This window comes from Cornus florida, unplaced genomic scaffold (assembly GCF_030987335.1).
Source record: "Cornus florida cultivar Cherokee Brave unplaced genomic scaffold, ASM3098733v1 CherokeeBrave_3.0.0_Hap2_Chr09, whole genome shotgun sequence".
NCBI lineage: Eukaryota > Viridiplantae > Streptophyta > Magnoliopsida > Cornales > Cornaceae > Cornus > Cornus florida.
This window is the reverse complement of record NW_026775579.1, coordinates 85,254,489-85,326,577: the sequence shown is the minus strand read 5'-3', so window position 1 is coordinate 85,326,577 and position 72,089 is coordinate 85,254,489. Positions and strand designations below refer to the sequence as shown.

The 72,089-nt window shown below is 36.1% G+C and overlaps 4 protein-coding genes across 4 annotated transcripts; 1 reads left to right on the top strand and 3 right to left on the bottom strand.

The window, feature by feature from the left end:
* Nucleotides 1-43,970: 43,970 nt before the first annotated feature.
* Nucleotides 43,971-45,548, bottom strand: LOC132273041 (uncharacterized). Its single transcript, XM_059774075.1, has 2 exons — nt 45,032-45,548; nt 43,971-44,776 (listed from the first exon to the last, which is right to left on the bottom strand). Exons 1-2 carry the CDS (start codon nt 45,546-45,548, stop codon nt 43,971-43,973), a joined length of 1,323 nt encoding a protein of 440 aa, XP_059630058.1.
* A 173-nt stretch (nt 45,549-45,721) lies between these two features.
* LOC132273040 (uncharacterized) lies at nt 45,722-47,750 on the bottom strand. The gene is made up of 3 exons (XM_059774074.1): nt 47,152-47,750; nt 46,286-47,049; nt 45,722-46,071 (listed from the first exon to the last, which is right to left on the bottom strand). Exons 1-3 carry the CDS (start codon nt 47,748-47,750, stop codon nt 45,722-45,724), a joined length of 1,713 nt encoding a protein of 570 aa, XP_059630057.1.
* A 3,155-nt stretch (nt 47,751-50,905) lies between these two features.
* LOC132273414 (SKP1-like protein 1A) lies at nt 50,906-51,680 on the top strand. The gene has a single exon (XM_059774368.1). It carries the CDS (start codon nt 50,906-50,908, stop codon nt 51,368-51,370), a length of 465 nt encoding a protein of 154 aa, XP_059630351.1. The 3' UTR covers nt 51,371-51,680.
* Nucleotides 51,681-54,667: 2,987 nt separating this feature from the next.
* Nucleotides 54,668-55,824, bottom strand: LOC132273039 (F-box/LRR-repeat protein At3g48880-like). Its single transcript, XM_059774073.1, has 2 exons — nt 55,496-55,824; nt 54,668-54,785 (listed from the first exon to the last, which is right to left on the bottom strand). Exons 1-2 carry the CDS (start codon nt 55,822-55,824, stop codon nt 54,668-54,670), a joined length of 447 nt encoding a protein of 148 aa, XP_059630056.1.
* Between the last annotated feature and the right edge of the window lie 16,265 nt (nt 55,825-72,089).

The window sequence follows — 72,089 nt, the reverse complement described above, 5'->3', positions numbered from 1 at the left end:
AATATACAAGCATGGAATACAAAATGATGGAAATAAAAGAATTTAGACAGGAAAGAAACATTAAATAATACAACATCCATCCGTCCTTTATTTAATACAGTACTTCATTACAACTTGGAAATCCTACGTCAGGGATCCCTAAATATAACCCTGAGAGTTCAACGTCAAAAGTAAATAAAAACTGAAACTGAAGTATTACATAAAACTTCTACCCTGCACTGGATCGTAAGAGTAGATGAGTTCGGATGATGGTCCCACACTGCTAACCTCAGTCTTGAAACGGATACTGACCGTATCCTGAAATAACAACAATGGTGGGTTAACCCCACGAGCAAGTCCTCTCTACTATGACCCAAATCAGAGAATCAAATAAATTAATCATTATGAATCGGATGAGTACTATATCTGTATACATCCTATGGGAACTATCCGATGTATAACATGACCTCAACCAGAATAGACGGTGATCACTTAGACTCACACTAGGTGGTTAAGTGTCGCCTTTCCCTACCCGGGAAATCAGCTATTATACATGGTGCACGGTACTGACAATACAGACTATAACGAACTACACAGTGATAACACCTCGCAAAGTACTGGTGAATATACTGAGCATATAAATTAGGCAACACATGCCAACAATATTAATAAATATACCGAGAATGTCAATTTAGGCAACACATGCCAATAATATTAATAAATATACCGAGTATGTCAGTTAGGCAACACATGCCAATAATATTAAACCACATACCCCGACAGCCACACATCTGTCTATCGCAACGAATGCATAAGGTATAAATGAGTCTAAACTTATTAGCCAGCTCATATGGTTCTATATGGCAACACATCCATATAATATAAATGCGACATAATTAAACAGTCCATTTATTTCCTGAAATGCACACAGCATAATAATCATGGTTTAAATATCAATTAACAGTATAAACATCCCATAAGATATCATGGATAATTTATCTGACTAAAACCATGGCCTTATTTAATTTAACAGTAATGTTTGATACCATTTAATACGATAATAACACTATTTATATTTAACAATGTCGTTAAATAAGCCACATTAGTATCCGTACTGAGAACGAGCCAATAAATGCTTAGAAAAGATTAATCGGTCATAGGAATAAGTAACGGGTGTTAAAATAATAATTTCGTGGCCCGTTAAACCCGTAATTACCAACACAGTACCTAAAAATCCAAGTTTAAGGTTCTGGAATTTACAAAACAGGCCCTAGGGGTATTCTTGTAATTTCCAGCAGCTGTAGGGACCCCACACGCGCCCTCACGCGCCTCCCAGAGCCTCCCCACGCGCAGCCCAACCTTCCCCACTCTCCCACGCGCCTCCACGCGCGTCTGGCATCAGCCACGCGCTCCCACGCGCGTCTGGAGAGTCCCACGCGCGCGCACGCGCTGCCACGCGCGCGTTGATGGCTTCCTGCTGACGTGGCGTCCTCCGGTTGGTTGGCTGCATCACCTTTCCTACATGCGCGTCACACCGGATCATCTCACCCTATCTTCCCTCCATCCAACGCCCACAGATCCGGGTGTACCGCGGTATCATGGACCGCGATGCACCGGATCAATCAGACTCCATTAAGGGCCAGGATGCGCGCGTACACCCTCCTATGGTGCGCCGCGTCGCACCGGATCACTCCGGTCGTCTCCCCCACTGCCGGCGACCGGAAAACTCGCCGGAAGGTTGCCGGAAATTGCAGAAAATGCTCGGAAAAATCTAGAAAATTCTAGAAAAATCCCCAAAGTCTTATTTAATTATTTTTAGCCATTATTAATTTCATAGGACATTAGGTAAATATATACCATCCTATATAATTAAAATTCCATTAATTTAATAAAATAAAATTAATTATTTATTAACCTCCTAACCTTGGCTCTATGCATAAAAATAAGCTAAACAATTAATTTATTAATTCAAAGGGGAAAAGTAGATAATAACTTGCCTTTTTGGATTTAAAATAAATCCGCCGGTCTGCGCGTAGTCGGGTAAAATTGCCTACACCGGTCCAAGCTTCTTTCTCTTTCTCTTTTCCTTTCACTCTTATAAAATAGCTCTCTAGAATTTATACCTTGCTTCTAACTCCCTTTATTTTCTTCTAAGGCAAGCTAGTTAATTTATATACAAAATATATAATATAAATATTACAAATATCTTATTTTTTCATCAACTAACCATCCTCCCAACCATAAGGCTTCAATTCCACCCATAAACATTGATGCAATCCTATCCTCATCTCTAATTTCATCATGACATTGGTTTAATACTATTATTATTATTATTATAACTATTATTATTATTATTAATAAACTTTTATTATTATTATTATATTATTATTATTATTATTATTATTAAACTAATATAATTATTATTATTGTTATTACAAAATAATATATTATATCATCATAATACTTTATAACACACATATAATATTCTAATTAACTAATATTGCTTAATTAAACATAATCAACAAATAAAATTAATTATAATAATACATGCACAATTAAATGAATAAATTTACTATTTTAACATACACAATTAATTTACATGCACCATTTAATGAACTTAATATAACAATGAAGCATGCACAATAATAGGTACAGGAAGCCACACATAATTGAATTTAAATACACTAAACTCTTTAATTAATTACGGGGTATTACATTCTCCCCCCCTAATAACGGAATTTCGTCACCGAAATTCACTACATACCTGTATTAAAAAGTTCTGGATACTTGGCACGGATAATATCTTCCCGTTCCCAAGTAGACTCTGTAGCATTATGATGATTCCACTGTACACGTACTAATGGAATAGTCTTCGTGCGCAGTATCTGATTCCTACGATCGAGAATACAGTAAGGTTGTTCCAAATAGGTTGCATCGGGTTGCAACTCAATCTCACCCACATCAATGTGTTGGTATCGATCTTCATCCCGTAGAAATTTTCGCAGCATAGATACATGAAAAACATTATGTACTCTATGAAGATTATCTGGTAGAGCTAGACGATAAGCTACTGCCCCAATCCGATCTGTAATCATAAAAGGACCCACAAAACGAGGCGATAACTTACCCTTTGACCCAAACCGCATTACTCCCTTCATAGGAGAAACCTTAAGCAAAACCTGATCACCAACCTTAAACTCCAAAGCACGAGTTCGACGGTCAGCATAACTTTTCTGTCTGCTTTGAGCTGTACGCATCCGATCCCTAATGATAGCGATCTTTTCTGACGTGTCCTTAATAAATTCAGGACCCAGAAAGTTGTTCTCACCAACTCCAAGCCAACAGACAGGAGACCTACACGGTCTACCGTACAAAGCCTCAAATGGTGCCATACCAATAGTTTTCTGATAACTATTGTTATACGCAAACTCTGAAAGCGGCAAATATTCCTCCCAATTGCCCTTAAAATCAAGGACACATGCCCGCAACATGTCTTCTAAAATCTGATTAACTCGCTCAGTCTGTCCATCTGTTTGAGGATGATAAGCAGTGCTAAGATAAAGTTCTGTACCCAAAGCCTGCTGAAAGCTTCTCCAAAATCCTGAGACAAACTTCGGATCTCTATCTGATACGATGGACAATGGTACACCATGAAGTTTCACCATTTCTGCAATATACAACTTAGCATACTGTTCTGACGTAAAGTTTGACCGAACAGGCAGAAAGTGAGCGGACTTGGTCAATCTATCAACAATGACCCAAATAGAGTTGTGATTATGCTGTGAAGTAGGTAATCCCTCTATAAAGTCCATGGAAATACTTTCCCATTTCCATTCTGGTATGGGAAGTGGCTGTAACGATCCTGGCGGTCTCTGATGATCAATCTTAATCATCTGACAGGTGCTACATTTAGAGACAAAGATAGCTATATCTCTTTTCATGCCGGCCCACCAAAACTGGCGTTTCATGTCCTGATACATCTTGTCTCCCCCTGGATGTACAGAGAACTGAGAAGTGTGTGTCTCTCTCATCACAACATTTCTCAAATTATCAGCTGAAGGCACAATTAAACGTCCCTTGTACCTCAATCCTCCATCAGTCCCTATAGAATAAAAAGGAACATCTCCGGAGGCTAACTCCGAAACCCGATCAATACACTGTTGATCTGAGAGTTGCGCTTGGATGACCTGATGAATGATAGAAGGAGTTACTACCACACATGCCATAAAAGCGTCTGCTAACTCATCAACCGTCTTCAAAGCATCCCACTCTGTTGTAAACAAAGCCGAAAGGCTGACATAGGGTCGGCGGCTGAGTGCGTCTGCTACAACATTCGCCTTCCCTGGATGATACTGAATAGAGAAGTGATAGTCTTTCACGAATTCCAACCATCTGCGCTGTCTCATATTCAGTTCCCTCTGTGTGAACAAATACTGTAGACTCTTATGATCGCTAAACAATCGAAAAGTCTCCCCCAAAAGATAATGTCTCCAAATACGCAAGGCAAAAACCACTGCGGCGAGCTCTAGGTCGTGAGTCGGGTAATTAAGCTCATGAGGCTTAAGCTTCCTAGACCCATAAGAAACTGGTCGCTCTTCTTGCATCAACACACAACCCAAACCCTTCAGAGAAGCGTCGGTAAATACTAAATACTCGATTCCACTCTGAGGTGTGGCTAAGACAGGTGCAGAAGTTAACTTACTCTTCAATTCAGCAAAAGCAGTCTGACAAGAATCATCCCATACAAATGGTACATTCTTCTTAGTCAGATGAGTAAGTGGACCCGCAATTTTGGAAAATCCCTGGATGAACCGGCGATAATACCCCGCCAATCCCAGAAAACTGCGAATCTCTGTCGGTGAGGTAGGCTGTCCCCACTCCATAACGGCCGCAACCTTGGCGGGATCTACTGCTAACCCTTCTTCTGACACTACATGTCCCAGAAATTTGACCTCTTTCTGCCAAAATTCACACTTCTCAAACTTCGCAAACAACTGATGTTCTCGAAGTGTCTGCAATACTGTGCGTAAATGTCTGGCATGGTCCTTCTCCGACTTAGAGTAAACCAGAATATCATCAATGAAAACAATGACAAACTGATCTAAGTATTCTCTGAATACTCTATTCATCAAGTCCATAAAGACAGCTGGAGCGTTCGTTAAACCGAAAGGCATAACACGAAACTCATAAGATCCGTACCTCGTGAGAAATGCTGTCTTTGGAACATCTTGTTCTCTGACTTGTAGCTGATGATAACCAGACCTTAAATCGATCTTTGAGAAGTAAGTAGCTCCCTTCAACTGATCAAACAGGTCATCAATTCTGGGCAACGGGTACTTGTTGCGAACAGTGACCTTGTTCAGTTCTCTGTAATCAATACAAAGACGAAGAGATCCATCCTTCTTCTTGACAAACAGTACTGGTGCTCCCCATGGTGAAGTACTCCTGCGAATAAATCCCTGGCTGAGCAACTGTTGAATTTGATCTTTCAACTCTCGCATCTCCACTGGTGCCATTCTGTACGGCACCTTAGCAATAGGCGTAGTGCCTGGAGCTAAATCAATAACAAAGTCTATCTCTCGACTCGGTGGCAAGCCTGGAATTTCCTGGAATACATCCTGGAATTCCTGTACTACCGGGATGCTGTCAAGAGATACCGCAGTCGCTTCCTGTGAGTCCTCCTCAAGAACGAATAAATAAGTGCTAGGCCCTCTATCAGGTTGTGGTACAACGAGAAGATACATCTCCTGTCCTGGTATAGAAAATACAATAGACTTTTCGTAACAGTTAACCTGAGCATGGTACTGAGATAACCAGTCCATCCCAAGTATAACATCATACGAATGCATATCTAACACTAACAAATTTGCAAGAAATCGAAGCCGGCCCATATCGATAAGGATATCACCGCTATACTCTCGTAAAATTGCGCCAACTCCCAATGGTGTATAAATATTAAGAGGTTGGTCACATAACTGAGTCGTCATACCAGATAAGATAACAAAAGATCTAGACACAAAAGAATGTGATGCACCAGTGTCAAATAGTATACGAGCAGTTCTACCATGTATAGAAAACATACCCTCAATAGCCTGAGGAGCCTGCGCATTATGCGGCATGAAGTTATAAACTCTGCCATGATGCAACTGCTGTGGAGGTTGTCCCGGAGGAAATGGTGGTGCTGGAAGTGCCGGAAGATTCTGAACTTGCCCACGTGGCATCGGTGGGGCCGGTAGAGGTAACGGCTGATTAGGTCTCGGCTGCCCATACTGTCCCTGCTTAGCTTTGGGACACATCTTGGCCGGATGCCCAATCTCTCTACAGTGATAACAACGTCCCATAAAAGGACCTGCCTGCCTTCTCTGTTGATTTCCCGACCACTGTTCCTGTCCGGTCTGAGGTATCCCACCTTGTCTACCCTGATTAGGGACTCCATCCCTCTGCACATCTAGGTTCCCTTTGTTTTTCTTCCAAGGTTGATGTCCTTGAAATCTGCCCCGATCATTGGACTTGGCACCACTGTTGCTTCCTTTCTCCACTGTCTGGTAGTCTCGGTTAGTCCGCTTATCTCCCTTGGACTTCCGGTAATCACTCCTCATCTGGCAGTGCTGTAAGGCGGCATTAACCACCTGGATATAAGTAGTATATGCCGGACTACCTAAGATCACCACTTTAATCGGCCATATCAACCCCTTCACAAAGCGGTCTCGCTTCTTTTCTTCCGTATTGACCTCCTCTGGTGCAAATAATGACAAATTAATGAACTTCTGTTCATACTCAGCCACAGTCATATCTTCCTGGTGCAGATCCAGAAATTCAGTCTTCATCGCTGATCTTACTGACATAGGAAAATACTTGTCGTCAAAGCGAGTCTGAAATTCAGCATAAGTTAATCTGGTCCTGTCTTCGACAGTAGTAATAGACTCCCACCACTGCAATGCATTGCCTATCAGCATAAACGTAGCTAGCATCTGTTTCTGCACTTCGGTACAGATTACCATCCGAAGATGACGCTCGCTCTCCTGTTTCCACTGATATGCTAACAGGACATCTGTGGACCCTGCAAATGTCGGTGGATTTCCCCGGATGAACGAGTGACGAACTTTGTCCCATGACATTGGCTGTGCCACTGGTTCAGGAACAGGTACTATCGGAGGAGGTTGCTGGTTTCGTAGAGCAGATGCTACTCCTGCTGCTACAGCTCGTGTAATGATATCAGCAACTTGAGGAGAAAATTCCTGATTCTCATTTTGAGTTGGGGAAATACTGCGATGACGGTTCGCATTCCTTGTCCCACGCCGAGACATCCTTCTTTTAAATTCAGAAAAATCTAACGTCAGTACATTATAATGGACCGACTAAAAGAATACAAAGAACCCTAATACTTAGGCTCTAATTATCAGAATACACAACGCGGAAGTATAGTAATCACAGATCCCTAAGACACTCGAACCTGGAATGCTCTGATACCAACTGTAACACCCCCACAGTTTCCACGCATAAGTTGATCAGGCTTATACACGAAAAACGAGGGATATCAAAAACAATTGGCAATATACAAGCATGGAATACAAAATGATGGAAATAAAAGAATTTAGACAGGAAAGAAACATTAAATAATACAACATCCATCCGTCCTTTATTTAATACAGTACTTCATTACAACTTGGAAATCCTACGTCAGGGATCCCTAAATATAACCCTGAGAGTTCAACGTCAAAAGTAAATAAAAACTGAAACTGAAGTATTACATAAAACTTCTACCCTGCACTGGATCGTAAGAGTAGATGAGTTCGGATGATGGTCCCACACTGCTAACCTCAGCCTTGAAACGGATACTGACCGTATCCTGAAATAACAACAATGGTGGGTTAACCCCACGAGCAAGTCCTCTCTACTATGACCCAAATCAGAGAATCAAATAAATTAATCATTATGAATCGGATGAGTACTATATCTGTATACATCCTATGGGAACTATCCGATGTATAACATGACCTCAACCAGAATAGACGGTGATCACTTAGACTCACACTAGGTGGTTAAGTGTCGCCTTTCCCTACCCGGGAAATCAGCTATTATACATGGTGCACGGTACTGACAACACAGACTATAACGAACTACACAGTGATAACACCTCGCAAAGTACTGGTGAATATACTGAGCATATAAATTAGGCAACACATGCCAACAATATTAATAAATATACCGAGAATGTCAATTTAGGCAACACATGCCAATAATATTAATAAATATACCGAGTATGTCAGTTAGGCAACACATGCCAATAATATTAAACCACATACCCCGACAGCCACACATCTGTCTATCGCAACGAATGCATAAGGTATAAATGAGTCTAAACTTATTAGCCAGCTCATATGGTTCTATATGGCAACACATCCATATAATATAAATGCGACATAATTAAACAGTCCATTTATTTCCTGAAATGCACACAGCATAATAATCATGGTTTAAATATCAATTAACAGTATAAACATCCCATAAGATATCATGGATAATTTATCTGACTAAAACCATGGCCTTATTTAATTTAACAGTAATGTTTGATACCATTTAATACGATAATAACACTATTTATATTTAACAATGTCGTTAAATAAGCCACATTAGTATCCGTACTGAGAACGAGCCAATAAATGCTTAGAAAAGATTAATCGGTCATAGGAATAAGTAACGGGTGTTAAAATAATAATTTCGTGGCCCGTTAAACCCGTAATTACCAACACAGTACCTAAAAATCCAAGTTTAAGGTTCTGGAATTTACAAAACAGGCCCTAGGGGTATTCTTGTAATTTCCAGCAGCTGTAGGGACCCCACACGCGCCCTCACGCGCCTCCCAGAGCCTCCCCACGCGCAGCCCAACCTTTCCCACTCTCCCACGCGCCTCCACGCGCGTCTGGCATCAGCCACGCGCTCCCACGCGCGTCTGGAGAGTCCCACGCGCGCGTTGATGGCTTCCTGCTGACGTGGCGTCCTCCGGTTGGTTGGCTGCATCACCTTTCCTACATGCGCGTCACACCGGATCATCTCACCCTATCTTCCCTCCATCCAACGCCCACAGATCCGGGTGTACCGCGGTATCATGGACCGCGATGCACCGGATCAATCAGACTCCATTAAGGGCCAGGATGCGCGCGTACACCCTCCTATGGTGCGCCGCGTCGCACCGGATCACTCCGGTCGTCTCCCCCACTGCCGGCGACCGGAAAACTCGCCGGAAGGTCGCCGGAAATTGCAGAAAATGCTCGGAAAAATCTAAAAAATTCTAGAAAAATCCCCAAAGTCTTATTTAATTATTTTTAGCCATTATTAATTTCATAGGACATTAGGTAAATATATACCATCCTATATAATTAAAATTCCATTAATTTAATAAAATAAAATTAATTATTTATTAACCTCCTAACCTTGGCTCTATGCATAAAAATAAGCTAAACAATTAATTTATTAATTCAAAGGGGAAAAGTAGATAATAACTTGCCTTTTTGGATTTAAAATAAATCCGCCGGTCTGCGCGTAGTCGGGTAAAATTGCCTACACTGGTCCAAGCTTCTTTCTCTTTCTCTTTTCCTTTCACTCTTATAAAATAGCTCTCTAGAATTTATACCTTGCTTCTAACTCCCTTTATTTTCTTCTAAGGCAAGCTAGTTAATTTATATACAAAATATATAATATAAATATTACAAATATCTTATTTTTTCATCAACTAACCATCCTCCCAACCATAAGGCTTCAATTCCACCCATAAACATTGATGCAATCCTATCCTCATCTCTAATTTCATCATGACATTGGTTTAATACTATTATTATTATTATTATAACTATTATTATTATTATTAATAAACTTTTATTATTATAATTATTATTATTATTATTATTAAACTAATATAATTATTATTATTGTTATTACAAAATAATATATTATATCATCATAATACTTTATAACACACATATAATATTCTAATTAACTAATATTGCTTAATTAAACATAATCAACAAATAAAATTAATTATAATAATACATGCACAATTAAATGAATCAATTTACTATTTTAACATACACAATTAATTTACATGCACCATTTAATGAACTTAATATAACAATGAAGCATGCACAATAATAGGTACAGGAAGCCACACATAATTGAATTTAAATACACTAAACTCTTTAATTAATTACGGGGTATTACAACTATGAAAATAAATTTTCTCAAATTTCAATTTCAATGTCCTAATTCCATGCAATCGAACACATTTAAGTCTGAATACAAGTAAGTGGATGACTTACTTATTTATTGCATAAATAACCAATTTAAAACAGTAAATAAAATTATTCAATGTGCAACTACTCTGATTTTTTAGGAAACTAGCTAGCAGCAAATAACATTTAATTTGTGGGCAAAAATCAATAGTCTTAATGTTGAAGCCAACACCATCTTAATGAAGTTCCGATAACTTACCCTTGTGCAACATAAACCAATGCCTCTTTGGAATGATAGCTAGGAAGATTTAATGAAACAGCAATTCCACGGCTACAATTGACAGCAAACTTGATCAATCCAGTTCCATTAAACTTCCCGGGATATAAATCCACAATTCTTGATTTGAAATGGCCCGAGAATTCAGGAAATTCAAGGTGTTGCCAGCAGAGAGGACTGAGAGAAGCACTGTACCACGACTTGCATACTAAGGGAACATCTAATAGAAGGGACTCCATTTCCAATCTCCCAAACACATTCGCCAAGCAATCCATATTTAGCTCTTCCCATTTTCGCCCTTCCATCTATATGAATGGAAAGTAAGATGCAAATTTCAAGACTATAGGAATATAAAATAAATAAATAAATCCAACATTTCCACAAGGCAAAATGCAAATAATTTTCACATTGATTATATTAGAGTCATTCATGCTGCCGAAACAAATACACAATCAGAGACTACAAAAAGCTATACAAACCAGTCTAACTGTTGCAACTGAGTTTCAAACCTCAAAAAATAATAATAATAATAAATAAATATTAGGATGCTCTAATCTTTTTTTTTTTGGAAGGTAAAGGATGCTCTAATCTTGATCAATCTAGCAATTTATGCAATTGCAAGGTATGTAGAATATGAGAAATAAACGGGCAGAAGGAAAAACGTCTCATCTCCCTTATGGTACCAAGAAAAAGTAAATTAAAGTGTTTATTGTTAATTAATTTTTTTATAAATTCCAACAAAAATGATGACATGGTATTTTTAACTTTAAATATTAATGACAACAATTTTATATGGGTAAAAGAAATCATCATAACTATAAGTTGGACTTTGGAGGAACCAATGCTTCCATTTGGATGCCTTTATCTCTTTGGTTCATCTTTATCAAAATAATTAATTAGATTTTTAATCTCCATGATATTTTGTTGGATCATTCCATTCGTAAAATATTAATAGAGGATGCAGGGTGAGTAAGAGCGGGTTAATGTTACTTTTTTTAATTACATTATTGCAAATAATAATAATTATTTGTATTATTGTGCAACCCTTTACAAAAATAATTGATGATGATAATGATATATTTTTTTTTGTCAAGATGATGATAATGATTGTGATTTGATAACATAAGTTTCATAAGTACTATTAGCAGAACCAATTACAGTAGTGCAAGTTTGATTTGGTTGATGTAATGTGACTCCTATATGTCCTGTAATCAACAGGAAAAGGGATGAACAACTTTTTACTAGCTAAATGAAAAGTACTTTTTGCAATGCTGAAATTATGTATATGCTATATATACATATGCCCAATTGCTTATTTATGTACGTAGGCATCTGAATTAATTCTTTGACTGAAAAAAAAAAAAAAAAAATGCTTTTATTGTAGAAAGGGGGGTGTATTAGAGGCAAAACGCTATTAATTTTTGAAGAAGACTAAGAGGTGGAGGCTTTGACTAATTCTACAACCCTTCAAAATGCTCAAAAGATTTCCCGGATTGAACGGTGTAGTTATCCATACGATGGGGACATGTGATACATATATATATTTTTATTTAGTGACTATGCATAAATAGATTTCAGGGCTAATATTATTGCGGAATGCTAAAGGGCAGTCACTCATTTCATTGGTTACTTTAAGTTTTATTAATTACTTTTTCTCTATTATCAAGGAACGTGAAATATATAACTTATTTTAAAACAAAACTACCCTTTAAATCTTTTTTCATTACTTTTCTTGTATCTCCTCCCTCAATCCATATACGTGTAGTATATACATATTTTTTACTGCCTTTATTTCTTTTCTTTTTATTTCAATTATTGCCACTGTTAATTATTTCCTTCTTTTTTTCTTTATTTCCTTTTTTTTTTTTTTTCTAAATGGTTGCCATTAGCCATTTTTCCGTCCTTCTTTTTTTTTTTTTTTTTAAACCCAGAACACTATTATTTAGTTAATTTATAAATTACACTTTTAATTAATTATTGAGAATACGTTTTCATATAAAAATGGGTGATCTCTACCTTTACAAAAAGTGCACAGAAACCACGTTTTGGCTATTGTCATTGCAGTTTTGCACATTCCCATTGTAAAGAAAAACACTGCAGCAAAATTTAAAATTTATCCTTAGAACAATGATTTATATACAAGGAAACAAAACCTAAAATGAAAACTTTAAGGACTTGAATCTTCAGTTAAATATTCTCTAAGTTATCTTAGGTTGAATTTACTATAGATTGACACGTGACATTTAAAATTTATCTATTGCTAGTGTTAAATCACTTTTTAACCAATTTATAAAAAAATTGAAAATTACACCGTTTTGAGATAAAAAAAAAAATTAAAAAGTTTAAAAATTACACCGTTTTGAATTAAGAAAAATTCATCATACTCTGACATTCTCTTCCTCATCTTTTCCAAAAAAAATCCTCTCACGATTGGGGAATATTTAGCACAAAAAATGAATGTTCTTTGTCGTGGAATTAAGATGGACGAAAATGTGATTACATTTTTTTTTTTATTTTTACAAGGTAAGAAGGGTTAGAGGTTAGATTAGTAGGTGCAAAAAGTCGAAACCTGTCACTCCCAGAATCTATCACATGCATTAACCACTGGGCTATCAAGGTATCTACGAAAATGTGACTACAAGACAAGTAACTTTTACTGCAATAGTAATTATTGTAAAATAATATATATATATATATATATATATATATATATATATAAGCATGGATATTGATGGAGCTAGTAAAATACAACCAAAAGTCATTTTTTTTTTTTTTTTTTTTTTGTTTTGAAAAGATGGGTAAGATCAGGTAAAACACCAAACTATGTTCACAGATGTGACATATTTGGACCAAGGAAAATTTGTTGACTAGCATTTGATATTACTATTTTAACCATTAAAAGCCCACTTCTGTATATTTCTCTTAAGCTGCCCTAGCCTTGCCAAAATTCAATACCTGAAAAAACAATTTATGGTTTGGGATTCCATCAACCTCAAAACCTTAATTTGCAGTTCCTAATATCAAAGATAGTATATACATGTTGCAAAGCATATCTTGTATGCGAGCAAGGTGAAGGACTTCGAATTCTTCTTCTACACACTAGACATCCATAATGCAATGTTGGTAAGCACAGACATTCCACAATACACACCACATTTGTGTTGGAAATAATCTTGACAAAATCTGGAAATAAAATGGTATGGTCTCAAATATATATAGAAGATGAGAATTCGTTTTTACGATTTTTTTTATTATTAATTTTATTATTATCAATCCGAACAAAAATAATGACATTGTTTTTGAACTTCAAAAATCCATAACTATTTATATCGGTAAAAGAAATGAGGTTGGACTTTGGAGGAACCCAATGCATCCATTTGGATTCCTCATCATCTTTATCAATTTCAAATTGAATTCAAGCTTTTGATTCAACCAATTAATTTGACTTGTGAGGTTCTCCAAAAGTTCGTTGAGAAAGAGAAGACACTTGAATAAGAAATCAAACGTTTAAGCACAATGAGTGGTGACAGGACCAAAAGATAATTGTTATAATTGTATCACCGATGAATCACCTCTCTCTTTCGGGCGGAAAATTTTGACTTGTTGGTTTGTGTCTACTACAAAATTCTATTATACATGACAATTCAAAAACTATCAGTCCATTCGTAATTAAAATATTGGGTAAAGTATAATAACACTCCTAAAGTTTGCTAAAAGGACATCCAGATAAAACTTATCGTGTTTTGGGACAATGACACTTTGCAAGTCAAACAGAACCTTAAAATATGTGAAAAGTTAACATTACCCTTCACTATTTTATTAATTTTAATTATAAAATAATTAAATGACCAAATTACTCTCGATCAACACCCAATCAATCTTACAATCAGATTCTGGCGCCGTCACCACACCAAACTCCACAACCACCAACACATAATCGCCCCCATAACCACCACCATCCCTCCCCCAAACCACCGCCTTCGCCTTCGAGCTCTCCAACAGAAAGGAAGGATCAAGCTTTTGGTCTATCACCGGTGGAAATATATGCTGAACTTCTAGGTTTACAACAGACCAACATTACAAGAAAACAAGCCTTTAGCAACACAGTTTCTACAACAGAGCTTTCTTCAACAAGCCCGCATAACCTATTGTAGAAAGGTATTCTTCTATAACAGGCCCGCATAGCTCATTGTAGAAAGGCTTTTTACAACAGGCCCGCATGGCCCCTTATAGAATAGGGTTATCTTTTTGTGAAAAAATTAAGTTTCCAGGCAATTGTTTTCATCAAGCAGGCGTGCCAAAAAGGTTATTACTCCTCCCAAAATTTTCTCTCCCTCTTAATCTTTCCTTAGTCACTCTCTCAGACCCACAAACAAGCCCTGACCCTTTCTATCCCAGACACAGTAGCTAACCCTCTTCGCTACCAAACCCTAACCCTCTCTAACCCAAATTATCTTAATCCATTTGTCTCTATTAAGTGCAAACATGGAATTAAGTAGTCGGAAGTAATCAAAGGTACCAAAATAAATATATTAATTAAGTAGTCGGATTGATGGCTTTATTTATCCGATAACTAATTATGCATAGAGGGGTCAAAGTGTAATATTGACTTAGAGGTTATTTATTATTTAATTGGAGTTCAATTAATTTCTTTTAGTGGAGTAGAAATTAATTTATGAATTAATTGAATTGGGTCCATGGACCGGGCCAACTATTAATTCATTTTAGCCAATAAAATAATAGGCCCAATGGATTCTCACTCATAGCCCAACTTGATATTGAAATCATATTAGATTTGAGACATGTAAATTAGAGATTGAGAAGGATTCTTTGTTTCCTTTTTTTTACCTTTATGTTGCCTATAAATATACATGGTCTATGTATATTTTGGGGATGATTTTTAGAAGAAGGAAAAAGGAATTTATTTTCTCTCTCTAGAAAATTAGGGTTTATATTCTCATCTAATGGAGGCTCCCACAAGCCTAGTTTTCCAAGGTCATTCATGGAGGCTTATTAGTGATTCCTAAAGGCAAAACAATTACCAAGAAGATGGAGATCCAAGGAGAAGGCATCTTGCTAAGGGATCTACAATAAGTGAGAACATTCACTTTAGAGGAAAGATTTAAAGGTTTACTCAGACCTTTGATGTAAGTATTCAATCCATTAATTGAATGATACATCATATTTTTATTTTTGTATAAAACTTGTCTCTATGTGATGAATCAAGATCTATGAATCAAAATCCCTCGAAAAGTTTTTAAAACTTGCACGTTTCCTAACAATTACATATATCAAAGAGTAACTGGATATATAACTTGGCTATGGCATTAGTGACTTGTGTTTGCTGATTTTAATAACTATCGATAAACATATATATATATATTCTGTTCCAATCCAACTTGGGTTTTGATTTTTTGTAATCAAATCATTACTTTGATTACAAAACCTAGAAATGCAACTCAACCCAAAGATTACAGGCCTATTGCTTTATGAAATTTAATTTACAAAAAAATTATCTCAAAAATATTGGCTACGAGACTCTCGTTGGTTCTTCCCAAACTAGTTAGATTGGAACAAAATGCTTTTATAAAAGGAATGAAAATTCAGGATGCTATTATTATAGGGCATGAAATGGTTAGTGAATTTACAGCCAAACATCCTACCATGGCTTTGAAGGCTGACATATCCAAAGCATTTGACTCAGTTTCTTGGAGCTTCCTTTTGAAAATTATGGCAGCAGTTGGTTTAAGCAATTCATGGATCAATTGGATATTCATATTTCTGGCATCTACAAGATACTCTATCTTGTTGAATGGATCTCCTACAGGTTTCATTCAACCTACAAAGGAGCTGAGACAAGGCTGTCCCCACTCCCCTCTTCTTTTCACCTTGGTTACTAATCAATTTACTTAGGTCCTGAATTCTGAAGTTGCTAAGGGGAGGATTACTCTTTCACATAATGCTTTGAAAGCTAATTCTACTATTTTGTCATACCTTCTTTGCAGATGATCTCCTTATAACTTGTAAGGCTTCTATTACTAATGCTAGATCTCTTCAAGAAGCTTTTAGGATATTTGGAACTGCTTCAGGATTGCAAATTAATTATCAGAAGAGTGGTTTAATTTTTTCTAAAATAGTTGATAATTGGTTTGGTGTTCAGAATATACAATAGCATTCCAAAATTAGTTGACTAGCTATAGTCTACTTATGATACCCCCGGATTTCCGGATGTGGGTTAGGCAGTCTCATGCCCGATTACCCGAGGATATCAAACCAATTAGGCAATGAACGAACACGAAATACAATTAAGATAAACAGGAATAAGTAAGATACTAAAATAACTAAAACGATAAACCAAAATTTAATTCTCAGAATAAAATTTCATAAATAAGAAATTATTTTGATACATCCAACTTCTCCATTTCTAATACAACTCGGGAATCCATCTGGTGAACCCCTAATAAAAATCTAATACTAAAAAATAAACAACTGAAGAAAAACTCTAATGCTAAACCATGAAGAAAACTCATACGTCATCGGAAGAATGAGTGATCGTCACTGCTCAGCACGAACAAGCTTTAAAACCTGGAACTATCCGTTACCTGAAAAATAATAGTGGGTCAGGCCCACGAACAAGTTCTACTCTAACTACAATCTAAACAGTCTCAACCATATCTACATAGTTCGTAAATATATATATATCCACACTACAAGACTTTCACTGGACTAAAATGAGGGTCTCAACCTGAATAGAAGGCAACATTCAAAAACGCACCCATAGGTGGGCATGAGTACCTAGACCTAACAGGGTATACCTTAACCATCATAACCAGTTACACGTCCCAACGCATATACGCTCCCTAACCAATGATCTTGAGACTCAAGTTTATATCGCGGTACCATAAATATATGCATATATTCCATCCAAATACAATATTGTGTCAGATAACGGTTCGTCATCCAGACACAACATAAAATTAGGATTTAAATGTTTTAATTAAATCCCTATCCTTCCTAAATTCCATCCAAATACCATATTGTGTTGGACAACGCTTCGTCGTCCAGACACGACATATAATTAGGATTTAAATGTTTTAATTAAATCCCTATCCTTCCTAATACAGAAAAATAAACAACCATCTAATATGTCGTTCAACTGTTTTAGTTGATAAGACATAAAACCATGTAGGATTTAACTGTTTTAGTTAATCAATTCCATATGAATGAATGGGTAGGAATTAGCGTTTTAATCTAATCTGTCCCTCCATATGCCACCGTCCCATACTGGTGCATATAATGCATATGATCCGTAAATGATGCAATACTTTTACAGTACATCAAATAAAATCCACATAATCCATATAGTTAATAAAAACAGAATCTAAATAGTTCATCAACTAAAAACCCATAATAATATCCATAAAATTGATGAGACAAAGTTTAATCATTTGTCAATTTAAAATCCAGAATCCATCCATGTAATTGATAGAAAATATGTAATTAATTCTTCAATTAAATCCAGACCAACATCCATGTAAATTATAGAATCTACATAACAGTTCAGTAATTAAAAGTCCAATTAAAACCATGTATTCACATAACAAGGTTTAATATTTCAATAATTAAAATCCTATTCTTAATCCATGTAATTGCAGAAACAAGTTTAATATTTCGGCAATTAACTTTCAGAATATGCATAGGTCAAGTCTGATAAATAAATGACCCTACTGTGCACCTAAATCAAGATTTAACATCATACCGTAATCCATTAAATCGCTAGATCAAAATTAGGTGACTTAATCTGTTCCATCCTTAAACATCCTGCATAGTTACTTAAAGTCCATACTGATTTAGCCTTTAGCCTACAAGCATTATTTGAACCCTACAAAACTTTAATCCCACATGAAAACAATATTTAGAACCTCCAAGAACAGTCCCAACAATGCCAGAATACATAGATTATCCAAACAGTACACAAGAAAATCCCAGAAAACATCAAAATAGGAGAGCCTGCTCTTGAAAATCTCAGAACTTGAGAGCAGGCTCTTGAAAAGCTTCGTGCCAGCTCCATGCACCTTGGAACCAGCTCTTGAGAGGTTGGAGCCGGCTCTAAACCCCACAGAGCCGGCTTTGCAACTTGAGGGAGTCGGCTCCCTCTTTCATGGAGCCGGCTCTCTCCCTCTTGAGAGCCCTGAACTCTTTTCTGATCGTCTGCTCCGTCTCCGACCTTTTCTGTTCCTCAGTAATACTGATCTAAACAGTCTAAAATCTTTCTAATATCATCACAGTCCTTTGTTTACAACCGTAAGAATTAATAACAACGATTAAAACAGTACCGATTTGTTATACCTTAAAATAAACACAGATCACGAACTTTAAACTTGCAAGAATTATTGCAGATAAAATTAAACACTCAACAGATAATCAGTTTAACAAATATTACATATGTAAGATTCAATTAATGATCCATTAAAACCCTAGAGACTATCTAGGTATACACAGAACACAGGCCAACGGGAGAGAGAGAGAAAAGAACTTGCCTCTTAAGGTTTCGATTTGAAACCTTTAACCGTTCTCTGTCTAGATTTTTCGGCGACCTCTTGAGTGTCGTCCACTCCTTTGTTGCCCTAGGTTCAACCCACGAGCAACATTCATTCTTCCTTTCCTTGGTTCAGCTTTGGTTCATGGCCGAAATCCTAACGAAACTCTCTCTGTTTCTCACAATTCCCTCTCTGTTTCTCTATGTCGCTGTACGCGAACATAGTTCTCAAAACCCTTTGTAAACTTATAACAGTATATATATAGACAAATATAAACCCTAAGTCTACATGTAATTAGAGCCGGAAACCCAACCAAAACCCTACTCGGCCAAATACGTGATCCATAAAAACTAAAACCCTAATTTAATATTACAATTAGAAATACTAATGTAACCCAATTAATTCCATTTAAATGAACTAGTAAACCATTTAAAACAATTAAAACAAGTAATTCAATTAAAAGGAATAAAATACAATTAAATAACATTATTAAACAAACCATCCAATTAAATACAATAATTAAAACACATAATTTAATTTAAACAAAACAGTTAAATGCACATTTAATTCAATACAACACAAACCATGAAATCATCTAAAAAAATTAATAAAATTTCAATTATGTCCTTTTTAAATTTAAAGGTATTACACTACTTTCCAAGGGTTTTTTTTCACAAATAAATATTCAACACTAGGGTGTCATAGTCTACAAAGTCAAAAGAAATTAAAAATTTGTCAAAAAAAAAAATTAGTACCAACCTCCAGAAATATAACACTGCCACCCAGACCCGGCATCCCTGTAGACGAATTTGGTATAGGAAGTGAAATTTAGTGAAAGTACTTGCCCATTTTGATTTTTTTTGGGCCATACTTCCTTCTTTAATGTTCAGCCTACATGTGGAGAAAATTAAAATGGAAATCAAAATCCAAAAACATTATAATTTGGGGAAGCAAACAGGAACCATTCAAAACTTTTATTTTTTGAGTTCATGATACAGTGATACACATTCTCCCCCTCCCCCCTATTCATTGCCCTTTTTCTTCCTTTAATTTTAGACTTCTTTTTTGGTTTTATTTGTGATAGTGACACATTATTTCTTTTTTATCTTCGTGCCACCATCTCTCCATCTCCATCTCTCTCGATTTCTCAAGCGATCATCCCTCTCGGCAAACTTCTCTCCTCTCTCGAGTAAGCTCTCTTCCTCTCATCATATCTCCGTATATAATTTTATTTTAATTTTATTATTATTTTTTAAGTTCATGATACACACTCTCCCCCTTCCCCCCTTCTCTTGTATGCATTGCCCTTTTTCTTCCTTTAATTTTAGACTTCTTTTTTGGTTTTATTTGTGATAATGACTCCATATTCCTTTGGTAAATATTTAATTGCTGAAATTGTTTGCTTCCCCCCAATTTTAATGTCTTTGGATTTTCATTTCCATTTTAATTTTCACCACATTTAGGCTGAACATTAAATAAGTATAGCCCAAAAAAAAATAAAAATGGGTAAGTACTTTCACTAAATTTCACTTCCTATTAAAAAAATAAAAAAATTATTATGCAATGTTTTTTAAATCATTTCGTAATGGTTGGTGACGCCATTTCGATCAAACTGTTCACCCGAGCGATTTTTTGGGAGTATCGTAAATTTAACTTCGGAACAAAAATTAAATTGTTGTAGCCCAAAAAGCAATTTTTGGGCTATATATACTTCCTTATTTAATGTTCAGCTTAAATGTGGAGAAAATAAAAATGGAAATCAAAATCCAAAAACATTAAAATTGGGGGGAAGCAAACAATTTCAGCAATTAAATATTTACCAAAGGAATATGGAGTCATTATCACAAATAAAACCAAAAAATAAGTTTAAAATTAAAGGAAGAAAAAGGGCAATGCATACAAGAGAAGGGAGGAAATGGGGAGAATTCATGCATTGAAGCACTTAACAATTGAAGGAATCAAAACTCAATTTCACATTTCACATTTCAAATTTCAACTTTCAAATTTCAAAATTTGAAAATTATCAAACTCAGAGATTAGTCACCAAAAGTGAACCATGTTCATGAGCATATATGAAATTAAGATCAAAACATCTCAAAGAGTTCCAATTTAAGTCACATGCTATTGACATTGACATTGACACTTTTTCAACTCTAGCAACACAAGTTCTTAAATCCAAATTCAACATTCATGCATTGAAAATCCAAACTCCTTAAATCAGCATGCATCAACGTCAAATATTCCAAGGCAACATATATCATCTCAGTCCAGGATTTTTGAAACAACCCAAGGCAATATATATATATATATATATATATATATATATATATATATATTGTTGATGATGGATTATGCGCAACCCGGATCTGATCTAACTTCCTAGACAGAGAGAAGAAAAGGTGATCCTACAAGCACCGGTGTGTTACCGGTGGAGTAGGCTCCGACGAATAAATCAGTGTGCGAACTAATCTCTTAAGAGAAATCAAGAACTTGAGTTAGGGTTTTTTGCATACCTCAAAACGTTGATTCCCCCGCCTTTTTTATAGGGCTTAGGTTAAGATGTCACGTAGAATTACCTTATTGTAATATGTAGACTTAATCCTCATCGTAATCTTTAATCCTTATCACAATCTTTAATCCTTATCGTAATCTGTAATCCTTATCGTAATCTGCAGAGCCTATCTTAATAGTGCGTTAATTTAGTAATCTTCCTTTAATTATGGATATTTAAATTATACATCCATCAATTGCCCCCCGTTTCAGAGGATTGCTTGTCAAACCACCGGAACGTTAATTCCAAAATATCACACAATAATATATAGTTAGAATTGCAGAGCCTTGTCCATTAGCCTGACTTATATTGTCATTTCGTGAATACAGTCGGGGGTCATAGTACACATTGGCAACTCGTATATGTGGCAAGCTCGTATATTTGTCGTATATTGGCAAGCTTGTATATTTGTCATAGTGCCACATTGGCAGCTCGTATATGTGGCAAGCTGCCATACTGGTAGTCTACCGTTATGTGGCAAGCTGCCATGCCATGCTGCCGTGGCAAGCTGTCCTGCTGGCATGCTACTGTTATTTGTCAAGTTGCCCTAGCAGGCATGCTGCTTTTATTTGGCAAGCTACCCTACTGGCATGCTGCCTTTATTTGGCAAGCTATTATCCTAGCATGCTGCCGTTATTTGGCAAGCTGCCTTGCTGGCATGCTGCCTTTATTTGGCAAGCTGCCCTACTGGCATGCTGCCTTTATTTGGTAAGCTGTCCTACTGACATGCTGCCGTTATTTGGCAAGCTGCTCTGCTGGCATGCTGCCTTTATTTGGCAAGCTGCCCTGCTGACATACTGCCTTTATTTGGTAAGCTGTCCTACTAGCATTCTGCCGTTATTTGGCAAGCTGCTCTACTGGCATGCTGCCTTTATTTGGCAAACTGCCCTGCTGGCATGCTCCCATTATTTGGCAAGCTGCCCTAGCAGGCATGCTGCTTTTATTTGGCAAGCTACTCTACTGGCATGCTGCCTTTATTTGGCAAGCTGTTATACTAGCATGTTGCCGTTATTTGGCAAGCTGCCCTGCTGGCATGCTGCCTTTATTTGGCAAGCTGCCCTGCTGGAATGCTGCCTTTATTTGGTAAGCTGTCCTTCTGGCATGCTGCCGTTATTTGACAAGCTGCTCTGTTGGCATGCTGCCTTTATTTGGCAAGCTACCCTGCTGGCATGCTACCGTTATTTTATACTTGATTTTATTGACATCTTTAGTCGGCTCGTCCCTTTAATAAGGAAAGTAGATTAAGACGAGTTTCACGTAACTCGTAATAAGGTAAGTAGATGAATACGAGCTTCACTCAGCTCACCCTTTAACAGGGGAGGTAGATTACTATGAGCTTCACCAAGCTCACCTTTTAACGAGGGAAGTAGATTACTATGAGCTTCACTCATCTCACCCTTTAACAAGGGAAGTAGATTAATACGAGCTTCACCCAGGTCACCCTTTAACAGGGGAAGTAGATTAATACGAGCTTCACCCAGGTCACCCTTTAACAGGGGAAGTAGATTACTATGAGCTTCACTCAGCTCACCCTTTAACAAGGGAAGTAGTTAACCACTCATCTTTTTACGAGGGAAGTAGATTACTATGAGCTTCACTTATCTCACCCTTTAACAATGGAAGTAGATTAATACGAGCTTCACCCAGGTCACCCTTTAACAGGGGAAGTAGATTAATATGAGCTTCACTCAGCTCACCCTTTAACAAGGGAAGTAGTTAACCCCTCATCTTTTTATCGAGGGAAGAAGATGAAGCTGACCCTTTATTCTTTTAAGGGGGAAAGAGGTATGGTCTTGACATGGGAGTCATCTCCTCTGACGGTTGTCTCGGGATGTTGGCAAATCGTTAACACTTGTCGCACTTTTGAACGAAGTCAAGTGCATCTTTCTGCATGGTGGGCCAATAGTATCCTAGTCGGATGACCTTGTCAGTAAGTGACCTACCCCCAGCATGGTTTCCACAAACTCCTAGGTGGATCTCCCTTAAAATGTAGTCAGCTTTCTCGCTAGAAACGCATCGTAAATACGGCATGGAGAAGCTTCTCTTGTTGAGCACCCCTTTGATAAGCGTATACCTAGCTGCCCGCATCTTGACCTTTCGAGCTTCTGCTCGGTCTGTTGGTAGCACCCCATCCTTGATATATCTGATGATAGGATCTACCCATTCCACACTCAATATCGCTTATTGCACTTCAATTTGTCTCTCCTGAGATATAGATGGTTCATCCAAATATTCCAGTGGTATATTCTTATTGATCTCAGGTTCAATGCAGTAGCTAGCCGGGCTAAAGCGTCTGCTTTCCCATCCTCTTCTCGTGGTATTTGATGAATTGAGAATCTTTGGAAGTGATTCTTTAATTCCTTCACCTTTTGTAGGTAACTCTTCATCTTCTCGTCTCGTGCCTCATATTCCGCTTGAACTTGTCCAGCGACCAGCTCGGAGTCGGTGTAATTGCTCAACCCCTAGGGCATTTGCCACTTTTAATCCTGCTATCAAGGCTTCGTACTCTGCTTTGTTGTTGGTTGCGTTGAAACCAAACCGAAGTGCATACTGTATACTTTCTCCCTCTGGGGAGACAAGAACAAACCCGGCTCCGCTAACCTGAACATTAGATGACCCATCCATGAACAAGTCCCAGACTACTTCTGGGCCCATCTGCTCACTTAAACCTGGTTCTGTCGAAAATTGGGGTTGTTTCTACTCTTTTGGAGGGGTAAACTTAGCTAAGAAATCAGCCAACACCTGAGCCTTCATTGCTGTTCTTCGCTTATACTGAATGTCGAACTCTTCTAACTCTACTGACCACTTCATCAGTCGACCAGAGCTTTCTGGCTTGTGTAGGACCTGTCGAAGGGGTTGATCTGTTAGGACCACTATCGTATGCGCTTGAAAGTATGGTCTCAGTTTTCTGGCGGACACAATTAAAGCAAAGGCCAAATGTTCCATCCTTGGATATCTTTCCTCCGCACCCCTAAGTGCTCTGCTCACGAAGTATACTGGCCTTTGGACCCCTTCTTCTTCTCGTATCAGAGCTGAACTGACAGCTGTCGTGGAGACTGCAAGGTATATGTATAGTTCCTCTCCCGGTATGGTTCGAGATAGTAGTGGGGGAGAACTAAGCTATTGCTTTAGTTCTTTGAACGCCTGCTCACACTCTGGGGTCCATTCAAACGCATTCTTTAGCATACGAAAGAAAGGTAGACACCTGTCAGTTGACCGAGAGATTAGCCTACTCAAGGCAGCAATCTTCCCTGTTAGTCATTGTAGATCCTTGGTTGATCTTGTCGATCTCATGTCAATGACTGCTCGGATCTTCTCTGGATTGGCCTCAATTCCTCTTCTGCTTACCATATATCCTAAGAACTATCCTGAGGAAACCCCAAAGGCACACTTGCTGGGGTTGAGTATAATCTTATGCCTCCTAAGTACCTCAAAGGTCTCCTGCAGGTCAGACAAATGGTCTTCAGCTTTTAAGCTTTTCACCAACATGTCATCAACATATATTTCCATGTTTCTACCAATTTGATGCTTAAACATTGCATTCACTAGCCTTTGGTATGTTGCACCAGCGTTCTTGAGCCCAAACGGCATTGCTTTGTAACAGTACAAACCTCTATCAGTGATGAAGGCCTTTTTTTCTCTATCTGAGGTGTACATAGATATCTGGTTGTATCCAGAATATGCATCCATGAAACTTAATAGTTCGTGTCCAGCCGTTCCCTCAATGAGCATATTGATTCTTGGGAGAGGAAAGCTGTCATTCGGGCAAACTTTGTTAAGGTCGATGAAATCCACACATAGCCTCCACTTTCCATTTGTCTTCTTCACTAAGACCACATTTTCCAGCCAGTCGGAGTAGTACACCTCTTGAATAAAGTCGACTTTTAAGAGCTTTTCCACCTCTTCTGATATAGCCTGATTCCTTTCTGGAACAAAAGTCCTCCTCTTTTGTCTGACAGGTTTAAAGTCAGGATTTACATTTAAGCGGTGCTCCATGATAGTGGGGTTTATACCCGGCATGTCTTCATGGACCCATGTAAATACGTCTTGATTCTTCCTGAGGAATTGAGTAAGTTTATCTTTGATACCTGGGGAGAGTAAAGACCCTATACTCACTTTTTTCTCAGGCTCTCCGTCACCAAGGATGACCTCTTCTAACTCCTCTGTAGGTTCCGCTCTATGAAAGTCTGGTATATCTTTCCCTTCCAGCCTTTCAATCGTAAATGCCTCTTACGATTTTGTTTTTCTAAGAGAGGCGACATAACATTCGCGAGCCATTGTTTGGTACCCTCTTAGCTCTCCCATACCATATTCAGTTGGGAAGCGCATCAGGAGATGGTAAGTGGACGTGATTGCTTTCATGGCATTCAATGTTGTCCTTCTCAGGATAATATTATATGATGATGGGCAGTCCACCACTACAAAGTCCACCATTACAGTGACCTGCTTTGGATTGGCTCCTACAGTAACTGAAAGGGTAACTGCCCCCAATGGATGTACTTTATCGCCTGAAAATCCCACCAGTGGTGATTTCATGGGTCGGAGCCTCTCTCGACCAATTTTCAATTTCTCGTATGCCCAGGGGGTCATCATGGGGCTGGTGAATTCCCTTGTTATCTTCTTCAGAAAAGGTTATGACCGGCTCCTCAACTCGAGGTAATTTTATTAGAGGACTTGTCATTCCAACTTCATTCACCTCTGAAAAACTCCGAATACTCCTAGCATGAGCCTTCCGAGCTGAACTCGTCTTACCACCACCAGCAAAGCCACCCGATATAACTTTGATCTCACCCATTGGTTGGTGTTGAGGAGGGCGATCATCTCGGCCCTCCCGGGCTGGGTTGGAGCCTCCTTTTCCATTTCTAGTTGTGAATTTGCGCAAATGACCTTTACGAATAAGGTTCTCAATCTGGTTTTTGAGATCGAAACAATCCTCTGTGTTATGTCCATGGTCCCGGTGAAACCTACAGTATTTATCTCGAGACCTCTTTGTTGGATCAGCTTTTAGCTTTGGTGGCCATTTCAATGATGCGTCAACTTGAATATGCAGAAAGACTTACTCTACAGATGTATTTAGGGGGGTATAGTTATCATACCTGCTTGGGCTCGCTGAGCGGCGAAACGATCTGTCAGCCTGGTTGTTTGAGAATTTCTTGTACTTCGATTCCTTTTCCTCCCTAGTGTTAGGTGCTGGCCTCTTCTTCTCCGACCTCTTATCTTCACCATCTTTGTTTTTTCGTGCATTCATAGCATCCTCAGCGTTCATGTGCTTCCATGCTCTAACCATCAACTCTGTCATGCTTGTAGGGGCTTTTTTGATAAGGAAAATAGGAACTTAGGAGTCTGTAGTCCTCCCATAAAGGCTGTGAGGGCAACCTTGTGGTCCACCTCTTCTACCTGCAGAATATCAGCGTTAAAACGACTTATGTAACCACGGAGAGGTTTTCCCTTCTGTTGTTTCACATTCAATAAGTGTGTTGTTGTCTCCTATGCCTCTGCCCAGCGATGAAGTGTCCAATGAATTGTTTGCTCAACTCATTAAAGATTTCAATGGAGCCTAGCTTTAATTTATTGAACCAAGGACGAGCCCAACCCTTTAGTGTGGTAGGGAAAGCCCTGCACATAATCTCATCCGGTACGATTTGCAAATACATAAGAGCTTTGTAGGTCTCCAAATGATCGAGAGGGTCCCGCGTCCCATCGAAGCTCTAAAGAGTTGGTTGTAGGTCTCCAAATGATCGAGAGGGTCCCGCGTCCCATCGAAGCTCTCAAGAGTTGGCTGTAGGTCTCCAAATGATGGAGAGGGTCCCGCGTCCTATCGAAGCTCTCAAGAGTTGGCATATTAAATTTGCTAGGTAGAGGACAACTCATAACATAACAGCGAGGCTAAATGCTAGGTTGGTCTTCTATACCATATCGTTCACTGTGGCCTGGCCCTTCCCTTTCATTGCTTGCATGATGTCTTTGACCCTAGTTCTCAGATCTTACATCTACAGATTGAAATAAGTGACGTCTTCAGTCTTGTCACCAACACAACCAGAGGTACCTGCACGGAGCCTGGTATTATTCCGTTCAAGAGACTGATGGTGATGGCTTCTCTGTTGACCCCCTATTTGACTAAGCTCAGCGTCGTTGTCAATCCTACGGGAGTCATTATTTGGTACTTCATTATTCTCCACCTCATTAAGGTCGGCTAAGCGTTGTAGAATCATTGAATTTTTCTGGACTAATTGGTTCATTCCCTTATTTAAGGTTTAAACCTATTGTTCCAATGCTGTGACGCGTTCCTGATCGTTTGGGACAGCGGGGGGTTGCCTCGTCGAGTCCCTTTGATCAGAAGTTTGCAAAGCTTCGTATTCGCCAGCAACCAGACCAGATCGCAATCGAACCATACTTTATTTAGAACTAAAATCGTTCCCACAGACGGCGCCAACTGTTGATGATGGATTCTGCGCAACCCGGATCTGATCTAACTTCCTGGACAGAGAGAAGAAAAGGTGATCCTACAAGCACCGGTGTGTTACCGGTGGAGTAGGCTCCGACGAATAAGTCAGTGTGCGAACTAATCTCTTAAGAGAAATCAAGAACTTGAGTTAGGGTTTTTTGCGTACCTCAAAACGTTGATTCTCCCGCCTTTTTTATAGGGTTTAGGTTAAGATGTCACGTAGAATTACCTTATTGTAATCTGTAGATTTAATCCTCATTGTAATCTTTAATCCTTATCACAATCTTTAATCCTTATTGTAATCTGTAAAGCCTATCTCAATCTGTAATCCTTATCGTAATCTGCAGAGCCTATCTCAATAGTGCGTTAATTTAGTAATCTTCCCTTAATTATGGATATTTAAATTATACATCCATTATATATATATATATATATATATATATATATGTATATATATATAATCTGAAATTGAAAGCCCTCCCATATCAATTGAATCAAACCCTCAGTCAAATATGAACTCAAATAAATAAATAAATAAATAAAATAAAATAAAATATTTATGTACATATCGAGATATGATGAGAGGAAGGGAGCTTACCTGAGAGAGGAGAGAAGAACAGAGGGAAGAAGATGAAAATTCGAGAAAGATAGAAACCAATTTCGGCATTAATGTGCAGTCTACATGTGAAAATTAAAATGTAAATCAAAATCCAAAAACATTAAAATATAGGATAAATATAGAAGAATTCACAAAAAATTAAGGTGCTGCCAACATAGTGGAGTAAGGGTAGCATTGTACCATGTCGTGCATGTGCATACCAATGGAACATCAAATAGCAGGTAATCCATTCTCAATCTCCCAAACACATTAACTAAGCAATTCATGTTTCGCTCTTCCCATTTTCGCTCTTCCATCTACATGAATGGAAAATAAAGACAAATGTGAATTTTATGAATATATTAAAATGGGAAAATAAAAAATAAAAATAAAAATAAAAGTCAATTCAATTCAATTGCTTTTTTCTTATTATGTTCTTTCTTTCTTTGACGAAACTGGAACCTGAGCAGAAGGCGACTAAGGGGGGGAAGAAACAAACAGGAACCAGCCAGGCGACCTATTAATTTAACGCAAAACAAGGATAGGATCATGATAACCTGACGAAATAACCACTGATTCACACTCTTAAGCCGAACTCTCAAGTGATGATCACTCTATGGACTTGGAACCGGAAGTTTGTTCACATCGGATCTTGTTGAAGACCGAGGTTCGCTTCAACAGTTCACACTAGCAAAATATATGACAACAAAATTGAAATAACAAAATTATTTTAGGGACGATCAAGCTGTACGTGTATTGTTTAATAGAAAATCACATTGTAATTAGAGGACAAACTAAAATTGCATAAGAATATATACCACTACAGTACAGTTGAATTCAATACAAAAGCTAAACAAATCAGTTTCAAACCTCAAAATGTACAAAGATTAGAGCACAGGAAATCTTTTCATAAAATACACTTGAAGTTTAAAAAAAATTCAAACTTGATTACACCTTACCTCATATGCTCCCTCTGTCCTATATTAGAGGTCCCTTCTAAAGAGTAGAAAATTTTAAGAGGACGTGTAATTATTACATTGAATAACTCGGTGGTGTTACGCATCTTTACTTGTCTTCTTTTTCTTGCAGTCTCACATATTTTGTTCATCTAGACTTCTCTACTTTTGATGTCTTACAAATCGAGTCTTGTATGCCAAACTTGTGTTTTTCTATATATATAAAGGTAATTGATATTATTTATATTAAGATATCAAATACCCAAAAAAAAGAAAAAAAAGGCTTTATTTAGAGTTTTTGCCTAGGCCTCAAATTGTGCTGGGCTGACCTTGCCAAACACCAGATGCGAGGACAGTATTTTATTTCTTTGTGGGTTTACTACATTGAGCACGTCCTGGTTTTGTCTATAGAAGAATCATATGAAATTTAATGAAGAGAGTAATGAGCACATAATAGGTAACAAAATAGATGGAATTGATATGACGCAACAGATTTCGGTATGGATATATGGTGATGATACGAAACATAGACATGTTGACTTTATAAATTACAAAAAAGAAAAGGCTTCAATACTCCTTTGACATGACAATATATGCATATAGTGTGTCTGGTTATATTACATATAAACAAGGGAACCTTGATGGAAGTAATGATTGTTTAAACTTTGGAACAAAAACAGTGATGGATTTTAATATCCTAAAATAATAATTAATCTAGGTATAATTAATGAAGATGACTTGCTCATTTGCTACATATCTATATGATTCTTCTGGAGTACCTCTAGGAAGCGCTAGCACAACAACAGACCTACCACCACGTCTGACAACAGATTTAATCAATTCAGAAATACCAAACTTTTTCAGTCGGTACATATTGATTAATCTTGTTATTAACATTCACCAAACAATCCATGTCCAAATCTTCCCATTTTCGCTCTTCCATCTACACCAATGAAAAACACAAGTCAACATTAATTTTAATTCACTAAATGTTGAATTAAATATAAATACATGCCTTGAATATATATATATATATAACACACATACACATTATTATTAGAGAACAAAAAAAATCTCGAACATGTATTTCAAACTAAAACACTATACAAGAGTGCAGAAGGTTAATTCCCTCCCTAAACTAAAAATTAGTAATGAAAAAAAGTTTGAGCCAAAAAAAGTTGTAAAAAATTAAAAAAAAAAAAAATGATTTTATTTTCTTTCCAAATTTTTCAATGTTCCTATTGACATTATAATTATAGCCGTTTTAAGTACTTTCCAAAATTTTCAATGTTCCTAGTAAAAATGTCCAAGGTTGATAAATGAAAATTTGTTTTCTTGCCAGACTCTTCACATTGCCAACTAGGGCCCAGGAGGAGACAGTGAGAAGTGACAGTGTCTGAGTCCTAATAAAATTTGTTAAAATGGGAGGAAATATGTAAAAAGGTGAAATTTCAAGCTACTTTTTGTTTCATTTTATCCTAAATATAAATGCAAGACTTCATAGTTATTTTGTCACATCTTTTTAGCTAATGTGCAACTTTAAGAGTAACACAGTCAAATATCATGTCAATCCTACCACATACCTCACATTTTACTTACTAAACCAAAAAAAAAAGTCTAAATGATTGAGGAATGTATGTTATGAAACTAATTGAATCACAACTACTAAAATTCTGAACCAAGAAAAGTTCAAAAAAGATTCAGAACCAAGAAAAGTTCAAAAAGGATTAAAGGCAAATCACAACTAACAATAAACTGATGAATTGAAGAACCGAAAGGAACAGTAAAGTTGACAAAAAACCTAGAAACATGTTGGTTTTTAACATAACTTCAGATTGACAAACACTTGAAAAGACTACAAAAACCAAAAAGGATCAGTGTAATCATCATCACCGTGCATGAAGGTAGGAATATGAGAAGCTAGACTCAGTATCTCATCGTCAACCCAAAAACCTTCGCAGCCCCTGACATCAAAAAGCACAAGTTTTTTACACCCCTTCAGAATGATCAAAAGATTTTCCTGCTCGAGTGTTACCCTCCATAGCTCCAAATATTTTATGTCATTGACAATTAAATTCTTGCAATGAAGGTAAGGTTGGGTAATGATTTCTTCCAAATTACTAACGTTTCCAACCTTTAACATCTGTAAATTTTTAAAATTGCTTACGAGCCTTGGAATAATGGACACGTCATTCCATAATAGCAGAGCCAAATATTTCAAGGCAGGACACCTGAAAAAGAGACAAAAAATATAAAATATAAAATCAAATCTAATCTAAAACTTCTAATTGAACTATATGAGTTAAAATGGAGTTCTTTTCTTGTATTACAAAAATGCATACGAAACTGAAACACTACAAGAGAGTAGAAGCCAATAAATATGAACTTATTCATTCATACATATATCACATGCATATTAGATAAAAGAGAGAATCGGAGACTATGAAAAACTATACAAACCAGTTGAACTCTTGTAACCGAGTATCACACCTCAACGGACAAAGATTAGTAGACAGGAGAAATTACTACTCTAATCTTGATCAATATAGCAATTGCATATTATTATATGAAATAGATATATATAGAAGATAAAAAATTAATGGGCAGGAGACCAAACGTCTCCTCTCCCTTGTGGGACCAAGTGTTCAATTCAAAGTAAAAGTTCATTAAATTAAGAAATGGTTTTTTTTAACTTCAAAAATTAATAACAACTACCTTATATGGGTAAAGAAATCATCATAACTATGGCCCTGTTTGGATTAGTTTTTCAAACGCTGTTTTTGGCTTTCTGGGCTTAGAAGCTATTATGAATGGTGTTTGGATAATTTTATAGAAGACCTTTTAGCTTTTAGAAGAGCGTTTTGGAGAAACTGGGGACCCTCAGCTTTGGTAAAACGCTCTTCTAGATACACACGGGAAGTCATTTATGGATTTAATGAATCTTTCAATATGACAAGCGTACCCTTTTCTTTTAGGTATTGAGAAAATAAAATTACAACATCTGCCATTGAGCATATCCTATTATTCCTAAACCCTAAGGACAACTCAAACGAGGAAGATCGTCACTTTCCTTCTAAACCTTAACGACAACTCAAACGACAACTTCTCGCTTTAAGGATCTCTTTCGTTTCAGGCAAGGATACGACATATTTTACTTTGTTGTATATGAATGATTGATTATATTTTGTATATGAATGTTGGATTGAATGTATGGTGTGAAGTTTGGAGTGACCAAAATTTTGAACTAATTAATCGTACAATTTTTCTTAACCAATTTTTTATTTATGCCCTAATCGATCACGTAAATATTGCATTATTAAACCTTCATTTTTGTATTAACAACCATTTTTTCATGATATATGGATGCATATACATATACAACATTATAACATTTGTTATAAATATGTTTTTTATACTGTATTTGATATATTATTATAAGTATGCTTTTTATACTGTGACTGAAATATTGGAAAAAACTGTAATAATAATTAAAGTATCGAGTACTGTATTCTTTTACTTTGTTGTATATGAATGATTAACTCTACTTTGTCTATGAATGTTGGATTGAATATATGGTGTGATGTTTGGAGTTACCAAAATTTTGAACTAATTAATCGTACAGTTTTCTTAACCCATTTTTTATTTATGCCCCTAATCGATATGTTGCATCATTAAATAACCCATTTTTGTATGAACAACGATTTTTACATATACATATACAACATTATAACATTTGTTATAATTATGCTTTTTATACTGTGTTTGACATATTGTTATGAGTGTTTGTAATTGAAATATTGGAGAAAACTTTAATAAGAATAATTGTAATCTTTTACTTTATTGTATATGAATGTTGGATTGAATATATGGTGTTAAGTTTGGGATGACCAAAATTTTGAACTAATTAATCATACTGTTTTTCTTAACCCATTTTTTATTTTTTATTTATGCCTTAATCGATGACATGCATCATTCACATGTGAACATTGTTGTATGGATACATATACATACATATATGTATGAATAGTTAAACAATTATTTTTGTATGAACAACCATTTTCCCATGATATATGGATACATATACAATATTATAACATTTGTTATACTTATGTTTTTTATACTTTGAGATATTGTTATGAGTATACTTTTTATATTGTGCTTGAGATATTGGAGAAAACTTTAATAATAATTATAGTATCTAGCCCAATGCGTAATCACCTCTCATTCTTTATTAATCACCTCTCATTTTTTATTATTTAATTTTTGTTTTGTTTTGATTTTGTTTTGTTTTGTTTTTTTGTTTTCTTTTGTTTTTTTAGTTTTGTCATAGAGAATGATAGTGATACTGAGAAAGACATCTATGAGGGAATTTTAGAACGTGTTAAAAGAGATGATATAGAGCTCAATCAAATCATCGTTACAGCATCATGTGTGGCAGTGCTATGAAACTCATGAGTGTATAAATATTTTGTTAGTTGATGCTATGACATTTTATATTATTTAATTATATTGAATGTGTTGTTATTTTGTTAGTTGATGCTTAATACACTGTAATATTTTTATATACGGCATGAATTATTTGATTATATTGAATAAGTTATTTGTATATATCATGTTGGAGTATTTGATTATATTGGAATGTTAATTACTTTATGTTACCAAACCGTCCAAAAAACACTCAGGGCAAAATAGTTATTTTAGCATTAAAAGAGCTTCAGCAAATGATTTGCCAAACATACATTAAAAACACTTCTGGCCTTAAAAGCTCTTCTAAAATACCGTTCCCAAACAGTGACAGATAAATAGAAGTGATAACTTCTGCTTCTCTTTTTCTTCTGCTTAAAAGCAGAAGCAAAAATTATGCCAAACGAGCACTATAGGTTGGACTTTGGAGGAACCCAATGCGCATCCATTTGGATTCCTTCCATTGTCTCTTTGGTTTATTTTTATCAACTTCAAATTGAATTCAAGCATTTTATAATTTGACTTAGTAATTTTGTTTGAGTAAGTTAAAATTTTATCAAAAAATTAATAAATAAGTTATTTTTGTTAACTTTTAATATTTTTTTTCTTTCTAAATATTTTACGACAATCAAACACTAAAAAAAATATATATATATACATATATATATAATATTTTACATACAAATAAATGGAGTCGTAGTATTGTTTAAACCGACATTTATAAATCGATCTTAATAAATGCAATTGTATAGTATTGTGTCAAATATATATATAGAAGATAAGTACTGTAATAAATGAGCAGCTGAGGAAACATTTCACCTCCCTTTGGAATCCAAGAGTTCAATCAAAGTAAAAGGTACACTAAAGTTTTTATTTTCAATCGAAGATTTCACTATTTTTGTCAATCCCAACAAAAATAATGACATGGTTTTTAAATTTCAAAAAATAATTACAACCATTTATATCACTAAAAGAAATCATCGTAACTACAAGTTGGACTTTGGGGAACCCAAAACATTCATTTGAATTCCTTTATTATGAAATTAAATTCATACGTTTGATTTCATCTTCATTATATATATTTTCATCTTTATTATATATATATATATATATATATATATATATATATAATTTTTTTTTTTTTGAATGGTTTTAAAAATTTTGACATCACTTCCATTTGAATCCAAAAGGTGGTCCTCGAGCTTGGTGGTGATGAGAGAAATGAGACAGACAGATTGAATGGAAGTGATGAATCTAAGCTGTTTGATGGTTTTTATCACAGACGTCACAGTAACTAAATTTAATACACCAAAATGGTGGTGAATATGAGTGGCAGTGGTGGTTTTGCATGTGTGGAAGAGATGAGCGAAACAAGGCCTAGAAAGATGTCTTATTTTCTCTGCTTTTTTCTCTTTCTTGTTCCCTGTCAGTGCTACTCACAATTCATTTCTTACTTGTAAAATTCAATCTTTAATGGTAGAATTTATAAGTGTCTAACACTTACCCTTCAGCACAAAAAGAACAGAGTTCGAAGAACAAGTGAAACAGCACATATGAGTTACGATCTACGAAAACTTAATCAATTCAATTGGATTGTTCAAATTTTAGTTATATGTTATAATGTTGTGTTTTCGTTCTCTAAAAATTTTTAATATTTAATTTTAATTTTTTTTACTATATTTAAAATGGCTATATTAATAAGAAATTAATCAATATAATGGTATATATTATTAAAATAAATTAAATTAAATAATAATTTTTAAAAAAATTAAAATTATTTTTTTTGGGTACCTAAGTTTTAATAACTTAAGTCAATTCAAGTTCGCGTAAAGATATGCCAATGAGTTCATATCTCAAGCTCCTTCCCGATTCCATTTCGGGGTTCCACGCTCCAGAACTTCCATACAAGAAGGTAGGAATATGAGAAGCAAGCTTCAATATCTCATCATCAACCTCAAAAAACTCGGAGCCCCTAAAATCAAAATGTACAAGCTTTTTGCAGCCCCTTAAAATCATCACTAAACTATCTCGTTCAAAAGTAAATTCTTGTCTTAGTTCCAAATGCTTAATGTTTGGCAGCAAGGTCACAATAGCCAATGCTTCCACTTCCCTAATAACAAGCACTTGGAATGGCCAACCCAACAAAGTTTTGCGGTGAAGGCATACCTTGATCTGTAATTGCAAATATTGTAGATATCAAGGCAAACGTTGAGGTCATTTCACAACAAACTAAGCTGCAACTCTAAACAATAGGCAATGATTTTTTTCTCTTGGCCTTTTGCACCCATAAAAGCTTATATGTGTAGGACCAGTTTCCTTTTAGTAACTTTAATTCCACTTTCCATCAAAGTAAGAAATAAATAAGAAAACGTTTCTCCAATGTCATTTTATAATTATTCAATTATACTCAAATACGGAGTAGTAAATAAAAGAGTCATTTTATTAAAAAAAAATTACACAATGACATCACAACTTTTCAAAACTTGTCAATTTCACATAAATAAAAACACAGCCAAAAAATAAAAACCTATTTTTTAGTTGGTACTCGTTGATTAATCTTGATATGAAGATATCTAATTCTTTAGGAAAAATAATTGTGCGCCAACATAGTGGACTGAGTAATTTTGAACCAAGACTTGCACACAAAAGGAACATCCAATAGCAAGGATTCCATTCCCACCTTCTCGAATACATTCACCAATAAATCCACGTCCAAATCTTCCCATTTTCGCTCTCCCATCTACGTCAATGGAAAACACAAGTAAACATACACGAATTGGATTGAAAACTACAAAAGGCCATACAAAACAGTTTTAAATCTGACATTTCAATCAAACCTGAAAATGAACTAAGGAGAAAATGGACCATATAGTTATTATATATATATATACACACGCGCGCGCACATTTCCATATAGATATATATATATATAGATACACACACGCACACATTTTTATATAGATAAATTAAAAGGGGGAAGAAGAAGAAAGGTTAGATAATTTAAAAAGATATATTTGATTAAAAAATTAATGTTTGTAGAGTTTCACTAAAATAGAAACTTAAGTAATTAATATAAACGACTGTAAAGTCGCGCAAAGGCAACTGTAATTAGCAAAGCCCTAAATTTATTACCGTTAATTACTAGCTGGAGTACTATTTTTATTATCAATCCCAACAAAAATAATGACATGGTTTTTTAACTTAACAACTACTTTATATCGGTAAAAGAAGTCATCATAACTAAAGGTTTGACTTCGACGTGAAGGAACCCAATGCATCCATTTGAATTCCTCTACTCCTTTCTTTGGTTCATTTTTATCAATTTCAAATTGAATCCTAATGTTTTATTTCATCTTAATATAATTTTGTTTGCCTTGATAATTTTTAATTAGAAAAATATATATTTAAATATATCAAAATATGTTTCAATTATGTAGGGACTTTTTCAATTAAACAATGTTATAATGCTAAAAGAGAAAATAAATAAATAAATAAAAATCCATTCGGTTTGTACGGACTCTTCTATAAAAGAATGTTGGAGCCCATCACTCGTGAGATTCACTACCTCCATGTGAGAAAGTAAAAACAAGTCGATCAGTTTGTACATCATTTTTTCTTTTCACTTTGGTTTGTTTTTACAATTTAATATTGATTTTTAGCGTTTGATTTTATTACCTATAATTTAGTTTGCACTGACAATTTTAATTTTTTTCTTTTAATAAAACTAATAATATAAATATTTAATAAGAATTATAAATTTCTTGTTTTATGAAGGATAAAATTTTATTTGTTAATGTCGATAGGGGTGAGTGAGAGCACACACTCCCTTAACTTTTTCCATTATATAATGTTTTACAAATAATAATTGTAATTGTTAATTTGTTATATCGCCACAATAGAATTTAATCTCTTTCCTTCTTTAAGGGTAAAAAAAAAAATAAAATAAAATAACAAAAATAAAAAGGGGGGGGGGCTAATGGAATGAAATAACAAATGTATTTGGTAGGACATGTTGGATGAAAAGGAAATAAATAACTTTTGTTAGTTTTCCAAAAACGAAACGAAATGAAATGAAAAGAGAATGATCGAAATGCTAATAATTTTAATGAAACTCTATTAATACTAAAGGGTAAAGACAAACTCTATATAAATAATGATACAATTGTAAATTTATTAAATTAGCTTCTTTTTCTTTAACTGTACCAAACATATCTTGGTGTGCACAAGTGTGACCCGAATATATTAATTAAATAAGTAAAGATGACACGACACTATATATAAAACCTGTTTAATGTTAAATGGGACGTGTAACTTATGATATGACATCAGCGGCGTATCCATGATCTGAAAGTATGGGGGTTAAAAAAAAAAAATTCAGAGAGGGGATCAACTGAAGAAAGAAAAAAAAAAAAATTCAAACAAAGAAAAATGATAACAATAACAATATCGATGAATATTTAAATAATGATAAATCGAGACAGTATATGAAAAATTCCTAATTATAACTAATTTCAGTTAATGACTCAAGTTTGATGTAAAATACCAGTATCAATTCGGTGTCTGAGTCTGGACTGGTGAATTTAAATTGGGTACAATAGACATGTATCAATAAATTAAATGTTCGCTAAGAACAAACTCGGACACCATATTCAAATTCACCTGGCTACCTCAAGATGCCTATTTTTGGTGTCATTAAACAAAACTGGAAGCTTCAAATCAATTAACCGAATCAGAAGACAGAGCGGCATCATCAAGTTTTGAACCAATAAAGAAACGAATCAAAACGCAATAAGATCTAACAGTGAATCTAAACCCATAAGAATCAGAATCAAAATGAAAGAAACTCAAAACAGTTTTTGGGTTCACTAATAAGTAAATGTCATAGAGAACGCTATGGAATTGGGAATGAGACAAATGGGCTACAATATCTTACATTTAGAGGAATTTAGAAATGGGTTCCTAGAGTATATGTCTTTTTTTTCAACTGAAATGAATGGACGCAATTCGTCCATGTGTTGGTCTGTAACGGTTGGCCCAGCCTAATGAGTTTGGCCTTAGTTTTTGGCCTGCACTCTATTTATCATTTATATTTGAAGATGCATGAATTTTCTCTCTCTAAGTTGACAGAATTTCATTACACTTCAAAAAATTTTCTCCCCTCCTTCCTCCTTTCTCCTTTCTATTTATAGATCATTTACATTACTCTAGAGCCTTCTTCACTAATTTTCGCTGCTGGGCCTATCCTCGAGGTTTAGTAGTTATGGGCCTGAATCCTCCTGGAGCCCTTTTTTAATCAGTCCAGTACACCCGGTCTGCTTTGTGGACGTCAAGTATGGGCCCTTGTCAATTGTCAGGCCCATACTTCGTTATGTGAGTTGGATCTGGCCCACGCCGTCTTTAGCGTCCTCAACTGCCCCAATAATCACTCCCTCATTGATTAGGGTGTGATTATTTAAAAGCTCAATGATGACCTGACGGCTTATGATGATTCGACGGCTCAAGACGATTGTGTGGGGCACCGAGCGGTCGGCCTCGGAATGAATGCCCTTTTTGAAATTCAAATCCCTTCAGCTTCCTGACGTCTCGGCAAATGGGACCACTTTCCCTTTAAATACCCTTCTTCCACGACTAAAACTTTTCTTGTCGCATCACTCACATCTTGCTGTCAATCAATTCAATCTACTTTCTCAAGGCGAACATCATCTTTTTCGGTCAAATTTCATCTTCTTCGGCGAGTCTTGCAAAAGATTCTTCATCCTCAGTTTCCTTGCGATATTCTCTGAGGATAGTCTTGTTGCCCTTCCCCCCCTAAAATCTCTGCATTCTTTGTCAAGGCTTATAGTATCTTTCACCATGCCCATCGATCTAGATATTCTTCGCATGAAACTCCACCTTTCCAGTAGTATTCATGTTAAGAAATGCCCTGCAGATGTAAACATCAGAACTGGTAAAAGCCTTCTTCCCGGTGAAACCTTATTTTGCCTCCATCATTTGAATATTATTAGATTCCCTTTGCATCCTTTCTTTTGTTATGTATTCAATAGGTTGAAGATTTCTCTTCTTGAAGTCAACCCCAACTTTTTTAGGGTTCTATCCGTTCTATTGCTTCTGAATCGCGACAGAGGTTTGGATCTTGATTTAATCGATCTTCTCCTTTGCTACAAAGTTATCAAGATTAGGTTGGATGAGGCTTACTATCATTTATATCCGTTCGAGAAGATGTCCATCTGTATGGACAAACTTAAATCTGAAAAAGGGTGGAAAAGAGGCGTTGTTGGGGTTCGGGGAGCTTGGTTTGCTCTAGCAGCCAATGACTACCCTATCCCGAACGCCTTTGGCGAATGCTCAGTCTTTTCTTATAAGAAGTTCAAGACTCATAAGGCTGACTGCCCTTTGAAATTTGCATTCCCCGTTTTTGTTCTTTTCTTTGCAATCCCTGGGTATCAATTTGGATAATGAACTCAGTTACAGCATTTATAGGGATAGGATCACATACTTAAAGGAACACATGCTGAGCAACGTCCCCTCTTGTTCGAAGCTTCTCACTTTCTGAAAATCTTAGTGACATTTCAGTCCTTGGTTCTACAATGAGTCAACTCCAGATCCCTTCCTTCAGTAGGAAGAAGGCTCCTCCTAGAGCTCTGACGACTCTTGCAGCTTCTTCCTCTTCAGCCTCAGCGTCGTCCTCTGCTACCACCTCCAGTACGACTCCAAATGCAATAAACACTAATCCAATCATCAATGTTCCTTCTGTCAATCTGAGCATCGCTCCTCAGACTCGGGGTCCCTCTGCCCCTGTTGCACCTGCTCAAGACAAGGAGCGAGGAAAAATGCCCCAAGCTGACAGTGAGGGCAATCCTGATGATCAACCCCGACGAGGAGGGTTCGGACTTCAGGACCGAATGTGCCCATTCCCCCCCAGATTAGACCGATCGCACCTTCTGGAACTAGCACGGCCACTACTTCTACCTTTGGTGAGGCTCCATGGACTCCTCAATTCGTCCGAACAGATGGATCGGTTGTTAAACCGAGCGACACCATGTTCAAAGATGGCCTAACCGCCATGGCCTACTACAAGAACATGTGGTCCCCCAAAGATGTTGAGGTTGCCAAAGCTCTTTCCCAGAAAGAAGTGTTCAGCCGTTTTCCCTTGGCTGCTATGGAGGTAATTTCCTACCCTGGTCTTAATCACCTCAGAAATATCTTCATTTTACAATTTTTCTGAACATAAGCTCGGCTCAATTAGTATTCATGTATTATTTTGCAGACTCTATTTGGCATGATGGCCATGCAAAAACATGTTGAGGCTGCCAACGTTAAGGCACGAAAGTTTGCCAAAGACGTTGAGGTAGGTCACAAGGAGAATAAGATCATTAGCACCAAGAATGCTGAACTCGTGGTGCAACTGAATAAGGTTGAGATTGAGAAGGATGGTCTGAAGAAGGAGGTAGGCTCCCTTTAGGACGAGAAAAATGCCCTTCAGCTTGAGAAGAGTATCTGGCAGACCGAGCGTGAATCGCTTAGAGCCGAGAGGGACAACCTTCAACGCTTGCTTCACGACAACAAACAGAGCGCATGGCCTTTGAGAAGAGGGTTCTGGATGAGCGCAATGCCTTGCTCGGTGTTAGTGGCAAGATTAACAGTGGGGTGGCAGCTCTGTACGGTCGCTTCTCCAAAATAGGTGCCTTGAGGTACGCCGAAGGATTCAGAGAGGGTTATAACGACCGTCTTCCAGCTGAGGGTCAAACTGGTTCCACTTCGGATGACATTGACAATGAACTCATCATTGATCCTCCAGGAATCTATACTGACCCAGACTCTTCTCCTGCCGAGCGCATCTTTGATGAATGCCAGGAGATTGCATCTTCTGGGGTCATTCCTGCCCCCCCCCCCTTCTCCACCTTTGAACGCTCCTCCTCTGTCTGTCATGGTTCCATTAGCAACCACTACCGAGGACGGAACCTTGCAGATTCCTCTGTCAGTAGTGGTTCCATCCGCACCTATTGCCGAGGGTGGAACCCTGCAAAATGAAACGGTGACCCAGTTGGATTCCCCCCTCACAATGAAGCTGCAGCCACTGATGGGGAAATGAACGATAACAACCCAGAGGAGATCGCTGAAGCTGAGCGAGTTAATGAGGCTGCACAAGTCAATAAAGAGACGAGCACAGCTTGATTGCACTTATATTTTCTTTTTATCATCTTTTTTGTAATTCTCATAGCTCCTTATGAATGAGAATGATGATTTCTATTACTCATGATTTCAAACTTTGAATTGTTTGTCAATAGTTGTTTGTATAAATGAATTACCACTTTATTTTGCATCATTTGCCTATTAATGACTGGCAAGTGTTTAGCGTTCGGCTCGTAGTGCCAGCTACCACTTTTCTTACATAAATGTCTGGCACTCGGCTTGAACGCCACTTGCCACATGGCTTTTTGCTTTTTGGCAAATGTTTGGCGTTCGGCTTGTAGTGCCAGCTGCCACTTTTCTTGCAGAAGTGCCTGGAGCTCGGCTTAAACGCCACTTGCCACTTGGTTTTTTGCCTTTTTGGCAAGTGTTTGGCATTCAGCTCTTAGTGCCAGCTGCCACTTTTCTTGCATAAGTGCCTGGCGCTCGGCTTGAACGCCACTTGCCACTTGGCTTTTTGCTTTTTTGGCAAGTGTTTGGCGTTCGACTCTTAGTGCCAGCTGCCACTTTTCTTGTATAAGTGCCTGGCGCTCGGCTTGAACGCCACTTGCCACATAGCTTTTTACTTTTTGGCAAGTGTTTAGCGTTCGGCTTGTAGTGCCAGCTGCCACTTTTCTTGCATAAGTGCCTAGCGCTCGGCTTAAAAGCCACTTTTCTTTTGAGAGGGCGATGCTTCTACCAATCTTTCGAGGTTTTGTCACATTGCAATTATACATTCTAAAGTAAATATTGCTTAAAACACAAATTTATTTTCATTGATAATACCTTTTCAAAGATATGGCATTCCAAGGCTTGTTTACCAGCCTTCCAGCCATAGTTTCCACCATATATGCCCCCTTTCCTACAACTTCCACAATTCTATATGGTCCTTCCCAATGTGACATCATTTTCTTGACAATCCCAACTTTTCTTTTCAGAACTAAATCGCCGAGTACAAAATCTCTATGCCTCACCCTCCTGTTATGGCTATTCATAAATGTTTGCTGGTATGACGCAAGTCTTACTGCCGCAGCATTCTTCTTTTCCTCAAGCAAATTGAGGTTAAACCTCAGCATATGATCATTCTGCTCCTGATTCCATGCAAAGCTTCGAACAGTGGGAACTTAATGCTCTACCGGTATTACTGCCTCGGTACCATATGCCATAGCGAACGGGCTTTCCCCGGTCGGTCACCTCGGTGTCGTTCTGTATGCCCACAGAACGTTCGGAAGTTCATCCAACCACTTCCCTTTCTCGTCTTCAAGCTTCTTCTTTATGCAAGCGAAGATCGTTCTATTTGTGATCTCAGCCTGACCATTCGTCTGTGGATGGCTGACCGCTGCTAACTTCTGATTAATTCCATATTCTTCTAGTAACTCTCTCACCTTCTTGCTATCTAGGTTTGTCCCATTGTCCATGACGATTGACCTTGGTACACCAAACCGACAAATGATATTACTCCAAATGAAATGCCTTACGTGAGTCTGAGTGACACTAGGGTACGGTTCCTCCTCTACCCATTTGGTGAAGTAATCTGTTGCGAGCAGAATATACTTAATTTGCGACCTGGCGGTTGGTAGCGGGCCAACCACATCCATCCCCCATTGCGCGAAAGGCCATGGTTTGGCCATTACGTGCAAGTCTTCTAGTGGTTGGTGGATCAGGGGTCCGTACCGTTGGCACTTATCACATCTTCTCGAAAATTATTCCGCGTCCCGTGATATGTTTGGCCAGAAGTACCCTTGTGTCATTGCTTTGTGCGCTAGGGATCTCCCGCTGAATGATTACCACATACGCCTTCATGAATGGTTCGCAGTATTTGCTGAGCTTCTGCAGGGGTTACACATTTTAGATAAGGTCCTAAATAAGACCTCCTATACAATTGGTCATGTACCACGGCATACTTTGCAGCGTTAGATCTGACCCTTCTTGCTTCATCCCTTTGTTCAGGCAGAACACCATCTCGGATATATGCCATAATTGGATCTATCCAGCTTGGCTCATACGGTATGACGTTTACCTGCCATGAGTCCGAACTTGTCGACTGCTCCAATATAGATGGTTGGCGAAGCACACCAACTGGGATCACCCTTGCCAATGTCTCACCCGAGCTCGATGCACTGTAGGCCAAACGGTCAACATCTGCATTGTGCTCCCGCGGCACTTGCGTGAACTTGATCTTATTGAAATTTTTGGCCTTGTGTATTACGGCTGAACGGTATTCCTCCATAGTCTCATCTTTGGTACTATACTCCCCAGTCACTTGCCGAATGATCAGCTGTGAGTCACTGAAAGCGACTAAGTTTCTGACTTTTAGTTCCTTGGCTAACCTTAACCCAGCCAATAACGCTTCATACTCTGCTTCATTGTTGGTTGCCCTAAACTCAAGCTTGACTGCTTGGCTGAGCGCAGTGCCATCTGGCGTTTGCAATTTGATCCCGATTCCTACCCCTATTTGATTTGAGGAGCCATCAACGAAGAGCTTCCATGAGGATTCTTCCGAATAGGCCTCGGGCTCTTCCACATCACACTCTAGCAAGAAATCAGCCACTGCTTGCCCTTTGATGGCTGTTTGGGGTTAATACGTGATATCAAAAGAGCTTAACTCTATCGCCCACTTCGTCATTCGTCCGGACAGATCGGGCTTATGCAAGATCACCTTTATGGGAAATATGGTCAGAACGACTATTGGATGGGATTCAAAATAGTGCATGAGCTTCCTTTTTGCATTTACTAAAGACAAGATTACCCGTTCGGCCTTTGAATATCTTCGCTCTGACTCGGCCAATGTTTTGCTTACATAAAAGACTGGGAATTGCTTACCCTCAGCACACCGGATCAGAACACCGCTGGTTGAAACGCTAAACACTCCGAGGTACAAGAAGAGTTTTTCACCTGGATTTGGGGCATTTAAGACTGGTGGGTTCCGCATATATTCTTTCAAATTGTTCAGTGCCTGCCTCTGCTTATTCCCCCAACATTGCTTTCCGTGACTTATGATTATATCAAAGAATGGTTTGTACCGATCAGATAACTTGGAAATAAACCGACTCAATGCCGCTATGCGCCCGGTAAGAGCTTGAACTTCTTTAATAGTGCACAGTTCTGTATTGTTAAGCAGGGCTTCTGCTTGGGTTGGGCTGATCTCAATCCCTCTGTTGTTGACCACATGGCCAAGGAATTGCCCTGACCCCACGCCGAACGAGCACTTTATCGGATTTAACCTCATTCTATACCTTCTTAATACATTAAACACTTCTCGCAAATGTTTCAAGTGATGTCCATTCTGCTTGCTCTTTACCACCATATCGTCAATGTATGCCTCCACTGTTTTGCCCATTTGCTCTTTAAAAATTTTGCTAACCAACCTTTGGTATGTACCCCTAGCATTTTTCAATCCGAACGACATGACCTTGTAACAGTAGATCCCTCGTTCGGTGATAAAAGAAGTCTTTTCTTCATCGTTCGGATCCATAGGAATTTGATTATAGCCTGAATAAGCATCAAGAAAAGTTAATCGCTCAAATCCTGTTGCAGCGTCCACCATTGATCAATCTTTGGAAGTGGAAAGCTATCCTTCGGGCAGGCCTTATTTAGATTGGTGAAATCAATACAAACTCTCCATTTTCCATTCTTCTTCTGTACTATGACCACATTTAACAACCAGCTCGGGTATTGTACTTCTCGAATGAACCCAGCCTCCAACAATTGGTTTACCTCCTCAGCGATGATCTGGTTGCGTTCCGGGGTGAATCTCTTCTGCTTCTGCTTCACAGGCCTAATGTTCGGATCAACATTAAGGGAGTGATAAGAGACAGAAGGGTCGATCCCTGGCATATCTGAATGGCTCCAAGCGAACACGTCTGCATTTTGAGAAAAAGAACTCAATTAATTGGCATTTTTCCTTATATGAAAGTCGCGACCTTACTTTTATGGTTCGGTCTGGCCTCAATTGATCAATTTGAACTTCATCTAGAGGCTCTTCGGTCAGCATCGTGGACTCCTCCTCCCTGCTCACGCCGAGGGGAGGTTCTTATAATTGCTATTGGCCATCAACTGGTTGGATAGGAGCCTTGCCCTTGCTTGCAGCCCTTAGGGTCACTGAATAGCACTCCTTTATCGCAACCTGATCCCCATGGATATCAATCACCTTGCTCCCATCTGGGCTCAGGCACTTCATCACTTGCTGTAGGGTTGAGGGGACTCCTTGTACCCTATGGATCCATCCTCTCCCTATCAACAGATTGTACGAGGGATAGATCTCCACCACGACAAAACTTTCGACCAAGTCCCTTTCAGCTGTGCGAACCACCAATTCCACTGTGCTGACTGGTTCGACTCGTTTGCCATCGAAACCCAACAACAGATTTCCAATAGACTTGAGCTCTTCCGGCTTAATTTCAAGCCGATCAAAAGTGACTCTAGGCATGATATTCGCACTGCTACCCAGATTGATAAGCACTCTGCATACTAAGCACTCTGCCACTGTCAGACTGACAACTAAGGGATCCTCATGCAGAATCTGAACTCGCATCAGGTCCGTCCTATCAAACCGTATCTGTACAGCCGAACTCTGTTGATGCAGTGTGTTGACACTGCCTACTCGCCTCTTCATTTGCGCTTGGCGGAGGCGTGTTCGGAGCAATTCCTCAGATTCTACGGTTTGTTCAGGTCGCCCATGGATTGCGTTGATAATCTGTACAGGCTGAGTGTTATGGGGGTTCAATTTTTGATTTCTTTTGACCTGCTCAGCTAGACGACTTTGCTCTTGTGCCGGTCCTTGAACATACCCTGCAAACTCTCCCCTAGCGATCAGCATCTCCACTTGTCTCCTTAAGTTCCTGCATTCATTAGTCTGATGACCAAAATCACTATGAAAAGCACAATGTTTGGTTTGATCCCGCTATTAAAGCGGTTGTCTAATTGGTAAGGGAGGGCAAAACTTATCTTTGTTCTCTTGGTACAGCCTTGCGAGTGTAACTTTGAGTGGAGTAATCAGGTCATCCTCTTTAGGCCTCTTCTCTGCCTTCCAGGAGGTCTGACGTTGCGTAAGAACTTGCTTCTGCCGTATCTTTGCTTTGGACTTTTCTTCCTTGGAGATGATGGATGTCTTCCTAGCGTTAACTGATTCTTCATTTTCTAGGTGCACGAAACCATCGGCCCTCTCATTCAGCTCGTCCATTGTCTTCGATGTGTTTACCACAAGACTGGTATGGAACGGTGTGCCTCGGGTCATAGCTAACTTGAATGCCTGAACTACTGTGGAAGGATGGCACTCTATCACCATGCTCTTGGTCAAGTTAAACCTAGTAAGGAAAGCTTGGAGACGCTCGTCATTATGTTGTTTCATGGTGAATAAGCTGGAGATATCTTTTGCCGGGCGTTTATTCCCATAGTATTGGCTTATGAATCGATCACACAAGCTACGGAAGCTGTCTACCGAGCCCCTTGAGAGGTTCTTAAACCAATTGAGCGCTGGTCCAGCTAAGCTTGTAGGAAAACACTTGCACATCAAAGGATCGTTCTCTGTGTTCAGTGCCATCTTCAACTAAATGTGATAGACATGATCAATCGGATCGGTCGTTCCATCAAAAAGAATAAAAATAGGCATGGAAAACTTCCTCGGGCTCGGAGCTTTCAAGATCTCATCGGTGAACGGTGAATCAACCGTCCGTGCTGCCGAACGGAAGGCTTCATTCTCTCTTTCAAACCTTGTGACAACTCTGTGGTCTGTAGATCTTCTTTTCGAACTCCTATAATCATAGGTGGCCATTGAAGGCCGATAAGGCGGATCGACCGACCTTTCTTCCGTAAACCACGGTGAATTAACCTTGTGACAATCAAACTCCATATCCTGTTCGCGATTGTGCCTATCCTGATGCGGATTGAGGGCTGTATTGTCATCCTGCCTGATATGCTCACGATGAGGATCGAGATGTATAGATCCTTCTCGATCCTCGGCTTGTCTAGCATTTGGCGGCATATTCTCCATCCTAACCTCCTCGCGGTGGAGATTGACGCGGTTATCTCCTTCTTGCTCACCTTGATGTGCGTCATCAGGTCGCACACCTCTTTCACCTACCGGAGGCGGAGGCGGTCGCGTCGCAACCGAAACCTCTCGACGTTCCATTCCAGCTTTCAACTCTGCATTTTCTTTTCTCAGTGCCTCGATCATGTTCATCAATTCGTCAAGCTTTATCTGCTGATTATTCTCCTCTGGATTCGAATTCTCTTCTCCGATCATCATTTCGGATCGTAGCAAAGTCATCAACCGCAAATTTCATATCAGATCTGAGTTTTGCCGATGCCGACGCTCTAGATCTGGATTCTAGTGCAGCTGAATGTTGAGTATGACTAACCAGATCTGAATTGCTCCGGCAATGAACTTGCCAAATTCGGCAATTTCAGCGGCTCTTGACCGCTCAACTCTCCAAAACAAGCACAAAAGCTGAACTGCCTAAAACAAACGCCAATTTCTCCCGTCTCAATTTCATCGATCTCAACTCTGCCTTCAACGATCAGGCCGCGTCCTCAAGCGCTTACTAGATCAAGTCAATTTGAGTGAATCATCAATCAATCCTCTTCGTTTCCCACAGACGGCGCCATTGAAGATGCATGAATTTTCTCTCTCTAAGTTGACAGAATTTCATTACACTTCAAAATTTTTTCTCCCCTCCTTCCTCCTTTCTCCTTTCTATTTATAGATCATTTACATTACTCTAGAGCCTTCTTCACTAATTTTCGCTGTTGGGCCTATCCTCAAGGTTTAGTAGTTATGGGCCTAAATCCTCCTGGAGCCCTTTTTTAATCAGTCCAGTACACCTGGTCTGCTTTGTGGACGTCAAGTATGGGCCCTTGTCAATTGTCAGGCCCAAGCCGTCTTTAGCGTCCTCAATGTTTTATTATAGATTGGGCAGACTGAGTGGACTGGGTTATCATATGTTTTGTTATAGATTGGGCAAATTGATTGGGCTAGATTATGGCTGATAAAAAATAATGGTACTAATTTATTAATTAATTAATTTATTTTTATTTTATTTTGGAACCTAGGCTATAGTCTAGGTTAGCCCACAATTGATTCGGCCCCTGTATGACATGAACCATTAAAAACTTTTAAAACATTTTTCTTCATTATAAAATGAAAATATAATAAATAAAAAAAATATATATTGAATGAATATTTAAAAAATGACTTCCATATCATCTTTACAAATAACATAATTAACATACTTGAGTTTCATTGTGAAATTATGAATTATCAAAAACACCCATAATAAAAGAAAATATATTAATGAATATAAAAAATGAGTAAGATACTAAGCTGGGTACATGATACATTTAGTTAAAGGAGTCACATCCGATTACACTTTTTGAGTCTCCATGAAAATGTCCGAATTAATTAAATGAGTTGACATAATCAATAACTCAGAGCAGATGAATTTAAAAGGCAAATCACAACTGACAATAAACTTACGAATGGAAGAACCAAAAATCCAAAAGGTTAAATATATTAAACAAAGTAGTCTTGCTGTAGTTCATTCACATCATAGAAACATGTTGATTTTTTAAAAGGCCAACTCTATTTTAATAAACAAAATAAGTATAAAATGTATTGGCAGACACATTGTTGGTTGTTATTGGCCTATACACTATATTTTTACATAAAAAGTATAAAATAATGGTTGGAGTTAAAAAATTAGTAGTCCAATTTTTTTTTGTATAAATCTACTATGACATAGATTTACAAAATATATATATATATATATATATATATATAGAAAATCATTGAAGTTGCTCTCAAATTTTGGCAAATCAGAATTGCCACGTTAGCAATATTTTTCAAGACCCATGTCATTCTTGTTGGACTTTTCAAATTTTAGTTATTGTATGTGCTCCAATAACTTTCGCTCTTAAAAAATACTAGTTATATTTTAATATTTAATATGTTTTTTTTCAGGGCTATATTTAAAATGGCAATATTAAAAAGAAACTAAGCAATATAATATCTGTTATGTAATAAAAGAAATTAAATAATTATTTTTTAAAAAAGTTAAAATTATTTTTTTGGGTGCCTAACGGCTCTTTAATCTCAGTATTGGTGAGGGGAAAAAAAAAAAAAAAAAGACTAAAAAAAATTAAACAAATTGATTTTTGGTATATTTCTCAGCCAAACAGCCCTTAATATCCTTCTAACAGGGTCTGAGCCTTTTTTTAAAAAACAAAAAAACACAAAATTGGAAGCAAGCCCGCAGTCGCCAAACGACCCATTGGGCGATTCAGATTTTTTGGACAAAATTTCGGCAAGCCCATTGAAATATACCCCATTTAAACAAATTTGGCCCAAAATCAGTAAAAAGGCTCCCAATGGAGCTACTGACTACTTAATCTTAGAATCCAAGGTCGTTGATATTATGTTTGAAGGAAGGCGGAACTGGCCACAAACAGAAGTAGTTATCTTCTTTTAATTTCCGCGTTGGTTTCCTTTTGTAGTTTTTTCCTAAATACTAGTAGGTTTCCTTTTCCTTGTGGGATTAGGGTTCCGTTATTATGATTACCTAATTTACCTGAGTGCTATAAATATCAGATTGCTTCTGCAATCCTTCAAATTTCTTTGCTCTTGCTCCGTATATATCACAAAATACTCTCATCTCTCTTAGGTTTAAGGATTTGGTTTTGTTTTTGCTTTGAGAGACAACCATGTCAACTTCAAAGATAGTGTTGAAAAGCTCAGATGGCGAGACCTTCGAGGTGGAAGAGGTCGTGGCGTTGGAGTCTCAGACCATCAAACACATGATTGAAGACGATTGTGCCAGTACCATCATTCCTTTGCCGAATGTAACAAGTAAGATCTTGTCTATGATCATCGAATACTGCAAGAAGCACGTCAAGACCACCAAGTCCGAAGAAAAAACTTGCGAAGATATCTTCAAAACCTTTGATGCCAACTTTGTCAAAGTTGACCAAGCCACCCTCTTTGATCTCATCTTGGCTGCAAACTATTTGGACATCAAGAGTTTGTTAGATCTGACATGTCAAACTGTGGCAGATATTATCAAAGATATGACTCCAGAGGAGATTCGCAAGATTTTTAACATTAAGAATGACTTCACTACTGAAGAAGAAGATGAGGTCCGTAAGGAGAATGCATGGGCGTTCCAGTGACACGTGAAGAATGCTATGCAATTTTTTATTTATGTTATGTTTTGTTTTTTATTTTATTTTATTTTATTTTAGACATTGGTGAAATACATGGTTTTCTTTTTGCTTTGTGCAAACCTTCACCTTCCTTTCCAATAAATATGAACCTTATTTTATTGCCATGTTAAATTTAACAATTTTATTACTTTCTTCTAGAATTTGATAATTAGGTTTCGTATCCATTAGTTTAATTTTTGCAATGTCAAAACCACCCTTTAAATAAATAAAGTTACATATTTATTTGATGGGACAAAAGTGAGTGTCAAAAACTGACCGAAAGCTTGAATTAAAAAAAAAATGGGGTATGTAACTTATTGGAAAGAATAAAATAAATTAAAATTTGAGGTGTGTGTTTTTTTTTTTAACTTTTTAAGGCCCTATTAAGTTGCATTTTTTTTATTTATTAAGGTAATTAAGTTGCATACTTGCAATTCAACATAGGAAGAAATTTTCATTATGTAAACTGCAGAAAGGAAATCCAGAAAACAAAAGCTAAGATACATGTTGAGTTCAAAAACAGAACAAATTAGCCCCCACAGTATTAACTCACCTGAATCATAGAAACACATTAGTTTTCCTCAAACCAACTCTAGCTTAATTAACTTAGAAACACTCTACATTAGCAAACCATATAACCATTAATTAGAGATGTAACCGTAACCGTAGTGGTCTTCAAAACAAAGTTCCTCTAAAGCAAGGAGGATGCATGCCTTCATCAACACAAAGTTCAGGAAAAGATATGCCAATGTCTTCATTGCTCAAGCTCCTTCCCGATACCAAATCGGGATTCCATACTCTTGAACTCCCATTCAAGAAGGTAGGAATATGAGAAGCAAGCTTCAATATCTCATCATCTACCTCAAAAAATTCGCAGCCTCTAATATCAAAATGTACAAGCTTTTTGCAGCCCTCTAAAATCATCAGTAAACTGTTCCATTAGAGAAAAAAATTCTTCTCTTAGTCCTAAATGCTTAATCTTGATATGAAGATAATGCTGAGACAAATCATTTTTTTTTTTAGTCGGCGTTGATTAATTTGGATATATATGAAGATATCTCATTTTTTAGGAAAAACAATTGTACGCCAACATAGTGGGCCGAGAGTAGCTTTGAACAAAGACTTGCACATAAGGGAACATTCAATAGCAAGGATTCCATTCCAAACTTCTCCAAGACATTCACCAATAAATCCGTGTCCAAATCTTCGACTTACGTCAATGAACAAGTAAACGTACGTATATTAATTGGATAGGACGTAAATAGAGATTGAAAACTACAAATGGCCATACAAAGCAGTTTAACTCTGACACTTGGAAATCAATCAAACCTGAAAATGGACCATATAGGGCTCTAATGTTGATATATATCTAGCAATTTAAGGAGTTGTATTGTATGATATATAGAAGGCAATAAATTAATGGGCAGAGAACTCCAAGAGTCAAAAGGAGTTGTATAATTTGTATTTTTTTTCAAAATTTTGTATAATTTGTATTGGTAAGGAGAAATTATCGTAATTAGAGGTTGAATTTTCGAGAAATGCAACGCTCCCTTTTCCATTATTTTTCCCAGAAAAATAAAAAATTGTTGAAAAACGACTTTTTCAACAATTAAACAATGTGAGAGAGTAAAAACTTGCTAGATGATTATAAATTTCCCATGTTTTATGTTGGATTCAATTTTTTTTGTTAATTTTTTTTTTTTTGGTTAATCTCATTCATATAATCATCTCACAATGTTCCTCGGAAAAATGTGGAAGGCTGATAAATGAAAATTTGTTTTCTTGCCTACTCTTGACATTGCCAACTAAGGGATGTTGGAGTCTTAATAAAAATTGTTAAAATGGAAGGAAATATGTAAAAAAAAGGTGAAATTTCAAGCGACTTTTTGTGCATTTTAAATATCCTAAATATAAATGCAAGACTTCATAGTTATTTTGTTATGTCTTTTTAGCCAATGTGCAACTTTATGAGTAACACAGTCAAATATCATGTCAATCCCATCACATACCTCACATTTTCTTAACCAAACCAAAAAAAATTCAAAATCATCGAGGAATATATGTTATGAAACTAATTGAATCACAACTGCTGCAAAGTTCAAAAAAGATTTAGAACCGAGAAAAGTTGAAAAAGGATTAAAGGCAAATCACAACTAACAATACACTGATAAATTGAAGAACCGGGGGAAAAAAATGGGGGTAAAGTTGATAAAAAAACCTAGAAACATTTTGGTTTTTAAAATAACAACTTCAGATTGACAAACACTGGAAAAGACTAAAAAATCCAGAAAGTGTAATCATCATGACCGTGCATGAAGGTAGGAATATGAGAAGCAAGGCTCAGTATCTCATCGTCAACCACAAAACCTTCGCAGCCCCTGACATCCAAACGCACAAGTTTTTTACACACCTTCAGAATGATCAAAAGATTTTCCTGCTCCAGGGCTACCCTCCATAGGTCCAAATATTTTATGTCCTTGAGCACGGAGACTATAGTCCTTGCTTCAGCTTCCCCAATGTAGGTATGTGAAATGCCAAATTCAATTAAATTCTTGCAATGAAGGTAAGCTTGGGTAATGATTTCTTCCAAATTACTAACGTGTCCAACCTTTAATATCTGCAAATTTTTAAAAAAAGTGAGAGTTCAAGAGGAATACAATTACACAAGCCCTTTTTAGTTAATTTGCAGACACTGTCCAATTTGAGAGTTATAACTAACAATAAACTGATGAAATGAAAAACCAGAAAACAAAAGCTGAGATATATGTAGAGTTCAAGAACAGAGCATACTAGTCCCCCTCTATTTCATCTGAATCATCGAAACACGTAACCAACTCTAGATTAATAAACAATGGCAACACTCCATATTAACCAACCAGCCAACCATTTAATCAGAGATGTAACCATAACTCTAACGGTCATCAAAACTATGCTCGGCTAAAGAACAGCCAATGTCATCATCGCTCGAGCTCCCTTCCCGTTCCAACGGCATGCGCACTCTTGAACCCTCATACAAGAAGGTAGGAATATGTGAAGCAAGTTTCAATATCAAATGCACAAGTTTCTTGCAGCGTTTCAAAATCCTCACAAGATTTGGCCACCTAAAGGATGCATGCCTTAAATACAAATACTTAAAGGTTTGGCAGTAAGGTGACTATGACCCATGTTGCATCGGTGTCCATCAAGGCTAAGGAAATTCCTAAATCAACAAAATTCTTGCAATGAAGGCTGGCTTCAGTAATGATTTCTTCCATGTAAGCGATGCTAGCTTCCAAGCCGTAACATCAGTAAATTTTTCCATTTGCTCATTAGACTGGGAAGAATATGCAGCTCACCCCAGTGTAGATCATCGGGGAGCGTCAAAAATTTCAAGGCAGGACACCTGACCACAGAAATCATTGTGAAAGAAATTCTCAAATTTTTCTTCAGAAGTAAAATTTATCATTTCGTTCTTTTTAAAGCCTTGTTAGGATAAAAGGTAAGAAAGTAGGAAATTTTCAATTGGTAAAATGTGGTCATCTAGACCACTCACCACACACAAACCAAGGGACCCCATTCTAAACAGAAACCATTAAGCTAAATAAGATCAGAAAGTAAAGAATTGTTTAAAAAGAATGATTTGGAAAAAGAAAAAGAAAAGGGAAATGGCATGTAAACTTGGATATTTCACCCTACTTTCCCTCGTCTTCTTCCCCATCACTTTCCATGATAACCAAACATCAAATAAGAGGATTTCCTTCACTCGTCGTTCCTTTCCTTTCAATAATATATTCTGCAAACTAAATGACCTAACAGAAACAATTTGGATGAATTGATGAAATTTTAGAGCAGAAAGTAACTAGGAACAACCAAGAGATTTTGGGCTATACAAAATCAAACCACCATGATAAACTTAAGTCTTAATCAATAAATGAAGATGCTTATTTCCGAATTACCAATAAGGTAGAGATCCTATTATCTCCTCTCTTTTCTCTTTCTTGTTTCCTAGCAGTGCTACTCACACTTCATTTTTAACTTCCCAAATTCATCTTCGATGGTAGGCTTTGTAGCATTCAAGTGTCCAAAATTGATATGAAAACTATGATAACTTACCCTTCTGCAGCACAAATGAATGCCTCCTTTTTAGAACAGCTCGGAAGAACTAGTGAAACAGCCTTTCCACCACTACGATTGACGACAAATTTAATCAATCCAGTTGCATCAAACTTCTGCAATCGATATTCATCCACTAATCTTGATTTGAAGGAGTCTGAGATTTCACAAGGAAAATCAAGATGCTGCCAGCATAGAGGATTGAGAGTTGCGTTGTACCATGACTTGCATATAAAGGGAACACCCAATAGCAGGGACTCAATTTCCAATCTCCCAAATACATTCACCAAACAGTCCATATTTAGTTCTTCCAATTTTCGCTCTGCCATCTATATGAAGAGAATGTCAAGGCAGCTGTGAATTTTATGATTATTTATAATAGAATGAGATTAAAAAAAAAAAATTTACCAACTTCTCCCACTAGCGAAATGCAGATACTTTTCACTTTTGATCACATAATTGAAATTACTACATTATATTAGAGCCATTCATTCTGTAAAAAATGGTGGAGAATTTAAACTTTTCATCAAAAATCTTCAAACGAGAATCTACAGAATTTAAACGTTAGTTGTGCTTTGATGTTTCTGAGCTAAGGCTCTGTTTTCAGGGTTTCCCTCCTCCGGTATATTTTGTTTCTGGTTCAATCCAGTCTTTATCTATCATAAAAATTTTATATTTTATTAGACAAGTGGAAAAAATCATGGTAAAAAAATAAAAATAATTCAGAAACGAGAACTAAAAAACCAGTTGAAGTATACAAATCCACGTCGAATTTTTACACATACAAGCATAAGAAATCACATCTTTCAAAATTTATCGTTTGTGTCTTCTCTATCACCGAATTGTGTAACATATCCAGTTTGTAATTTCGTCGATCAGGTGGTGTTCATACACACGCAAAGAGAGAAAACAACAAAAGGGTATATAATACACGCAAAGACAAAGATATACTCATGTAAATATATATATATATATATACCTGAAGCTTTCTAACCTTGGGAATCCTAGGGTTTGTTTCAGTTGCCACGATTCACGAGGTTGTGGGAGGGAAGGTGATCAATTTAGGCTTCTAGCAATTCACTTGGGAGAAGCAGTAACAAACCCTAGACTCCCCTTTCAAAATTGGAGGGTAAAAAAAATAATAAATAAATAAATAAAAGAGAAAAATAAAAAGAAAAGAAAAAAGTAGGGTCCAACTTGGGTTGGGTAAACCGAACCCAACCCAAGCTCAGCCCGATTTTTCACATGTTTGGACAATTATTTTTATAATAAAAGTTGGACTTGGGGTTGAAGTGTTAAAAACCCGAGCCAACCCAAACTCGAATTCTAATATTATTTTCGTATATATTTTTACTTTTAAATACATTATATATAATATTTAAACTATAATTACTTTTTTTTTTTCTTTTCAACTTCTTTTGTTAAATCTTAACCTATTGTATGTTAATATTTAGGAGAATTAATTTTTCAAAAATTTGTTTGCAATTTATTAAAAATTTACAAAACGTCTTTAAACTTTTTCTTTAAGAGTAATTTAATCTAAAATTAATTCAAGATCATATTAAATTTTTGGTGTAAGGATTAACTATATAAGTAACCTGAATTAACCCGAAATTTTTACCCGTAATCTAAGCCCGAATTTAAAAGTAGAAGGATAAGTTAGGTTTGGGTTGAGTAGTTAAGATTGACGATAAGGTTAGGGTTGGGATTTGGTTTAGTATTTTATATGGTGGGTTGAGCTCAAGTTATATCTCAAATGCGTCTAACCTGTCTAACCTGCCCGAATTGCAGCCCTAAAAAAAAGTGAAAGGTAATAAAAAAATAATAAAATAAAATAAATCATCCTATTTTTCATAAATATAAAAAATAATAATAAATAAATTACAAGACTTACCATAAAAGAAAAGGCATTATAACTTCATACATTGTCAAAAATAAAAAATAAAAATTATGTGTCTATAATTTTTCATAAAAAATAAAAAAATAAATAAAAATAGCAAAAATCACTTAATGTTTGGCAGCAACTCCACAATAGCCAATGCTCCCCATTCCGAATAAAAGTGAGGATACCGGAAATGACATGGGCCGGATATGACCCACAAAAAGAGGATCGGGCTGAGAAATTGGATTCAGTCCACACGATGACGTTGCGGAATGGGCCGAATGCATGGGATCTCCCGAGAAGAGCTAAGCCCATAAAGAATAAGGCCTGAGGTCGAGGGACCCAACTTAGGGAATCACTTATAGCACTTGTAAATGCCTATAAATAGGCAGGAAGGAGAGGATGTAAAGGGGGGGATTTATTGAAAATGTAATGAAACTCTGTGAAAGGAGAGAGAGATATTTAGTTGCATCTACAAAAAGCTATTGGAATTGCCAGCCCAAAAAAATTCTTGCAGTGAAGGCTTACCTGGCCAAGAATTTCTTGTATCCACAGCCCTAGCGGAGATTTCCCGAATTTTAACATTTCCACTTAAATATGAGGTCTGGTAAAATCATAATGCATGGCAAGAGTGAAGCAAAGCCATGAAGTGTCATATTCCAGGATGAGTCGCCTGAAAGCTCCAAATATATCAAGGACGGACTCCTGGCAGTAAAATTTCACTCCAAAATAAATTCTAAATAGTTTTTTTCACAAGTAACATTAAAAGAAAACGATGGAACACTTGCTCATTTGCTACATAAACCAACACTTCTTCTGGTAAATAATTGGGAAGCACTAGAGAAACAACAGATTTATCACTGCGACTAACAACAAACTTAATGAATTCAGTGACATCAAGATTTTTTTTTAGTCCGTACTCGTTGATTAATCTTGATATGATGATACCTAATTCTTCAGGAAAAATAAGAGTGCGCCAACATTGTGGACTGAGAGTAGCTTTGAACCAAGATTTGCACACAAAAGGAACATCCAATTGCAAGGATTCCATTTCCACTTTCTCGAATACATTCGCTAATAAATCCGCGTCCAACTCTTCCCATTTTGGCTCTTCCATCTACATCAACGAAAATCACAAGTAAACATTAAATGGATAGGACGTAAATACAGATTGAAAACTACAAAAAGCCATACAAAGCAGTTTAACTCTGACATTTGGGTAAAAATCAAACCTGAAAATGGACCTTATAGTTTTGATCTAATGTTGATCTAGTACCATACATCTAGCAATTTAAGGGGTTGTATTGTATGATATATAGAAGGCGAGAAATTAATGGGCAGAGTTCTCCAAGAGTCAAAAGGAGTTGTATTGTATGGTAACTAGAAATTATTGTAAAAAGAGGTTAAATTTTGGAGAAAAGCAAAGCACCCATGCCATTGCTTTTCCCAAAAATTTAAAAATAAAAAAAATTCTTGAAAAATAACTTTTTCAATTAAACAAAATGTTAAACTTTTCTGTTTAAACTGTTAATAAATAATGATCGAGTATATATACATAAAGAGAGAGTTTTAGCCCACCAGTTGTGGGACTCACTACCCCCATATGAGAAAGTTAAAAAACAAGTGGATCAGTTTTTATTAATTGAGGAGTGTTAGTGGCAGGCCATAAGTCACCGTCCTTACACAGTCGCACTCTTAAATGGTTAAAATTCTTTAAAGTTCATGACATTAAAAGATACTAATAAACTAAAGCTTCTGTTGGAAAATCATGTGGAAGCACTAGAGAAATAACCAATTTTTTTAACTAGCTAACCTAAGTAAAATGGAAAAAGTAGTTTCTAATCATGTAATTAATTAAGCATATGTCCAATTGCATAATTGCACGTATAAATCTTCTTCTTCTTCTTCTTTTTGGTAAATAAATGTATAAATCTTCTTCTCCTTTTTGTTTTTTTTTTTTTTTGTTTTTTCCTGAATTCATGTATTAATAATCTTCGTACAAATGCATGCGCTTATGAGTAGGTAGTTCACATTGTATTTAGAGGACAAAGCTCTCATGTAATTAATTTTTTTTTTTCCTTCTTTCAAAAGTTTAAGCAAATGCTTACACTTAAAATATTGTTAAACCATTTATATCACTGTGAGTATAATTTGGTAGATGTAACCAACTGAATACAACTACTACAATTGAGAACCATGGAATGTTATAAAAAGGTCAAGAAAAAGAACAAATCACAACAATAAACTGAAGAAAGAAAATAAAACAAAGGCTGTGAGATATATGTAGAATTCAAGATCAGAACATACTAATCTCACAGTTTTCCATCTGAATCATCAGAGATGTAACATTAAATATCATAGTAATAGTAGTGATCATCAAACATATTAAAAGGAGAAATATATATTGGCAATTTCTTCGTCACCATAGCTCTCTTCCAGTCCGAGCGTACTATTGAACCCTCATACAAAAAAGTAGGAATATGAGAAGCAAGCTTCAATATCTCATCATCAACCTCAAACCCTTCCAGTTCCTAACATCAAAATGCACAAGCTTATTGAAGCCCTTCAAAATGGTCAAAAGATTTTCCCGTTCGAGCGACGCCCGGCTTAGGTCCAAATACTTTATGTTCTTCAGTAAGGTGACTATAGCCCATGCTTCATCTTCCCCGACGTAGGCTCTTGAAATGCCGAAATCAATAAAATTCTTGCAATGAATGCTGACTTGGGTAAGGATTGCTATCATTGCTTCCATATCAATGCAGCGTCCAAGCCTTAGCACCTGTAAATTTTTCCACTCTTTTATGAGACTTGGAGCAATGGATAATTCTTCTGTGATTAGATTTGATAGGACAGCTTCAAATATTTCATGGCAGGACACCTGTTAAAAAAAAAAATCGGCTAACTCAAACTTCATTTTAAAATTCTAAAATTTGATTTCATAAATTTGAACATAAATCATCTTTTTCGGTTTAAATGATTATCAAAATGAAGCCTCAACAACTTACCCTTCTGCGACATAAACTAAGACATCTCTAGTACAATAGCTAGGAAGAACTGTTGGGTTTAAATAATAAATAACATGTAGAAATCAAAATTGATCATGAATTAAAGAGAGGTTCTTAATATCATACTTGATTAGAAAATTAAACTTTAGATACCTTTGAGAATTCTTTATTCTGAAAAAATTAAATAATTTTACCCCCTTCTGAAAGTTGTCAATACGATAAGTCTGAATAAGGATTTTAAAACCCTTATATGTAACAACAACAGGTGGACGGTTTCTCTACAAACAAGCATACCTAAGTTTTTCTTCTGATCATGGAAACTTAAATATTAATAGTTAAAATTAAATCACACCAAATAAGTTGGAAAACCATAATCCAACAGTATAAAAACCATACTCCCAATTAGATCACCAAATTGGAAAGTACAACCCAATCCATCAAGTATCAATAATCACATTGCAACCCTACTTCAGAAAACATAGTGCATATGACCATAAAATAATTTTTATTATTTAAATATATATATATAAATTCCAACAATCTCCCACTTGGTCCATGCACTCTAAGTTTTATAAAATGACACTATGGATTGCAAAACACTCTATAAAAGTCGAGTGGCCACTCATTTTTTATTAAGAAAACAGAATTATCGAAATTGATGGATTGAAACTTTAGAACACTCTCCTCCATAAATTTCTTCAATAGTGGATTATGAATGCGTAGACAAGTAATATATTAGTCTAAACAGTTCTATTGTCTCAAAATCGATTCCATCTAGGATTCAAGCAAATATAGTGGTTTTTACTGTATTTCATGAGATATGCAAACTGCATGTGGTCTAAACGCACACCTCACTATCCGTCCTGTTTCATACCATTGCGGTATGTCACCTAAACATATTACAGCAAACCGCCAACTTTCTGTTCAGTGTAAGGGTTTATCGATATGGAGCCAATCTCATACCTAGCCCAAGTTATTCTCATAGAGCGTTAACACTCCCAAAGGCAAACTTTAGTAGTTATGTTTGGATTTACCAATGTAGTGTCAATTTCACATCTAGCCCAAACAACTTCATGAGTGAAATACCACTCTCAGGCAAACATAATAGCACGTGCATAAACTATATATATCAAGATAATGATAATGATGCATCATAACTTTATTTTTCATGCAAAAAGCTGCCACCATAAGTTGTAAACTGGAGGAAAAAATAACTATCACCACAAGGCGTAAAGAAACTAACTATAATGTAGCATATATAAAAGAAATACCGGACATTATAACGTAATGACTCTCGAACACCTATCTGAATCACGTGCTTTATAAATACTTTATTATCTTCGGCTGAAGACCTTTAGTGAGAGGATCTGCAATAATCTTTCTGTAACCATATGGGAAAATCTTAATAGCACTTAAGCCTTAACTTTCTCAGGCTTGAAAATGTACTTTATGTCAATGGGCTTACTAAGCTTGGTCACCTTAAATTGTTTCCAAGTATTCCAGTAACGTGATCTCTATGGATTCTAATATTAAGGACATACTTTTCATACCCATGTCTTTCATGTCAAAAACTTTACATGAAGTTCACAATATCATGTATCACATGAATGTCATTTCTACCTAGCAAAATATTATCTACATATAGAACAAAGAAAACAAAATGACTCCCACTGAACTTGAGGTATGTGCATTTATCCATAACATTCTCTTTCAACCTACAATTAGTAATCACTGTATCAAAATTTGGATACCACTGTTGTAAAACTTGCTTAAAAACTAGATTGGAAACTGAAAGAAGAGATGCAAATGAGAAATAAATAAATAAGTGGGAATAGCTAAAAGAGTGATAATAGGACCTATAAATAAAACCACTAAAGAAAGTGGAATGAAATCTGAAATAAATGAAATAAATATTGAAAGTTGTTCCTCTGTAAAAAGAAACTACAGTATTCTAAATTCCCATTGGATTCGCCACTTTCATCAAATTTGCATAATATATATCAATAATCTCCATAGGTGTACAGTAGACAGTAAAATCTCGAATCCTTTAATCTTTCAAGATACCCAATAAAATAATTATTGATAGTGTGAGTATCAAGCTCCTTGATATCTGTATTATATAACTCTATCTCTATAAGACATTCCTACACTTTCTCTTTTCTGCAACTTTATTCTGCTCAGGAGAACAAGGAATGGTGTATTGTGGCACAATGCCATACTCTTTAAGTATGTATTAAAAATACTACTATTTACACCTTCCTTACCATTCTCCTATTAAAACTCACCACCTTAATCCGATCTTAAAACCATAATCATTATACCCAACTACTTTTAACTTTAGTCTGGTATATTTTACACACATTATGTGCTTCGAACTTCTGGTGCATTAAGTACACAATCATACCTTGAGAACCCATCAATGAAGACAATGAAATACCTATATCGCACTCAAGTTATAATAGAAAATGGACCACAAATTTTGGTATAAATATAGTCCAAAAGACCAAATGACCGACTAACCTTAAAATTGTGTTTCTTCTATATATTCCCATCGACACAGTCAACACATTAATCATAATCTAAAAAAAAAAAAATAGTGGTCCAATAATACCATCTTTGACCAAGCATTCAAGTTTCTTTCAAGAAACATTCCCCAATATCTTATGCAAAACATAAATGAATCCTCTCTAACTTGAGCATATTTTAATTTGAAAGGCATTAAGTCTATAAAAAACAAGAAGCAGGTAGGATCACATCTGAATCCATCTACCATGTCTATACCTATACTTTTACCTTTTCTTTTTATGTCCTTTTATTTTTATAGAACCAACATTTATCATTACATGATCAATGCATGTCTTTCTTGTATTGTTCTGTCTTTCTTTATTCTTTTTAGCCTTATATACTTTCTTGCCGCCTAGTTTTTTCTTGAAACTATTCTTGATGTCACGATAAAATGAGCTAACTCAGTTTTAATACCTTTGAGTCGCTCCCCTTCAATCATACAAAGTGTTAACAGTTGGTTAATGTCACATTTAACTTCTTGTGAATTATAATTCACCTTGAAATTTTTTTTAAAAAAAACTTAAACAGAGAATAGATCACTATGTAAACTAATAACTTATCATCAAATATGATTCCCTACTATCTCAGATTATTAAACAGCTTGCACATCATATAGATGTACTCCCTCACTGAACCATTGCCATCATATCTGACTAATATAAACCATGTCAGATAATAGTATTGTAGCTACTTCTTAATACCCATTCACTATTTCTTGATAAAATCAAGAAGCTCATTGGCAGAATCAAAAATCAGAATACCACCCTGAATAGTATCACCAACAGAAGGATAAATTAACCTAATGGTATGGTAGTACCTTCAGTCCGCATAAAAATGTAACAATTTTCTACCTAAGAAGACTCTGCACTGGGCATATGGGTTTCTTTCTAAAAAAAAAACACAGACTCATAATCCAAGAAACCCAATATAATATCAAAACCTGTCTTCTAAGTAATATAATTTTAACCATTCAATGGTTCACTCCCTATGAGCTATCTTTAAATTGCGGAAGTGTCTGTAACATGAATAAATGTTATATTGAATAACACCACATAAACAACATATAAAATAATATGTCATACCTTTAGGAATTATTACTTTAATTCGTGCTTCAGGTTTTTAAGCCGAGGTTCTCAGAGTGTTTAACTATGTGTAAAAACCATCCACCCTGTAGGAACAAATAAAATCCCATCTAAAAATCACCTTTTGGCAGAATTTTAGATTTTACTTTACCCCCCAAACCTGCGATTAAATCGCACATAGACCTAGTTGATTATACTTGAATTATTGCTAAACACTTCCACTATCTTTTGGCAAGAGGGTTATTTAGTTCTAATACAAGCACTCTCAACTATTCTACTCATTTATCCCACACTAAGACATTGATCACCTTTTGGCAAAACTAATGTCTTATTGTAGGTAAGCTCCATGTGAGACCTCAATAAGACATATGCCTTAAAATTTCAAAAAATAATAACCTCCGTGAGCATGTCACCGTGAACATGTCACCTTTTGACAGACATCACCCACTTTGACTACCACCTTTGAAACGGTCACTTTACCGGTCTTCCTAAACCCCAAAGGAAGAACCTACGCTGCAAAAGTTTCATTTATTTAAGTTCAACAATTTTTTTATAATGCACATAAACTAAACCCAAATATTATGGAACTTTGGATTTCACTGTAAAATAAATGGCTTTAACACAAATAAAATCAAGCCTCCTCATACATATATTAAGAACTTATAGTGAACGATATATTAATAACATGCATATCTATTAAGATTTAAAATCTCAATTCTTTATATACTTTAATTAAAATAAAGTAACAAAACTTGATGCATGTATATTATATATAAGATAAACAATTTAAAAGTACTTGAATCTTTAAATCAATTAGATCAAAAATATTTGTTTATGGCACACACGCCCCATAAGTTTTTCAACTTAAAATTGAACAAATATCATGAATTACTCAATAAAAACATTGGACATAATGCGTGACTAAACTGCCACGCAGTTTCACATTAAACCAATAAATCACTTGCACATGTACATATTACATGCAATAATTTATCCATACTTAATATATACTAGTCAAATAAATCATTCCATACTGGTTCCATTATGGTGGAGAGAAATTAGGATTCTCAATTTCATTATAATTTGATCACAAGAAAATTTTCATTGTCATTATACTTTATCAACTCTAACACATGTGTAAATATGTATAAATCAATTATATGTAGTGTATCATATGTGAGGAGGCTTAATTTGCTTTGCACAGTATATATATCATGTATATATAAACTATTTGAGTATTAACATAGTCATACACATGTTGGCAAAATTCCATGTACACAAAATAGTCATATTAATTCATGTACAAAAAATAAATTCTAAGAAGAATTTATAACATTTATATTTTAGTGTTCATCAATTACCCCATGATTTATGCAATATAACTAGTAAAACATTGCTACAAAACTGTACTGTTATATATACAAAATAATGCATATATATTGATGAAGAAAAGAACTTAATTTGTTCCTTTGGCATGCAAATGGAATCCAAAAGGACAATTCCCAATTATTATTTATTCTTGCTTCAAATAAAAAACTATCTTGATGCTTACAATTTTCATTTCTTTAATTAGATTTAAATAAAATTACCACCTCACATATATAGAATAATTTAAAGAATTAATTAAATATTCAAAAACATATATCTTTCTATATTCTATATACAGTACGAGTTTCGCAATCAAATACACTGATTTTACGTAATCTAATTTTGTGACCAAATCTCAATACAAAATAGGCTAAAATATACGTAAAATAATGCACGAAAAACTCGTTAAAGTAAAACAAGTATTACATATAGTTGTCCGTATTCGGGCCATTAACCGCCAGCAAGCACGAACAGCATGAATTGCAGCATGCAGATCGAGTGACAAGAACGTATGTGATCTATATTCATAGTTACGAATAATGTTCGCAATCTTGTGGCTACCAAGGATGGTCTCATATCTACCTAGGTATGATGATGCCAAAATATAAACTGATTTGCATACAAACTGAATCTCACAGAAGTCATAATACCTTTGAATTAATTATGTGATCAATTTGTGGTTAAATTAATTAGATATCCCAAAAGCCATAACTGATTAATCAAACACCATTATTGATTGCATTAATATTTTTCACAGAGATTTAGACCATGTGATTAATTGTTAATCATTCACGAAAATCATGAACACAAAGGTAATCAGTGAAATTTTAAATACACCGATTTAAGTATACTACATCATAAATCAATCTTTACTTTTTGATTTCTATAAACCCTAACTTTGCTATGATATCAATTGTTGGGTTTAAATAATAAATAACGTAGAAATCAAAATTGATCATGAATTAAAGAGAGGTTTTGGATATCATACCTGATTAGAAAATTAAACTTTAGATACTTTTGAGAATTCTTTATCGCTCTTCGAGAGATTTGAAAAAATTAAAACGTTTTACCCCCTTCTGAAAGTTGTCGATACGATATGTCTGAATAAGGATTTTAAAACACTTATATATATAACACTTATATATATAACAATAAGGGACCGCTTCTCTACAAATAAGCATACCTAAGTTTCCCTTCCTTCATGGAAACTTAGATATTAATAGTTAGAATTAAATCACACCAAATAAGTTGGAAAACCACAATCCAATGATATAAAAACCATACTCCCAATTAGACAACCAAATTGAAAAGTGCAACTCAATCCATTAAGTATCAATAATCACATTGCAATCCTACTTTAGAAAACGTAGTGCATAGGAGCATAAAATAATTTTTATTATTTAAATATATATATATATATATTTCAACAAGAACAACTGAAATGGCAACTCCACCGCTACGATTGACAACAAACTTAATAAAATTAGTCCCATTAAACTTCCCCCAACAATATCCATCCACTATTCTGATTTTGAAAGAGCTTGAAAATTCAGGAAATTTAAGATTTTGCCAGCATGAAGGATTGAGAATAGCTTCGTGCCATGATTTGCATAGGAATGGAATATCAAACAACAAGGATTCCATTTCCAATCTTCCAAACACTTTCACCAAGCAATTCATGTTTAGCTTTTTTCCATTTTTGCCCTTCCATCTATATGAACAGAAAAAGTCAACTTTGAATTTTCAGACTATAGTAAATTACAAAAATAAAAGACCAACATTTCTCACTAGCAAAATGCAACTGATTTTCAAATTAATGGCAAAATTGTAATTACAAAATTATATCATGGCCGTCCATGCTTGGAAAATAGGGAGGAAAATTTGAAATTTTGATCATAAATCTTGAGAATCCAGAGAATGTAAAGAAAATGGAGTTGCCTTCCATCTATTCAAAATGAGTTTCACAAAACAATTGGGAAAATTCTATCACTAGAAAGAGAGAATTACATTTGTTTTCGTACATACATATTAGGTAAATAGAGAATCAATGAAAACCTATAGAAACCAGTTTAACTACTGCAACCGTGTTTCAACCCTCAAAATGTACAAATTTTAGGACCCGGGAGTACTTACCGCTCTCGTCTTGGTCAATCAATCTAGCAATTTAATTGATAGTGTGATATTCTGTCAAATAAGACAGCAATAAATGGGGAGGAGCGGAAACATCTCATCTGCCTTGGGACCAAGAGTTACATCAAGGTAAAGCCATACATAATTACTCTTCTCTGCTCAATGAAGTATCTCGAAAATCTTTGAATCATTCAATCCTTTTAATACAAGTCGTAATGGCGAAATTTTTTTTTTTTCTCTTACACTGTTTTTAATTTTTTTTAACAATTCCTACTTTCTTTTTCATAATATATTTTTTGAGTTTAGTTTTGAAAATATACCTGATTTCTTCTTATGATTTTTTTTTTTTTTTTTTCTCTCGAAATCATGGCGTTCGAGGTTTTGCCTCAACTGATCCAGAGAACCATGCAAGGCGACCCCACCAAAGTGTGTTTCTTCTTGTGTTACTGAATAAATATATTAATTTTTACTTTACAATTAAATTTTATCCATTACAATTCTCTACATTAAAAATACAATAAACAGACAAGGTTCTCTTTGGTTAGATAGAACTTAGGAAGAAAAGAAATAGAAAATGAAAAGAAATCTAAAGTGAATGAAAAGAAAATTTATTTTTTAGCACGCATTTAGTTAAAGTGAAAATTTATTCAAGAAAATTGTATTGAATAGAATAAAAGTTACTAAAAATATTTGTACTTACCTAAATTGTCCTTATGTTATATTGTCCTTATTTTATAAGAATAATAAAATAATAAAATAAATAATAGAATTATAAAGAAGTAATTAGTAGTAATATATATCTAAAAAAAATTATATAGTTTTCAATTAATTAACACCATACAAACTACCATTTATAGAAGTCAAGTTAATTCAAACTGCACCACCAACAAAGTTATAGTTGGTTTGTAATTCTTTGAAATTAATATAATAAAATTATTATTGGTGGCTTAGCGACATAGTTGTTGGATAAAAATAGAAAGGCGTTACTTTTATGAGAAATTTTTATTTTCACATGTTTTGGACAAGAAACGTTTTAGGAAAATAATGAGTTGCAAAGAATTCAAATTTAGATGAGTTGAGAAATTAGCAATCAAATGTACGTGTTGATATGATAAGAATAATATAACCCGAGTGTGGAGGGAAAAAACGCCCTCCAATAAAAAGCGCACACGTCACCACTACCCATATCTACATTCCAAGAACATATGAGGCCCATCATGCTCAAGCCCAAGTTGAGGGTATTTATAACCCAAGACCATTGTTATTTGTCCTCCAACTTCCATCAAGGCCGAATCAAGAAGTCATCAGCCCAGCTTATGAGTATTTAACATCCGGCCTGTTACTCAAGCCCAGCCGGATCAAAATATATTCGGCCCAAGAATGCACAAATCCTACCATATGAAGGATTTACTGTAGAAGGAAAATTCTATAGGAAGTTCTGTACAAGGCAAGTTCTATGTATGGAAAATTCGACAATGGAAAAAACCCTATTAGAAAAGAATGACTATATAGAAAGAATTGGAGGGCAAGCAACGCGAGTCCTACCATAATCTTGCAATCTTTTGTATATAAATAGAGGCTAAGACCTCCAATAAAGGATCAAGCAATTCTACGCTTCTCTACACACTGTTCTTATTTATTTTTATTATTTTTGAGTGAGTTGTTTTATTTTTCTCAATCATTATTGGTTGGGCGAAATTTTGCACCTACACTTTGGCGCCGTCTGTGGGAACGTATAGAAATATACTCCCACTTGTTCTTCAAATTAAATCCTTTAGTCGTGTCTGGAATGTCAAACGGAGAGTCAGCAATGAATCAACAGATAGAGTTGATGCAAAAGATGCGAGAAGAGTTCTTGCACCAATTTGAGACACTCCGACAAGCAAACGATACGAGTGTTGCCCAGATAGCTGCGCTTCAGCAGCAGACTCATACGCTGCACGCGGCCATGGCCAGGCTAACGCCACAACCACCACCAGGCGATGCTGCGGCATCACCCCCCACCCGGAATTTACCTCCGGTTCACGAGCCTCCAGCCAACGAGACACCACCCAATGGGGCTCGACCTAGTGAGGTTCAACAAAAGCAAGGGACGAGGTCCGAGGCGGTTGCTTCGGATAATCTCCCGCATCGCACACAGGACGAACAGGCCTAGTCCAGCCATAGGCTTACGGTATGGTCCAATGGCGTTCCAAATGGCGCACGTGTACAAGATGCCTTCGACGAAAAGAAGCTCTTAAGAGTCCAGACACCAGCCGAGATGGCTAGAGAGCACAAGAACTCCTTGGTCAAAACCCCCTTTACTGACGAGGTGTACCTTGTGGAGAGGCCGAAGAAGTTCACTATGCCATCCTTCACCCAGTTCGATGGGGCAGGATACCTGTAATACCCCCTAATTTCGGAACACGGGTTGATCAAGTCCGCGCACAAAATCAGGGGATATCAAACCAATTAAAGTATTTAAACAAGCACGGATTACAAAATGAAATAAAGAATAAAATAAAACGCTGAAGAAATCCAATTAATAGTAAATCCATTAATAACTTCCAAATGGTTACAACTCGGGAATCCGGTAACTCAAGGACCCCTTAACCAAAAGTTACTATTTAGAATTTTCAACCAATTAAGTACTAATATCAACTGAAACAAAACTAATATCCTACTTTTAAGTAAATAGAAGGAATGGATAAGTCCTCCAGCTGCGGATCCTCAACCTTGAGACTTGACCTTCTACAACCTGAAAAATAAATCGCGGGTTAAACCCTACGAGCAAGTTCTCTCTACCAAGCCTCTGAAAACCAATAAACAGATCATCTTTACCAAAACCATCCCTAATTAAGCTTTAACTTTAATATATGATGCTACAAATATATATAAATACTTATATATATAGTACAAGAATCCTATCTGTTAATAGGGCATTAAATTGTCAAAACCCCACTTTTTATAATTTTCTCATACAGTAAACCCCACTCAACTTAACTCCATCCTAAACAGTAATTTAGTCATTTAAACAATAACTTACAATTTAAGGAAAAATTCCATAAATCCAAAACCCAATAATACTTTTGATCATTTAAATCACATATCTAGCATTTAAGCTTTGACAAATCATCCATGTCTCCACCATTATTATTTTATTATCATATATAAAATAATACACCAACCTGTATGTACTAGATTATTCTAGTCATAATCCAACCTATACAAACAATAACCTTAGATGAAAGTTTAGTCATCTAAGCACATAACAGTTTAATTATGCACTGACAAATCAACCATGCCATTTATAAATATATCTATTTATATATACTAGCAATTCAACCATGCTTTCTTAAGTATATTGACTTACACCATTACTTAGCAACTCAACCATGCTTCCCATATATGAAAATTTATTCATATTTAATAAGGTAGTATATTTAAGCCTTTGGCAACTCATCCATGCGTACAATTCAACCATGTACCAACCTTAAACGTAACAAGAAGTTAATTCATACGTAGATATCTTATGCATCTTACACGCATAACCTTAATTTAGTAATCAATCAATCCAGATACTCTTAAATAATATATATATATATGTGTGTGTGTGTGTGTGTATATATAATCATATATTAATTAATCCATACGTTACATATATATATCAAATATATATGTACACCCTCAAACATATATATAACAAATATATCCAACCAAATTATTAATTAATTATAATCACGCCAAATAGATGCAATTAAATAGCGTAGTAGCATCCGACAACCCTCAAACATCTAAAATACATCATCTAATGATTAATTTCAAAATTAACCAGCTTGAAATCAATCCTGGAACATTACCGGACCCCACTGGAACCTTCCGGAACATCGCACGCATCCCCACGCGCCCTCACGCGCCCCCCAAGCACCTTCACTTGCTGCACGCGCCCCCACGCGCAAGAACCCACTGGCAGGCGCGTCCACGCGCCTGCACGCGCCCTCCACGCGCCCTCCACACTCTCGGCGCGTGTTGGCAGCCCCTCATTGGCTGTCCTCCGTGTTTTGGTGAGCCGCGATGCACTGGATCAGCTCCCTTAGTTAAAGCCCCATCCATGGTGCTGATTCGCGGTACACCTTAATATAATGGACCGCGCCGCATTGGATCCTACCCCTTAGTACGCCGATTTACTGCTACCCTTCCAGTGTGTTTGATTGTTATTTTTATTTTCTTTTTTTTCCTTTTCTTTTCCAAAATAATTCTAAACAATAATTAAACATAAAATAAACAAATTCACGAAATTCTAGAAAAAATCCTAAAAGCTTAATTTATCAATGTTGGGCATAAATGAACATATACAATTAAATTAAAATCCATTTAATTTAATTAATCGTGCTACACAAGGTTAACGCAAAATATAAAAATTTTAAAAAAATAAAATTTAATTAACCTAACCTCATCTACAAGATCTAAATTATCAGAACAATGCATACATATATTCACATGTTTAATTCTATAGTTTTGTAAAGAATAAATATGCTCCTCCAATCTGAATAATAATTTAATTTAATAAAATAAAATTATAA

What these genes read in the sequence shown, in the direction of transcription:
- LOC132273041 (XM_059774075.1), bottom strand. Translation starts at nt 45,548, where the DNA reads ATGGGCAAAACAGTGGAGGCATACATTGACGATATGGTGGTAAAGAGC. An exon ending in TCTGATCCGGTGTGCTGAGG is followed by an intron (nt 44,777 to 45,031) that starts GTAAGCAATTCC and finishes AACCCCAAACAG; the next exon opens with CCATCAAAGGGCAAGCAGTG.
- LOC132273040 (XM_059774074.1), bottom strand. Translation starts at nt 47,750, where the DNA reads ATGGCACTGAACACAGAGAACGATCCTTTGATGTGCAAGTGTTTTCCT. An exon ending in TACCAAGAGAACAAAGATAA is followed by an intron (nt 47,050 to 47,151) that starts GTTTTGCCCTCC and finishes TAATGAATGCAG; the next exon opens with GAACTTAAGGAGACAAGTGG. An exon ending in CCTAAGGGCTGCAAGCAAGG is followed by an intron (nt 46,072 to 46,285) that starts GCAAGGCTCCTA and finishes CTCAAAATGCAG; the next exon opens with ACGTGTTCGCTTGGAGCCAT.
- LOC132273414 (XM_059774368.1), top strand. Translation starts at nt 50,906, where the DNA reads ATGTCAACTTCAAAGATAGTGTTGAAAAGCTCAGATGGCGAGACCTTC.
- LOC132273039 (XM_059774073.1), bottom strand. Translation starts at nt 55,824, where the DNA reads ATGGCAGAGCGAAAATTGGAAGAACTAAATATGGACTGTTTGGTGAAT. An exon ending in TTCATTTGTGCTGCAGAAGG is followed by an intron (nt 54,786 to 55,495) that starts GTAAGTTATCAT and finishes TTCTGTGGTCAG; the next exon opens with GTGTCCTGCCTTGAAATTTT.